General features: G+C 35.4%; 6 protein-coding genes and 1 non-coding gene across 7 annotated transcripts; 4 read left to right on the plus strand and 3 right to left on the minus strand.

Annotated features, from left to right (window-relative positions):
* Positions 1 to 781: 781 nt before the first annotated feature.
* On the minus strand, positions 782 to 1,651 carry LOC120073551 (uncharacterized). The gene has a single exon (XM_039026383.1). The coding sequence runs from the start codon at positions 1,649 to 1,651 to the stop codon at positions 782 to 784; it is 870 nt and encodes a 289-aa protein (XP_038882311.1).
* An 8,839-nt stretch (positions 1,652 to 10,490) lies between these two features.
* TRNAN-GUU (transfer RNA asparagine (anticodon GUU)) lies at positions 10,491 to 10,564 on the plus strand. Its single transcript has one exon. It is a non-coding gene; the product is annotated as a tRNA-Asn (tRNA).
* Positions 10,565 to 13,569: 3,005 nt separating this feature from the next.
* Positions 13,570 to 19,673, plus strand: LOC120073835 (serine hydroxymethyltransferase, mitochondrial). Its single transcript, XM_039026708.2, has 16 exons — positions 13,570 to 14,103; positions 14,217 to 14,267; positions 14,354 to 14,440; positions 14,749 to 14,870; positions 15,079 to 15,155; positions 15,345 to 15,469; positions 15,754 to 15,846; positions 16,230 to 16,322; positions 16,446 to 16,643; positions 16,818 to 16,922; positions 18,073 to 18,138; positions 18,251 to 18,328; positions 18,568 to 18,679; positions 18,751 to 18,861; positions 18,971 to 19,136; positions 19,491 to 19,673. Exons 1-15 carry the CDS (start codon positions 14,014 to 14,016, stop codon positions 19,117 to 19,119), a joined length of 1,557 nt encoding a protein of 518 aa, XP_038882636.1. The 5' UTR covers positions 13,570 to 14,013; the 3' UTR covers positions 19,120 to 19,136; positions 19,491 to 19,673.
* A 2,765-nt stretch (positions 19,674 to 22,438) lies between these two features.
* BRK1 (BRICK1) lies at positions 22,439 to 23,423 on the plus strand. Its single transcript, XM_039027808.2, has 2 exons — positions 22,439 to 22,777; positions 23,153 to 23,423. The coding sequence occupies exons 1-2, from the start codon at positions 22,546 to 22,548 to the stop codon at positions 23,275 to 23,277; spliced, it is 357 nt and encodes a 118-aa protein (XP_038883736.1). The 5' UTR covers positions 22,439 to 22,545; the 3' UTR covers positions 23,278 to 23,423.
* Positions 23,424 to 24,677: 1,254 nt separating this feature from the next.
* Positions 24,678 to 27,220, minus strand: LOC120074628 (ABC transporter G family member STR2-like). The gene is made up of 3 exons (XM_039027809.2): positions 26,608 to 27,220; positions 25,800 to 26,521; positions 24,678 to 25,665 (listed from the first exon to the last, which is right to left on the minus strand). Exons 1-3 carry the CDS (start codon positions 27,085 to 27,087, stop codon positions 24,678 to 24,680), a joined length of 2,190 nt encoding a protein of 729 aa, XP_038883737.1. The 5' UTR covers positions 27,088 to 27,220.
* A 6,784-nt stretch (positions 27,221 to 34,004) lies between these two features.
* On the minus strand, positions 34,005 to 37,653 carry LOC120073815 (Glycosyl hydrolase family protein). The gene is made up of 6 exons (XM_039026676.2): positions 36,725 to 37,653; positions 36,283 to 36,449; positions 36,022 to 36,119; positions 35,569 to 35,919; positions 34,937 to 35,353; positions 34,005 to 34,776 (listed from the first exon to the last, which is right to left on the minus strand). Exons 1-6 carry the CDS (start codon positions 37,469 to 37,471, stop codon positions 34,178 to 34,180), a joined length of 2,379 nt encoding a protein of 792 aa, XP_038882604.1. The 5' UTR covers positions 37,472 to 37,653; the 3' UTR covers positions 34,005 to 34,177.
* Positions 37,654 to 45,843: 8,190 nt separating this feature from the next.
* On the plus strand, positions 45,844 to 47,309 carry LOC120073552 (uncharacterized). Its single transcript, XM_039026384.1, has 4 exons — positions 45,844 to 46,032; positions 46,101 to 46,427; positions 46,679 to 46,905; positions 47,000 to 47,309. The coding sequence occupies exons 1-4, from the start codon at positions 45,844 to 45,846 to the stop codon at positions 47,307 to 47,309; spliced, it is 1,053 nt and encodes a 350-aa protein (XP_038882312.1).
* The last annotated feature ends 24,206 nt before the right edge of the window (positions 47,310 to 71,515 follow it).

The following is a 71,515-nucleotide window of genomic DNA, read 5'->3' on the forward strand; positions in this document are numbered from 1 at the left end:
CGGAACGAGCAGGGCGACGCGCGGTAGGCCTGGTTCGCGCACGAGGGTCGACGCAGTTAAGCTGGAGGGAATCGATGGCGACACAAGCTTCAGTTGGCGTCGAGGCGACGAATTGAGCACCAGCGGCGGACGTCTGGGCTAGGCACTGTGGTTGGTCGCACGATCGACTGAAGGCGCGGCGCGAGTGCTAGCGGCGACGGGGTCCGGATCTGTGTAGAGAGGGAGGCAACAGCGGAAGAAATTTTTGGGTAGTGAAGGAGCGGCTCACGTGAGGAAGATGGAGATGGGTTCTTCCTTTTTATTTTAAAATAATAATAATAATAATAATAATAACTAAAAAAGGAAAAGTATAATTACACTTAAATTATTTCCTTAATCCATTTATACTATTTATTTCTTTTCCTTTTCAAAACAAAATTAATTCCTGTCATTAATTTTTAAATTGAATAATTTTCACGTCAACACTTAAATTCCCACACTTATACTTCAAATCCAAATTTCCAAAAATGCCCTCCAATAACAAAATTACTGAAATTATATAAAAAGTGAAAATTCGGGGTGTTACATTCTTCCCCCTTTAAAGAACTTTCGTCCTCGAAAGTTCATTTTTGGAAAAATTAAAAAAAAACCTCTTGCATAGAGAACGAAACATACATGGTCTCTTATACTAACTAAGCATAGAAATGTAGGCAGGCAAACATAGTCTCAAATAAACCTAGAGTGTCAAGGTCTAGAATGTAAATTTATCTATCACAATAGTGTCCAACCTCCCCACCTCATGTTAGGTTGTGGCACTGTTCTTGTTCCATTGCTGCAGTCCACTTGAACCCACCTGATCTTGACCTGAAGGCTGGTTCCTATCATTTGTAGTGCTCCTATTAGGGCACTCATATGCCATATGCCCTTTCTGTCCATAACGATAACATACCCCTACTCTAGCCAAGCAACGACCCCAGTGATGCTTTCTGCATGAGTTACAGATCGGCTTTTCCTCTTTAATAGTTACAGGTTTCTTTTGCTGAGATTCAGAAGTCTTCTGGTATGCTTTCCTTTTCTGACCTGCGGAGGTCCCAATCCTGAGTGACCTTCTGTAATCTTCTCCCAACTGAGAGTCAGCATCAATTCTCACGGCTGCCCACAGTGCCGCAGCATACGTCTTGAGTTCCAAGGCATGTACCATGCCTCGCAGTCTGCTCTTCAGACCCTGGATGAAACTATTAGTCCTTATTGTCTCGGTGGCTACTAGTTTCGGAGCGAAGTGGGACAGCTTATCAAAGTCTTGTTCATACTCCTCCACTGACATAACTCCTTGTTTAAAATTCAAGAATTCTGCCTGCTTGTTGTACCAGGTGTTAGCCGAAAAATACTTCTCATAAAAGCACTCTTTGAATTGCTCCCAGGTTGCAAGCTTCCCACCGGTATCAATCATCTTCTCTACTGAACGCCACCAGATTTTCGCGTTACCAGTCAACATGAAAACTGCGCATTGAAGCTTATGCTCTTCCAGACACCTCATAAAATGGAATATCATCTCAATAGATGACAACCACATCTCTGCTTTGGTGGGGTTCCCTAACGCTCCATCAAAGGAGAGAGGGTAATACTTCCTGAAATCCCTCAGATGTTTAGCCTCAAGAGACAGGCCCTGCATGTCTCTATTCTGCGGTCGAGTCTGCTGTAATTGCTCGGGTGGCACTGGTTCCTCCTGAGCCTGGGTCTAGGCAGTCTGTCCCGCCATCGCGCTACGGATTAACTCTTGTAGTTTCCCCATTAGGGAGGATGCAACAGCTTCACTAATTTTGGCTTCCATTGCCTTTTCATCGACTTGGACCATAGGTGGATTTGGAGCTGTCGGGACAGCCTGGCTACTCTCAGCTTCCTCTTCCTGCACCTCTTCTCTAACTGTCTTTCTTGTTCCAGGTTTAGGTGCCATGTCCTGTCATAAACTCGTACATTAACTATCTTTAGGTCTTTCTCAGAAATCAAGCATTTAAAACACCACATCATTATTCTCACATATGCATTGAAACTTTCATTAGTAGGACATACCTGGCGATGACGAGGGATTCGTTACTAGGTCACAGGGACTATCTAGACTTACGTAGTAAGTCAGTCTACATAACTCAAAACATGGGCTCTGATACCAACTATAACGACCCGACTCCCTATAATTTAAGTTAGGCCGTTACTAAACACATGCATGCGTGGAACTTAAAACGACACTCTGTTGTGGTGAAATAAATGCTAATTAAATAAGATAAATTTAAAAGACTTATGCATTTAATTTCAAATATTAAAAAAAACAACGTTAGGGTATATGATAATAAATAATTCTGGAAGCGATTCTAAATAGTAAGTTTTAAACATCAACACTGAAAGCTAAGAAAAACATGAAAAGAAGTTTAAATCTCATGAGCGGAAGCATAAAACTGGTCCCAGTGGCTCGATCACGGATTCCGCTTGTCACTCACCAATGCGTCCCTACTCTTACCTAAAACATAAACATGAGAAATGGTGAGTATAAAAATACTCAGTAAGTAACCCCACTACTGGGGTCAAGTTAGGCATCTATGTCCTCTAGATGCCAACCCTGGTGGAACATATAAACTATCCTAGTCCTCCTGGGACTCATACATACATGAAAAGCTGATCTCTATCCTACTGTAGCTAAATATGCCCACTACCTCTAGTAAGCCCCATAGGACTCACAACCTCTAGTGAATCCCAAATGAAACACAATCTCTTACGTACGCATGAATATGAATACACCTCTTTCGTATACACATAACCCACTTAATGTGTACCTCTTTCGTACACATGGTTACGTATACACCTCTTTCGTATACGCGTAACCCACTTAATGTGTACCTCTTTTGTACACATGGTTACGTATACACCTCTTTCGTATACAAATAACCCACTTAATGTGTACCTCTTTTGTACATAGGGTTACGCATACACCTCTTTCATATACACATAACCCACTGAAGGTGTACCTCTTTCGTACACCTAGTTAAGTTCTAAACCATGCTCATATATTAACATGCTTCACTCATATTATCACATGCTCATATATCTTTCGTAAACATTTCATTCAATCTCAAAACAATCAAAATTTTCCTTATAACTAGTCTTACAACCCTCAACATAAATCATAAATTTATCAACACAGACGGTTCCAATAGTAAGATTACTTACCTCAAAATTTGGTCACAAATTTTAGTTCACACAATTAATCTTCTTACAACCTTTGGAAGACTTGAATCAACCGAAAATGTAGCTTGGTTCAAAAGTAATTCCAAAACTCCCAAGCAAAAGTTCCAATCTAAACAAATTCAATAATGATGGTTAAGGTCTTAAATTCCAACAATCTCAAATAACTTCAAATAATCTTAGCCCAAATATGTTCTTTGAATCCAACAACAACCTCACTAACACACAAAGGCTCAACACCAAACCAATCAGAAATGGGGTTACCAAGTCTTGAAACTTACCAAAACCTCACGAAAAAGAAACTTCAACAACCGTTGGACAGTGCACAAATTCTCCTCCAAAACTCCAAATCTAGCATACAACCATAATGGGTAAATTAAAAATCAAAACCAAAATCAAGTGGGTAACCCTAATATTAACCAATATGCCAAACAACTTACCCAACCATAGAACCAACAGCAATTGATGGCAGCAAGGGCTGGGCAGTGCTTTAGATGAAGGAGGTCATTGGCTCGATTGATGATTGGCACGGGCAGAAGGTTGGAGGAGCGAACCAGTAACGACAATGGAATGAGCAGGGCGATGCGCGGTGGGCCTGGTTCACGCACGAGGGCCGACACCGTTGAACTGGAGGGAATCGATGGCGGCACAAGCTTTGGTTGGCATGGAGGGCGACGGATCGACCACCAGTGGCGGACGTCTAGGCTAGGCGCGGCGACTGGTCGCACGATCGGCTGGAGGCGCGGTGCGAGTGCTAGCGGCGGCGGGGTCCGAATCTGAGTAAAGAGGGAGCGGCTCGCGTGAGGAAGATGGGGATGGGTTCTTTCTTTTTATTTTAAATAATAATAATAATAATAACTAAAAAAGGAAAAGTATAATTACACTTAAAGCATTTCCTTAATCCACTTTATACTATTTATTTCTTTTCCCTTTCAAAAGAAAATTAATTCCTGACATTAATTTTCAAATTGAATTTCAAAATTGAATAATTTTCACGTCAACACTTAAATTCCCACACTTATACTTCAAATCCAAAATTTCAAAAATGCCCTCTAATAACAAAATTACTGAAATTATATAAAAAGTGAAAATTCGAGGTGTTACAAGTAGAGATGTGATTTTCAGGGAAGAAGAGATGTATATGCAGAAAACTAACCCAAAGGTTTCAGTACCTCAAGAGAAAAGTGATACAATTGAGGTGAAGAAAGTTCTAGTTCCTACTTCTAATCCTTCAAGCTCTGAATCACACTTTGATCAACTACCTCATCAAGAAGAAGAAGTAGAAGATGTTATTATTGATACTGAGCAAGAAGAACCAGAATTGAGAAGTTACTGCCTAGCTAGAGATAGGCAGAGAAGAAACATTGTCCCACTATCAAGGTATGAAGAATACTTAGCTTTGAATACTATTGATTTGTCTAATGATGCAGAACCCTCAACCTTTGAGGAAGCAGTGAGTTGTTCTAAAGCTAAGATGTGGATAGAAGCTATGAAAGAAGAGATTGATTCACTGGTGAGAAATAACACATGGGAGTTAACATCCTTGCCAAAAAGATGCAAACCAATTGCATCTAAATGGTGTACAAGCTGAAGGAAGGGTTTTCTAATGATCAAGGACCTAGATTTAAAGCTAGGCTGGTTGCTAAGGGCTTTACACAAAGGCCAGGTGTTGATTTTAATGAAATTTTTTCACCAGTGGTAAAACAGACTTCTATCAGATTATTATTGTCGATTGTGGCTCAAAGTAACCTAGAGTTGGAGCAACTAGATGTCAAAATAGCTTTTCTACATGGCTTCCTAGAGGAAGTAAGCTACATGAGCCAACAGAAGGGGTATGAGGTCAAAGGGAAGGAAGATTATGTGTCTACTGAAAAAATCAATCTATGGCCTCAAACAGTCCCCAAGATGCTAGAACAGAAGGTTTAGTAACTTTGTTCAAAATAATGGTTTCTATAGAAGCTCCTATGACAGCTATGTTTATGTAAATACAGAGTCCTATACTCATCCTATCTACTTGCTATTATATGTGGATGATATGCTTCTAGCATAAGCAACAATGAAAGAGCTGAATAAAGTAAAAGATCTACTGAAGTCGGAGTTTGAAATGAAAGACATGGGAAATGCAACAAGAATACTTGGCATCAACATTATTAGAAACAGAAAAACAAGTATTCTAAGCATTGAGGCAAAAGCAGTGACTACTCCAATAGCCAACCATTTCAAACTTTCAGCAGAGAATTCACCTAAAGATTCAGACATTAAGCATCAACAAATCATGTCAACAGTTCCTTATTCCCAAGCTGTGGGAAGTTTGATGTATTTAATGGTGTCTACAAGACATGACGTAGCCTATGCTACTAGCCTGGTGAGTAGATGCATGGTTAATTCGGGTAAAAGGCACTGGGAGGCTACAAAGTGGATTATGAGGTACTTGAAGGGTACTACTAATGCTAAACTGAAGTTCCAACAACTATCAGACAGTGAACCAGAGCTGGTTGGTTATGTAGACTCAGATTATGCAGGAGATCTGGACAAGGGAGGTCATTATCGAGGTATATCTTCCTATTTGGAAGGTGTGTCCTAAGCTGAAAGGCTACCTTACAATCAGTAGTAGCTCTTTCTACTACTGAGTCAGAGTTCATAGCATTATCAGAAGTAGTGAAGGAAGGCCTATGGCTAAAGGGTCTCCTAAGTGATTTCGGAATTAAACAAGACACAGTGAAGATCTTTTGTGATAATCAGAGTACAATCCATTTGTCAAAGCAGCCACAGTACCATAACAGAACAAAACATATAGATGTAAAATATCATTTCATATGACAGCAGATAAAAGCTAAACAGATTGAAGTTCTGAAAGTTCATACCTCAAAAAATGCCTCCGACATGTTGACAAAAACAGTCACTCAGCTCAAGCTCCAGAAGTGCCTTGATATAATAGGGTTTGAGCTGAGAGACAAAGGTTAAAACAAAGAGACAGTCAGATCAGAGAAGTTGAAGGTAGCATGAAGTTCATTTCAAGGAGGAGATTGTTATACAGAAGTGAAATCAGCTTCATTCGGTTACAGAATTTGTTACAAATCTATCTACCTTTAAATACTTTGCATAACTAATTTGTAAAGTAGAGAGTAATTGTAATTGAGTGACTACACTTATCTTGAAGCAATCTTGAATAAAAAAAACTCCGTCAGCTTCTCCGTGGACGTAGGCCTCCCTTGGTCGAACCATGTAAACGATCGTCTTCTTCTTGTTCTTCTTATCGTCTTCCTCTTTCGTATACCCCCTGACCCAAACGATCGTGTAGCTTTAGCAAACGATCGTCTAGATTTTAACCAACGATCATTTAGCTTTTACCCAACGATCGTTTACTTCTGCAAGCCTCATCGTGTAGACGACCATCGTCTAGACGACCTTCAGTAAAATCTTCATCGTCTAGACGATTCGTGCCTTATCGTCTAGTCGACCCCTACTTTACCTTCCATCGCCTAGACGATCGAAGACTCCTCGCCCCTACGAATTCCGGCAATCTTCCAGTGTTCCTCTCTTTTATTTTCTCTCTCGATTCTTTCTCTACAAAAGGAAAAGAAAAGATTAGTCAGTCGAATGGTTTTTCCAGCAGAAGTTTGTAGTTCTAATCTCAGCCATTAAAGTGTAAGGTCGAGATCGTTCATCACACGGATTGTACTTCCAGCACGCGATTTTGTGTTTGTGTGAAGCATCGAGGTGGTATCTGATAGTCGTTTAAGGGCCATCGTTCACTCTAGGCCCAAAAGACTTGCAAATTAGTTTTGCTTTCTGCCTGTTTTTCGCATATCAAGCCCAACAATTATCATTGTAAGTGTCTAGTTGACGAGTTAACTTTTACTGATGATGATGAATCAATGATGACTGAATTTTAAAATCCTATATTGCATGAATTTGATATGACTGATTTGGAAAAAAATGAGATTTTTTTCTTAGAATTGAAGTATTAGAAAAGTCTAATGGCATTTTTATATGCCAAAGGAAGTAGCAATGGAGGTTTTCAAAAGGGTTTGGTATGCTTAAAAGTGATCTTGTGAAAAAAAATCAGTTGTTGTTGGGTCCAAATTGAGTAGAGATGGAAATGAGATCGTTGTTGATGATACATTCTACAAGCAATTAGTGGAAAGCTTAATGTATCTTTGCCACAAAACCAAATATGATGTTTGCTATTTGTCTTCTAAGTAGGTACATGACAAAACCAATGGAGGATCATTTATAAGCAGCTAAAAGAATACTTAGATACTTAAAAGGGACTGTGCACTATAGAATTTATTATAAAAAAGGAAAAAATGTGGATTGGTTGCAAATACTGATAGTGACTATGTCAGAGATATGGATGATTGAAAAAGTACATCTGGGTATGTATTCTTAATGATTTGTGGTGTCGTTTCATGATGTTAAAAACACATCCTATTGTGACATTATCGACCACAGAAACTGAATTTGTAGCTGCTGCAAATTGTGTTTGCCAAGGGATTTGGGCGAAGAGAATTTTGAAGGAGTTGGAACATTCAAATGAAAGTTGCATTACTATATTTTGTGATAATAGCTCAACCATCAAATTACCAAAAAATCCAATTTTAAATAGTTGAAGCAACCATATTAATGTGAGATTTCATTTTTTAAGGAATCTTATAAAGAATTGTGTAGCTGAATTTGTCCATTGTGGAAGCCAAGATCAAGTAGCAGATATTAATGACAAAGCATTTGAAGTTAGAGGTTTTTCAAAAACTTCATAGCTGTAGGCGTTTGTGAATTTTCTCATAAAAACTTCACTTTGCTGAATTGTAGCTTCTTGTGGGTTCTTATTTTTCTCTTCTTTATCATGGCATGCAGTTTCTATAAAAACTGTGAAGCATCATTAATAAAATACAATTTTGTTGTATAATTTCGAGTGAGTTCTCAATAGAGGAAATTTGGAAATCATCTTCCTCATTCAACTCTATCTCTTTTGAATATGCACCAAGTGTAATGAATCTAATGATTGATTGTGTGGCTAAAAGTGACAAATATTTAAATTTGTGTGAAACATAGATGACCACTTTTCTATTATGGTTAAACCATCTCACTCTAAAAGATTTACTAGTCATTTTGGATTGATTTAAGAAAAAGTGTTTTTTAAAAAATTCAATTTTATTTAAATATTTATTAAAATACATTTAAAAAAATATTTGTCAAACGTTTCAATTTCTTCTAAAATAACTTATTTTTTAAATTAAATACTTAAAAATATATTTCAAATATAGCCTTAAAAATTCAAATTTTGCCTATGAGGCATAATAAAGGCATTTCATTTTTTTAAAAAAAAAAAATAGTAATACATGTTGCATTTAAAAAAGAATGTTACACGATCATTGTTTTGAATATGAAGAAAGATGTTTCAAGTTTTACCATTTCCTAGGGTTTTCTTTTTTTTCTTTGAAGAATCGTTTGAAAAAACCTATTGTCATGGTCATTCAATGAATTATTAATCATGTATTTACTACAAAATCAATACGATGATTCGAGAGAAATTGACATTATTATAAAGTTTCATGACTTCTTCTTTTCCTTTAAAAATGGTAAGTTTTGGTTGCGTTTAAAAATCATGGATTTTGTGCTTTAATCCCATTTAATTTAATTTTGAAGTCTGTTTTAATTTAACTCTTTTTTTTCTTAATAAAAATATTTTCGCACCATATACTTGTTAAAATTATTATTGAGTTGATTTTGCGATAATTGAATAAAATAGGAATATTGCACGTTTTGCATGCAACATTTATTTAACTATGATATCCAATTTAATAAAAGTGGATATTAGAATCGTTTTTGGATTGTAAATATTGTTTAATGAGTATGAGTATTAAACGTTTAGAATTTAAATGTTTGGATTATAAATGTCTAGAACAATTAATATCGTTTGTGTTTTGATATGCAGAATAATTAATATTTAGAACTCAAATGAATGTTTTGATTTACCAATCTTGTACATAAAAACTAAAACTAAATAATTATTTAATCAAATATAAGAGAACACGTAATGTAGTCATACTTATAATTTAATTAATTAATATATTTTTATATTGATTAATTATTTAATCGCTTAAAATATTAATAAATGATTTTTTAAATTAAATAGTATTTAAATTATTTTATTTAATTAATAAAAATAAATTAATTAGAATATTAATAATTCATAATAAATTTTATATTAAATAGTTATGATGACATTAATGTTAAAGATAAATGGATTATTTGAAATTTATTAAGTCTAAATACTATATTGCTATTTAATAATTAATTAAAATTAATAGTAATATTTAATCGGTATTAATTTATTAATTAATCAGGCTCTATTCATGTCCTAGGTATAAATATCCCACAAATATTGAGGATATTAAAAAACTCATGGTGGATGAAGTTTAAAGTTCCCTAGATAATAATATCTTATCCTAGATTTTAAAAAGTGAAATTATGTGAAACAAATAAGGATATTAAATGTTTAAAATAAACGGACACGTAGAGTAAATATTATAAACCTATCTTTACGAGTAAATATTGATTTTTAAAAATTTTACTTAATTTGAATGTTGAACAAATTTGTCAAAATGAGCTTAATTAACTCACTATCCGCATTTGTGTTTGATTTGATCTTGAAAATGAAGGGGTGAAATTGTTCAAAGTTGTAGATAAATATTCAAGTAATTGGACAAACATCCACTAAATTAGAGACCATGGATAAGATGTTTAAGTTGTGTTTGGTTTAAAATTTGAAGGGTTTAATTTTGAAAATAATTCATTTAAAAAAAATTGAAGTGTTTGATAACCATTCAAATTAGTTTTTTAATCAATTTCAAAGTGTATTTTTGATAGTTTTAATTAAGAGAGTTTAAATAAAAATGATTTTTTTAAAAAATATTTTTTTCTCTAGTCAATTCAAGTCCTCAATATGTATGTTTATATATATATATATATAAAGAGCATCCTAAAATAATTTTTAAAATGAAATAATTGATAATTAATTCAAGTATTTTTTAGAAACATCTAAGAGCTAACATCACATTTTATTAATACTTCTATAGTTTTCTTAACAATCTCATCAACATCAATTTTAAAATTTTGAGTTTTTAGTATACATCATGTTTTTTTATTCATTCTTAAATAAAATTACAAATTAAAAAAAATAAATGGCTTTTGATGAAAGTTAGAAGAGGTTGTAGATATATGAATTAAAGATATATATTATTTATTATTAATTGTTATTAGGTTTTCAACAAGCTGGAATAGCTCAGTTGGTTAGAGCATGTGGCTGTTAACCACAAGGTCGGAGGTTCAAACCCTCCTTCTAGCGTTTTATTTTTTATTTTTCGATTTCCCACTTTGGACTCAAACTGCTGGACCGGACGTTAATTTCGTGGGCTAAAATAATCCGGGCCACAAAGCCCATATTTCAGATGATCTTCTTTTTGGGAAATCGGAGGAAATAACAAAATTGGGAGGTATCCTTTTTTAAGAAAAAAAAAATGGAAATAATAAGATTTTTGTTAAAAATGTATGGTGCACATGACATGTATTTTTTAATTTCTAAAAAACAAATGGTCGATTAACAGTTTTTTCGAGTATATCATACCGTATATAAATTCTCAATAGAAATAGAGTGTAAATAGAATCGTCCGTTTTGAGATCGTATATCAATTCTCTATAAAAATACAGTGTAAATAGAATCGTCGATTATAAGACTTCAACTCAACGGATTCAAGAGATAAAGAAGTCAGATTTTTCTCTCATTTAAAAATTTTAATTGGTGATTTCATATCTGTTTTGATTTGATTTAACCACTTTTTATTCAGAATTAATCAATCTTTAATTTGTTTATCACCATTTTGATTTTTATTTATAGTATATCTTTAGATTTACATTATTTTATTCGTTTTTTATTATTTTAAATTTGGATTAATTTTTTTTTATCCCAATTAGGATTTTACTTAATATTTTGTACATATTATCATCTAACAAAATGTATATTTCATTTAGACTTTATCATTTTTTTTTTTTTGTATTTTTTTAGTCACTTTTTATTCATTATCATTTTATTGTATTATTATATTATCTTTTTGGCTAACAAATAAGTATTCACTTTTGCAATCTTGCTCTTTTTGTTGTGCCTCTACAACCAGCTAGACTTCTTTTGTAGCTTTTGTGGTTGATAGAGTTATAAGTATAGTGTACTTGTTGAAGCTTAGATAAAAATAAAATTATGAATACAGTGTAATTGTAAACGAGCTCCATTCCTGATTTTCTTCCCGAATTATATTTAAATTTATATTTTATTATCAAATTAGATTTTATCTAATTACTTATCAAACTATCACAATAAACAAAAACTTCATAATTTTTCTCTCCAAGTTATATTTGAATTTATCTAACTAACTTTCGATTTGTTTAAATGTTTGTTACAAATTTAATTGTATCTAAATATTTTTTTCATTAATTTATATATATTGTTATCAAATCAATTTGATCCCTTTTTTTCTCTTTTCATATTTTCAATTTTTATATAGAAACACGTAAAAATGACTTGTATTTAAAAAGAAACATATAAATGGGAATTAAACTTTAAATGTTTAAAACATGTGCGTATATATATATATATAGTATCATCATTATCATCATCATCATTAAAATGAGATAACAAAAAACTCTATGTGTCATCTTGATCTTCATCTTCTTCACTTAGCCGTCCCCAAAATCTCTTTTTGTTCTTCTCGATCGCATGTCTGTAATTGTTAGTCCAACAACTATTTCTTGAATTCCATCGTCTTGGCTAGCTTTTGACGACCACCCTCGCCAGGTCGTCGACTTTAATTTTTGGCTCACACACACGTTTTCTACTTTGAACATTGTTTTCAACAATGACGTTCTAGGATTAATAGTGTTTAAAGTTACTTTCAAGATCCTAGGACTAAAATGGTCATGTGGAATGAAGACAATGAAACTCTACAACTGGTTTGGCATCAAACACAATCATATTTCCAATAGTTACATTGTCCTAAAATTGCAATTTCTTCAAATATTTATTTGCCAACAATAACTTTGCTCAACTTTGCTATTTCTCACCTTGGAGGAAGTCCATTGTTATAGACATCCATAAATTTCTAATGACCTTCATCGCCTGGTAATTATCTTCCCTCGCACACATGCATTCTATAGGCAGCTGGAAACGTTAAGGACCATATTGGGTAATTTTTAATTTTTGCTTCTGAAATGTTTAGATACTGTGTATTTGGGTTCTAGAATGTTTAGGTATTTGTGATATTCGAGTTGTTTTTGAAGTAGTGTATCTTTACATTATTGTTTGTACTTAATTTTGTTGTTTTAGGGTAGTTTTGTCATATAATAATCAATATTTTCTATTATATAAATTTGTTTTGTTATTTTTATAATTCTAAAACCTTTTTGTCATTTTTCCAAATGAAACTTTAAAATTTGCTATTTCTCAACCATTTCTTTCTAAGAAAATATTATCTTTTAAATTTTTTTTTCCTCTCCTAGTAAAAGTTTAAAATGAATGGGGTAACTATGCATCATACGAAAGCTAATGGCACTCATACAAATTATACAATATTAGTATTTCAACTTCTACATTATATATTGTTCTTTTTGTGTAAAAAAAACAATAAAATTATTTCTATTTCAATATCACTAATGTTGATGCCACAGTTTTGTGTTTTTAGTACAATAACACTTTTTTTTTTAATGAATATTATGTATTATATGTTAGTTAAACAATACTCGTTTGGATGAAGTGGCTTTTCTTTTTTTTTTAGAAGTGACAATTTTGTTATTATCATGTTTTAAGGAACATTTATGATATCTAAATAGCTAAACCTATGAACAGAAAATGCAGGAAAATTTGTGGCCTATGTTAATTTAAAAAAATTGGGTTTGATATTTGAGAAGAAGAAAGACTTTTTGTGGCTTCTTTATATATATGTTGAAATGAAATATATATCTGTGGCTTGGAATTGTTCAAGTATGGATGGGATATATGCGGTTAATTTTCAACGCGCGGGGACGTTTACATGAAAAAAAAAAAAGAAAAAGAAAAATACATATACAATATGTATGTGTGTGTATACAAATATTGTGAAGAATATGTACAATTATTTTTAGAACTATATTATTGAAATACAAGAATTGCATCGCAAATCCATATCATAACCTATAAACTGTAATTCACAAAACTCACTTTTTATCTCTAATTATTTTGAAAATCCATTACATGAACCCATTGAAGTAGAATAGAACTTAAACGTCACTAAGTATATTTTTTTTCTTAATTTTATTTACGAGTTCAATTTCAAGAAATGTGTAACTCATCACTTATTCAAGTGTAAAATTTAAATTGATAAAATTAAATATTCAAAAATAAAGCAAAGTAATTCACCTACTTAAATATAAATATATAATTATAACATTATGTTTTTTTTAATTAAATTTCTTAAAACATAACTTTTAAAGTAATGACAATTTTTTTAAAGGATGGTTAAATTGAGAGGTGAAGATTCCACAGATGAAAAAATATCAAATTATTTATAGAAGTAAAAAAAAAAATAGTGATAAATGTTGATTTTTATCAGCTTCTGTAAAGATGGTAGAGGTGTTGTGTTGGGAAGACAGTGAGGGATGGATAGGAGATAAACGAAAATAACTGGAGGGGAATAAAAGAAGAAAGAAGCCCACCAACTCAAATGCTAAAATCTCTGTGACTGTGAGTGGATAAAACGAACCAGAGAGATTATGGCACTGGCAATGGCGCTACGTAGGCTTTCTTCTTCCATTCACAGCCCCATTCGTCACCTCCTCCATGGCGGCTCTTTCTGTTATCTGGTAATCTCTTTCTCCTTCTCTTCATTCTACTTTCTCTATTGTATTCTTGCATTTTCCAATCTTATCTTCTCTCTTTCTCCTTAACTGTTTTATTGTTTTCATTGTTCTCTTAGTCTTCTTTGCCCAACGAAGCTGTCTATGATAAGGAGAGACCACGCGTTCCGGTAAATCAATCCGTCTCTTCTTCTTCTTAGTTTGTATATATTCGCGTTTCATGTCTCAAATTAGCTTATGGTAGCATATTTTACAGTGGCCTAAACAATTGAATGATCCGCTCGAGGTAATTGATCCAGAAATCGCGGACATAATTGAACTCGAAAAGGCCAGGCAATGGAAGGTAGAACAGTTTCTCTGTAAAGTGTGTTGTGTGCATTTTGTTGACAGTACTAATTATTACTATTATTATTTTTTATTGGTTGAAGATTTTGATGCTTATTTGTTCAAACAACATCGTTTAATTATAATCGGCTTGATTGGAATGAAATGAAGGCCCGTGGTACTAAGACTTTGAAGAATTTGTCTTTCTCTGGCTTTTCCAGTTGACTACTTATTTAAATATTTTGCATATATTGTAGGGTGAAGTGCTTAATTTCTCTTCCAAGTTCAATCTTTAAATGGAAACCATAATCTATCTTTTATTTGAAGGGCTTGGAACTCATACCATCTGAGAACTTCACTTCCGTCTCTGTGATGCAAGCAGTTGGATCTGTTATGACCAACAAATATAGTGAAGGTTATCCTGGGGCTAGATACTATGGAGGAAACGAGTACGTGAAAGCCATCATTCGTTTTGTGTTTTCTTTTAAAATTAATTTCTCGTTATTTCATGGCCATAGCCTAAACTAGTCAATAACTGTTTTAAATAATTCCTCAACACCGTTTCCCGGTACAACTCTGAAGATTTCATTTTATTGTAATCATCATCGTCATTTTTCTTTTGGAAATTTAATTATCATTATTATTTCTACATTGTAGGTACATTGACATGGCTGAATCCTTGTGCCAGAAACGTGCTCTGGAAGCCTTTCATTTGGATCCAGAAAAATGGGGAGGTATTTAAAATATTTGTGTGGGAATAAGTTGTTTCTAGAATCACAGTAGCGTATATATTTTAACCAGTGCAACACAGCCATTGGTTAATGGAGAAAGGTTCACGTTTGCATTGGTAAAAAATGTTTAACTGGGAAACTCTCCCGGTATTTCACAATTTTTTCTAATGGAGTATCCTCATTTTATTGCAGTGAATGTCCAATCTTTATCTGGCTCTCCATCCAATTTTCAAGTTTATACTGCATTGTTAAAACCTCACGATAGAATTATGGCACTTGATCTTCCTCACGGTGGACATCTCTCTCATGGTTACCAGGTGCCTGTAACTTTATGAACTCTTTTGATATAAGCCTCTGCATCTTTTATTATTTTTAATTTCTAAGTTCTCTAATATATATTTCTCATCAATCTGTTTTTGTTACACAACCATTTCCTTTTTAGCCGTTCAGTTAAAAAAAAAAAAGGAAAAAAAAAAAAAAAAGAAAAGAGTTCCTTTTTAGCAGTTGCTATTTTATCGACAAGTAACAGTAACACGTAACATTATTCTTATGGCCCTGCTAAATTAACAATTAAAAAGACGTCTATTGCATGATTGTGCAGACTGATACCAAAAAGATCTCTGCAGTGTCTATATTTTTTGAGACAATGCCGTACAGATTGGATGAGAGCACTGGCTATATTGACTATGATCAGGTATTTTGCAATTTATTCTCACAATTATTTTAGCTTTGTTATATGGTCTCAAGCAGAATCCTAAAATGTATTGCCAATCAAAATTACAATGTGAGGACTCCATTTCAAGCAAACAATAACGGTGATCTGGAGAATACTAACAAGATTCTAGCATTTTCTGCCACTTTCTCTGTCTAAATCTTCTTCCAGATCAGAGTTTTATCCAAGTCTTCACTTATCAAATGTTTTTGAATGTTTGACCAGAGTGTAGTATTAGTCTACCCAGTACATGAAAGTGCAGTTTTGAACTTACTGGATTAGTCAGATAATTCCATTTGGTGGAAATTGAGCCATTATTGAACTTTGAAGTCATGCTACTGACACATTTTAACTACAAATGACAGTTGGAGAGAAGTGCTACTCTTTTCCGACCTAAGTTAATTGTTGCTGGTGCTAGTGCCTATGCACGTCTATATGATTATGCACGTATACGCAAGGTAAACTCCTCGACTTTCATTTTTATATTAATGTGAGCACTTAAATTGGATGGAAAGTTGTGGTAGTTATCTCAGGCACACCTTGGATGGTTGAAGGCTCACATCTGCTAAGCCTTTCCACAGGTCTGTGATAAACAAAAAGCTATAATGTTGGCAGATATGGCCCATATCAGTGGATTGGTTGCGGCTGGTGTTATCCCTTCACCCTTTGAATATGCTGATGTTGTAACCACCACAACTCACAAGTCACTTCGTGGCCCACGTGGAGCCATGATTTTTTTCAGGAAAGGAGTGAAGGAGATAAATAAGCAAGGCCGGGAGGTACCTCTGTGTTGTTTCCATAAGTGCAAATATTATCCTTGACATTAGTTTTTCTGTCAGTATTCATGATTCTCACTTTAGGATGTATGCATTTTTCAAATTTTCCTGAAATGCAAATTTAAGGCTATTATATGAACTTGTAATAACGTCAACATCTCTTACATCCCCCTGAAGGTGTTATATGACTATGAAGAAAAAATCAACCAGGCTGTCTTTCCTGGTCTACAAGGTGGACCGCACAACCACACAATTGCTGGTTTAGCAGTTGCACTGAAACAGGTTGGCTTGATGATAAACATGTTCCGCTCTTATGGATTTTACTTGGAACTTTTAGTTGTTACCCTTTCTTCTGCTCCTACAGTATTCCAGCATTAGATTGTTTAACCAACTAGACTTACTTCTTCTGATGTTTCTTTTATCCAAAAAAAAAAAGAAGAAAAGAAAAGAAAAAGAAAAAAACTGGACTTATTTTTTCAGAAAAGATCAAAAGAATAATTAAGTTCAAGTTAGAATTTTGGGGTACACCTAAGGGGTTAAAGTTTCTTATACGATGTTAGACTACGTCCAACTTGCAATTGTTATGACTTATGAGTAAGCGATCGTAGGGTTACATGAAGAATAGTGAGATGGGAGAACTGATGGAAAAAATTGCACAAGCCCATGACACTAACGTATCTTTCAATTCCTAATGATTATATCAGGAATATCTCATTGGAAGATATCGTTAAAGTGATGGTGGGTGGAGACAGTTGTGTATCTGATTCCACTTATCTGGGAGGATGAGTTTCAAAGGGCTAAATGGTCGGTATCCCAAGCCCATAACACTAACTTATATGCTGGAAATTTTAACGCGAGAAGTGTTTGTAACAAAATTTGCAATTCTGAACTCATAATACCAGAAAATATGGACTCGTTGAAAATTGATATCATAGAGAAGGTTGTCTTAGATGGCCATTCACAAAGACTTGAAAATTCCCAACACTAGACAAAAAACATGAAGGTATATAAGATATCAATAGGAAAGATAGATAAGACTATCATATGCGTAACTAGTTTTAACTAATCTCAAATGCATTTGGGAGGCTTGGATTATAAACTTTTCAACCAGACTAAGTCACCAAAAATCAAATTTTGGTTGGTAAATTACATATATAGGGAACCTTTGGCTAATGGTACCATACCTTCCCGATCCGGTTCCCACCCTCTGCTTTCCTACTTCAAAATATTACAAAGTTTGGCTTGGTGTTTCACTTTGGATTTTTTCTTTTCCTTATCATTCATTACAGATGTCCCTTATATAAGATAGTATCTAAAGCAATTGCAGCTGGCTGTCTAATTAACGAAAGTAGTTGCAAGAATTAGTTACAGGCTTTACAGTGACGAGATCTAATAAACATAACCATTTTAGTATAATCTTTTATGGATGTAGGCAACAACTCCAGAATACAAAGCGTACCAAGAGCAAGTTCTTAGGAATTGCTCAAATTTTGCACAGGTATCTATTTCCATAAGATGAAACTAAATTGTCACTCAGGACATTTTCATTATCAGGTACATTTGACTTGCTTGTGATATTTTGGCTGACCATATTAGAAAAACTAATGCAGTCTCTCGTTGAGAAGGGCTATGAACTTGTATCTGGTGGAACTGAGAATCATCTAGTACTAGTAAATTTGAAGAATAAGGTAAACGCTCCTTGCTTTTATTTAGCTACTTAAAGAAGCCTTTTTTTTAATTCGTAGTTCCTTGTGAATTGAAATGCTTAGAGAAACTAATAATCTTATGTTTTAGTTTATTTCCCTTAACAAGATATTTTCCAAAGAAGGTTACTCTGTATATATATTCTGGTTATGAAGTTTTACTCAAAATACTCATAAAAAAAAAAGGTGAAAATTTGACTATTATTTTAAATAACTCCGTCCAGGGTATTGATGGGTCAAGAGTTGAAAAGGTGTTGGAATCAGTTCATATCGCTGCCAACAAAAACACTGTTCCTGGAGATGTCTCAGCTATGGTTCCTGGTGGTATCAGGATGGGTAAAATCCAAAACTGAGCTGATATCCATTATGGTAACCATCAGTTTAGCTAATAACCACTTATCATTCAGGAACTCCGGCTCTTACCTCCAGAGGATTTGTTGAGGAGGATTTTGCTAAGGTAGCAGATTTCTTTGATGCTGCAGTTAACATAGCCGTAAAGATCAAAGCAGAAACCAAAGGTTCCCAAAGCCTTTTTAACTTAATTCTACGGGCATTTGACATTGATTTATTTTGACCAATTCTGGGGCTGACCCTTCTAAGATAAAATTTCTCATCTTGTTTATCCAGGAACAAAATTGAAGGACTTTCTTACCACAATGCAGTCTACTCCTTACTTCCAGTCTGAGATTGAAAAGCTACGACACGATGTTGAGGAATATGCAAAGAAATTTCCTACAATTGGTTTTGAAAAGGAAACGATGAAATACAAGAGCTGAGAGAAAAACCGTGTCTGGTATGAGATCATTTTAGAAAGTTTTTCTTATCAGATATGGTTAGTTGTATTAATAACGTAACTGGATAGTGTCATGTTTGTTGCAAGGAAGACTCTTAGATTTTACCAAAATAGGTCCTTGGATTTTACCAACTAATTCTTATGATATAGCCAATACACACACACACACATTAAAAAGAACTACTTTTTGTTTTGTTTTGAAGCTGAGTTTATAATCTTAATTTTCAAACTTAAATTTAGAGACAAATTGGTTACCGTCGATCATTTTCTTCTAGAAAAAATAAAGTGAAATCCATATGCTGTAACTGCTCCGTTCTGAAATGCTTAATCCATATGCTTATATGTCTGGAACAGGGATGAAGCAGAAAAGAAATGTTGGCCAATAAATTAAAGGGTTGTGTGTCAAGTATGTAAGTCTTAATTATTTTATGTGCTCAAAATTCAGCAGATCATTTTGATTGGGTCCGAGATGTATATATGCATATTGAAGTCATCTAAGAAAATAAACTGGCCTGCTTCCAGTTATTTCTTTCCCAATAGTTTGTCATCATATCTTTTTCTCTCTTTTTTCCCTTTTTTAAGATCCTATTAAATCAATTTTAACTTGATTATTATGATAGCTGAAGTTTCAATTATTTTTTTTTTTTTTTTTTTTTTTTAAAAAAAAGAAAGAAGCCTAATAACAAAAATAGTCATTGGGGGGCCTTAAACTCTCCAAGTATGAAGAAAAGGATGCTGTTCATGATAAGGGATTTTATGACACAAATTTGTTTTCTACGGCAGTGCTATTTTTCTCATTTTAATGATCTTACTCTGTATATTTCTCATTATCTAATTTATTTTTTAAAATAAAACGTAAAGTAAGTTCTCAAAAAAGGAAAATCCATTTTTTTTTTAGAATAACAAAACATTCACTAAGATAAACGTAAAAGCTACGACATGATGGTAGAGTGGCACCGTCCAAAACAATCACCAATAAGTTGTTTATGATGACGAGTTCAATTAAATAAACTTTATAGTTATACTCTTCTAATGAATTCATTTATTTTTTACACGAAGACTCAATGAAATGAACTCATTATTTTTCGTAATAATCCTTCAGATTATAAATTTTGATATATTCTTTTAGGAACGGGACATACAAAAATAGATGGTACTAGGCCAATTTACTTAATTCAAGTAGCATAAGACATATAAGTTTGAATCCCTCCACTCCTACATGCTGCCGAACTAAATAAAATAGATGGTACATATATTTGAATCACAAATAATCAAAAATTTGTTGAGATGAAGATATGTTGATATATTGTATTTAATATAATTCTCTCTATTAATTCATACTTTTCATTAAAAAAAGTTTAAATGTTCGAAAATGGTTGATTTAGAAGATTAAATCATGTCACTTTGTATTTAAAGACGTAATGATATCTTGATGCCAAAATGAACATAGATAACCATTTAAACATTCTTTAAATAAAACATCTTACTTTTTTCTTTTTTTCTTTTTTTAAATCAAAGGTCTAAAATATTTTTTGAAAAGAAATTAATGGAGATTGAGGATAAACTTTGGGCTAAATATATGTCAATCCAATGATTTTCAAAAATAGAGAAATGAGGAAACTATTTACAAAAAGTAGTAAAATTTTAATTTTCTTTAACAGAAGCTAATAGAAGTATATCATTGTCTATTAGTGATAGAAACTAATAGAAGTCTATCAGTGTCTATCAGTATTTTTTTTTTTTGCTATTTTTATAAATAGTTTGATATTTTTTGTATCGGTGAAAATTTTCTTTTTATATATTAAATTTTTTCCAATTAAATCATTATTACCTTTAAATATAAAAAAAATGACTATATATGAATATAAAGATATAAATATTTATGATTTTGTTGATCATTAGTATACCAACATTTTAAGGGGCTTTATTGTGACAAGCAATCAGGTCTATAAGTTACTAAAGTCATAAAATGCGTAAGTTATATGCATATTTTATCAAATAAAACATGATATACTTTTAAAGTTTTGACTTCATCATCGAGGTGGTTTTTAATCATATGTCATCATTTAATTAATTAAGTTTATATTAAAAAAAATTTATACACGTCAGAACGAGCATAGCTCAACTGACATGCAACATGTGTTAGCAAATGTTCGTGATTCAAATCCCTCTACTTGTACTATACTTAAAAAGAACTTGAATGTCTGAAACCAAAACATGTATTTTGCCTAAATTTTATAACTAATTTATATTTTTATTCTTAACCTTGATTTTACTTATAAAAATTGCTTTAGAAAATAATTAGTGGAAAAGAAATCAAAATTTACCCAATTTTACAGATATTTTATTTCACCAAATTGTACTCTAAATTTATATAAGTGTTTCACTCTTAACCATAAATTTAAAGAGTGTTTTATTTTTTTTCATTTGAAAATTTGTTAAAAAAAGTACTTTCATATAATTTCAATGATGGAAAGTTCCATCAACATTTAGATGATAATTAATATATTTATTTACTAAACTATGCTTAAATTGAGCATTATACAATAATTAATTTGAGTAAAAGCAAACTTAATTTTTCATCGTAACTTTATTGAAATTAATGAGGTTACGGTTTTGAAATTTCTTTTGGTTAAAATTAGTGAAAATTACATACATGGTATACATTGCAATATTTCCTTTTTAAAAAAGAGAAATTTTTATAAATAGAAAAAAAGTCAAACTATTTATAAAAATAGCAAAAAAAAAAATTTATAGACACTGATAGACTTCTATCTAACTCTATCAATGATAGACTTGTATTAGTTTCAATTATTGATAGTATCAAAAATAAACTTCTATCAGTTTCTATCATTGATAGACACTGATTGACTTTTATCAACATTTATTAGTGATAAGACTTTTATCAGTTTCTATGTTGATAGACGTTGATAGACTTCTATTAGCATTTATTATGATAACAACGTCTATCACAACTATAACTAAGTTTTACTAGTTGTGAAATATTTTCTCTTCTTTTTCTACTTTCGAAAATAAAAAAAAAAATTGCAATATCTAATCTTTTTAAGTTTCTTTTTGTTAAAATCAGTAAAAAAAGAAAAAAAAATAGTTTACATCCATAGTATAAATTGCAATAGATAAATAAGTCTAGAGTATAAAGTGATGAAATTGGGAGATTAGGTTACAACTTGCAACTTGATAGAGAACAAGTTTAGGATTTTTTTTATTATTATTTAAAAAAAAAAGTCTAGGATAAAAAATGGAATATTTTTCCGAAAAAAATAAAAAATAAAAAATCAATTCCAGTTTTGATCTGAGAGAGAGATTTTGGTGGGCACAATAGTTTGGTGAAAATGGGAACCCCGGTCTACTTCTTCACGACAATCAACTCGCTCTCGGCTGGTGGTTTATGCTATTCTATATTGAAATTGCGAGCTCATCCCTTGCCCTTGAAGAATCCAAGAGATCTGCTTATCTGAGTTCACGCCATAGATCAAATCTCTGTGTGATGGCTAGAGCTGGAGGAATTACTAACGCTGTAAACGTAGGGATAGCGGTTCAAGCTGATTGGGAGAATCGCGAATTCATCTCTCATATTTCCATCAATGTTCGTCGTCTCTTTGATTTCCTCGTCCATTTTGGTAGTTATCCCCTTTTCTCGCTCTCTCTCATCGATTCTTAGATATCTTATATTATTAGAAATTTCCTTGTGTGTTTAACTTGTTCTAATTACTTGCCTTTTACAATTGATTCATTCTGAAACTTTTGGCACCTTTCTTGATAAGATTGAGAATTGAGTCCTATGGTCTGGATTTATATGATTATTTTATCTTCCGGAAGTTGATTAGCCGAGCATCAACTTGCCCTATGAATTTTCAACCTCCGGCAATCGTTTTCCAATTAGAAATTTTTTATTACTAAATTCCAATTTCGAAGTCAGTATTGCTGTATTTTACTTACTCGGTTACTAAGAATAGGAATATCCGGGTTTCTAATTCATGTCCTTGTTCCATTAGAGGCAACAACAAAGAGCAAGTTGGCATCTTTGAACGAGAAGCTTGATACGCTGGAGCGGCGGCTTGAAATGCTTGAAGTCCAAGTCAGTACTGCATCTGCTAACTCATCTCTTTTTACCAGTTAATGTTTACTCTACCTTGTATAAAAAGAGACAGCTCCTGTTATAATTTTTGTCTTGTTTTCACCAGTGTAAACGAAATATGAGGATCTTGTGTAACCCAAATTATGAAAACACATTGATGGTAAAATCATATCTGTCTAGTGCTGTTATACTGATCTACTTGAATTCAGATTTACGTTGGGTGCTTGAACAGGGAATATGTACTATTATGATAAAGAGGGAAAAGTATATTTGATGTCAATGGAACAAGACAATTGTGTCTGGTTAACCTGTTACCCTGAGCGTTGGTCAAACTAGCATTAAAATGTGAATTAGTTGACACAATTTCTCCAGGATCATTTTAGTTTCTTTTGCTCAACTTATGGAATCACTAGCAAGTTGTTAAATGGCACGACTCAAAGAGTCTTTGGTGAAGGTTGTTCAAAATACCCCTCCAAGTTCTTTGGGTCATCTTGTCCTTTAAATTATCTCCACTCTTCATCAGTCCGTCCACCATATCATTTCAAATTTCCTTCATAGATTTCCTTCATATAATCAGGAAGTTCAAATTAATTGATGAAATAATTGTCTTAGCCTTTTCTATTGCATTTTCCTTAGCCAACACTGATTGATTGTTCTTGGCCTTTTCTATTGCATTTTTCTTAGCCCCTTAATATTATTGTTGGGTTCTCTACATATTTGATTCCTTGAAATATGCAAACATAATAAATGTTATTTTGTTGTCTATGACCTTTTGCCGGATGCTCCAGATTCTTAGTAATCATAAATGAGCAGCTGTGACACCAGTGAAGATTCCACCAAGCTAATGTAGATTCTAACCGGTAGGCCATGAAAATTTAAACCTAAGGCATAAGTTGGCGAAGAAGCGACTTCTGTGCAAAATACCAACGAGGAAGTCGGAATTTAGGTTTTTCAAAAATTTGATCATCTCCAATGAAGAAATTGATTTGTTTGCGTGCTCTATAATAGGATATAGTTTTTCAATAGCAATGCATTTAATTCATCCAAAATTAAGTTACATGGAGAAAACAGAAAACAAGGATGAAAGAGAGAATGAACGAACGGGACTTAGAGAGGAAGGTGAACTGCCAAGACTTATTTTGGGAGAGTATTTAGAATTGGAATATGGATATGAGGGTGACCCTGCATTTGAATATGAACCTCCTAAGCTAATATGGATAGCTCCTGAATTTGTTTTGTCCAAATTCAAGAACTTCGTTGCTGTTATTTTAACTTTGGATTCTCCCAGGAAATTGAGTCATTTTTTTGCTGCAGTTTCACTGATGTAAGTAGAACTTGGTTTCCAATACAAGAAAAAAAGAGGGAAAATGAAAGCAAAATTCACTCTGAATTAAATCAGCAATCTAATGTAAGAACAAGTTTATGACCATATCCTTGGTTCTTCACTTCCTCTGGTTCTTGGATGCAAAACGAAGAATTAGGTAGAATAGAATCCTATAAAGCACGGCCCATGCAAACATCACAGCCACATTTTCCCACTTTTTGTCTGAATCGGTACTGATATGGAGACTTTCCAATATGTTGATACCAGAAATATCAGTTCCATTGGATTGCTTCCCGAAAGAAATGGGTGTCTGATACTCATTCATCAACAGCCCTTCATATGGATATGTCATCGTGGAAATCTTGTTCATCCACTTCCAGTAAGGAGGAATGTCGTGGCTGTTTAAGAAGTACCCACAGAACAAGAAAAAAAGGGCAGTGAAAGCAATCACAGCTGCATAACCCAAGATATAGTTCGGTACTACTGAGCTAATGAATACAACGAATGAGTTTGTTGAAAGAAGGGACATGTAGAGGACTATTAGGAAATATATGAAAGATCCTCGAAGTTTCAAAGCAAACCAAACTATCCCAGCATAGACTAGAGCTTGCAGGCCAAGAAAAGGCAGATGAGTAATCAGACCAGCTATGGTGTAGGATGATGCTCTGTAGGCATTGTGGGAAGTTTCGCGGATGAAAATGAAACGTTCTTGTATGAATGCTGGGACAGCATCATTGGAAGAGAAAAAGAAGAGACAGACGGTAAAGATGAAGAAGCTGAGACGGTCTGTGATTCCTTGGGTATTCTCTTTAGGCTTCATGAACATTGTAGCCATCATAAATCCCATAACTGTGAGGACCATCAACCTTGAGAGGAACAGCTCGGGGGTTCTTGAGATGTTCTTAAAATTTCTACGCATAAGAATCCAGGTCTCAGAGAAGAATGAGTTTGAAATCTTTTTGCCTAGATTATTGTGGATGGTAACAGATTTGGAACCGATATTTGAAGTCAGGTAGTCATTTTCATTTACTGTGTAATCACTGCTGTGAGGTGTTGGTGTGCCATGCAGAACGTCAAATGAATATGCATAAGAGGCTGACGAATTACTGCAAATCAAGAAAAACTGAAGATTATAGTTCTGAATAGGACGGTTTGATGCTGTTGAATGGATATTAATAGTAAAATATTAATGAAATGCAACTTTTAAGCAATTGAATTGCTGTTGATTCATTTGATGTACCTCATCTGATTACGATTCTTTTCTCCTTCTTGTTGTCTTTGTGGCAGCCTCAATGCCTGCATAACCACACTATTACTCGCACTCCATGATCTTGATGTATTATAAGGGCTTCTCAAACTATGGTTATAATCATTTAAAGCATGAGAGTTAGTTTGCAAATGGAGCCGTTTTCCAGTTGCAATGTTGCCAGTTTTTTGTACACTAGAATGAAAGGATGAAACCGGCGAGGCTTGTATAGTAGATAGTGAAATCTCTTCATCGGTCAAGTGGGGGGGTTTCATTCCTGTTCTAGCGAACTCAGCAAGTACCTCCACTCCAAATTCAGACTGATCATATGCTCGAATAACATCCATAAGATATTCAATTGGACTTTCCCCTTGAGGCACTTTTCGTCCCATTGCACTGAGATGGTGATTAACATCCTTTGGTGACCCTTGAAACATAAGCTGTCCTCGAGCAAGGATGATGAGATGGTCTAAGAATGATAGGATTCGTGACGATGGCTGGTGGATTGTAAGGACCACAGTGCTGCCAGTGCGAGCTATGTTATGCACCTTTTCAATGACACTATAAGCACTGGTGGAGTCTAGTCCTGAAGTTGGCTCATCAAGGAAGAGCAGTGATGGCCCATGGATGATGTCCACCCCAATTGATACTCTTCTTCGTTCACCCCCAGACACCCCTCTTGTTCCTTCATCTCCAATATAGGTGTTTCGAGCTGACTACAACCAGCAACCAGTGATTTCATTGGTTAGATCTTGAAAATATAGCAAGTACAGAAAAAGGAAAAAGCTAATGATCTGCTTACAGATAAGCCAAGCTGCTCAATCATGTTTTCCACTCGTTGCTTTTTTTCGTATGTCGGAATCGGACCAAGCCGGAAGTCTGCTGCAAACATCAGAGTCTCATATACAGTGAGCTTTGGGAAAAGCCTGTCGTCTTGCATGATATATGCAGAAGTTCTTTTAATCAAGCCTGGGCTCATATCCATGCCATCCAAAGAAACTCTGCCCTTCAGGCTTCCACTTGCAATTCTTCCTGCTAGACCATCCAAAAAGGTAGATTTTCCAGCCCCACTGGGACCTAATACTGCAGTGATACTTCCTTTTGGTGAATACCCCGAAATTCTGTGCAACAAGTCTACTTCTTGCTTCACCATTTTCCCTTCATATTCCTTGTCTTTTAACACAGTATAAGTAAGGTCAAAAAACTCAAGCCCACCATTAAACTTTGTAGTTTTACCAATGTCAATGGTTGTATCACGACGATTACCACCACCATGGGCCATCTTTCCTGGTTAGTGTAGGGAGCTTTGTATAGAATGAAAACTAAAAAACCATGCAGAAAGGGAGTTGACAGACTTCAGGTCGTTTTTCTTTTCCTTCTGGGGATCTCCCAATTTTTTGGCTTTAGGAGGCCGAAGAGGAGTTAAATGGAAGCTACAGCTGGGTGGGTCAGCGTAGAAGTGGAGCAAAATCCAAAGTTGGTGTCAAATTCCATTCTTTGGAGAATCCGTACTAGATCTTATGGATCACAAAGAACTAGAAACTTTCTTAGTTTTCTTCATCCGCTGATTTTTGGCTTATGCCTAGCGTTTGTGTTTTTAGCACGTGAGCCCCCTGCTGTTTTGTCATTTAAGTCCTTGTTGGGATTAACATCTCCGGCCATCGGCGGAGCCACATATGGGCTAGGGAGGCACATGTCCCTCAATTTATCGTATTTTGTATCTTTATTATAAAACTTAAATTAATATTTATCAATAGATATAAAAAACAGGTGTTGGTGTAGTGGTTACAGGGGATACATTGATGTATCAGTTTGTGGGTTCAAATCTTTTTACGTGATTTTTTAAAATTTAATTTAATCAATATATTTATAAAAATCAGCATTCTTCTTGAAACCAAAGTTGGTGTAATGGTAGCTAGGTACATGTTGATTTTGTAGGTTGCGGTTTCAAATTTTTTAATGTATTTTTTGAAATTTAATTTGTTTTAAGATCGAATTCTGGTAGTGTTGTTACCATTCAAATTTGTTAGCCGTTACCTTAACAAAAAAAATACTATGAAGCACAGATACTTCAGGTGAGACAAAAAATCATTATCAAACACGTATCAAATACCGATACTTCCAGATATTTTCAAGATACGTATCTGACACTCGATTTGACGTATTTATTTTTATGCGTACTTTTTTTTAAAGAAAAAAGACAAGCAACTCATGTAATCTTTCCCAATCTAAAATTAGACAACCTATTTAGAAAGCTCACTACTCGAGTCCAAAACTAAAAGGAAAAAATAAATAAATTGGGTCAAGCTCTAGACTAAATCATCTAATCTCTATCTTCACATTTGATTCCCCACAAAGTTTACCAAAATATAAACCATTTGGATATCTTTAACAATTCAATGAAGTTCTTTGTTTATCTTCACACTTCTCCCTCTAATATTCTTCTTCTTTTTTTTTGCAATATGAGTCATTTTTTTTATTGCATTTTATTAATTATTGTATTTCAACATCTTAGATGTTTTTTTTTGTATTGTATTTCAGTGTTTGTATTTTATTTTATGTTATTGTTATTAACTTGTATGCTAAATTTACCTATATCTTAGATTTTTTTAGGGAAAAAGAAAATGTATTTTCAACGTATCAATATTCTTGTTTTTTAGAAATATATCTGAATCCGTATCTTAGTTTTTTTTAAATTAACGAATCATCGTATTCGATCATATCTATATCGTGTAGCTGTATCCGTGTCTGTGCTTCATAGAAAAAATGAAAAGAAGAAAAATCAACAAAAGTGTTTTTTATTATTATTATTATTATAGATATTTTTTTACCTAAATTTTTTCAATCAAATCTCAACAACATTCTATTGAAGAGGTATCATCAACATTTTCTTTAACCTAATTTTTAGATTTTTATTACCTAGTGTATATTTAATTAATTTTCATACTTATTGATAATGCTTTTGCAGAGTTAATTCTATATTAATATGGATAAATATTTTTAGAAAAATAATAATAGAGACTATAAAGTCATCGTCACCAAAAAGAAAACATAACTTTAATTCGGATGGATCTTATATAAAAATCAATTTAGGAAAACTACTTGCAGATCCTGATCTAAGAATTAAAATTTCTAAATATGATGATTATTTAAATTCAAATTCGTAGACATACTTACCACAACGACTTTGTCAGTCTCAGAATCATATTTTTTCACTCAAGAAATTTAGATCATAAAAACTCATAGAGAACATTGATTTGGAGTTTGTCATTGGTGATAATGACAACGTTTCGCTTCTTTCATCAGTGTCGTAAGAACATGTCTACTTTAGCTCTAGGAAAATACATTTTACAGTATTGAAATTATTATTTTATGGATTTGATTGTTGAACTTGAATATGTGTTGTAATGTTAACTCTGCTATTAAATCTGTCAGTTTTCTCGTATATCCCATTAACCTTCTAAATTGATTAAAAGTCTGGTAATGTGGAACGTTTGTGAGTTCATCATGATTTCACATGACTGGACTGCACTCTACTGGCTGATATACCCCATGGTAAATAATGACTTGAGGATCTGGGTTTAAATTTGCAAGTGCACTAAACACTAACTATAATAACTTTTTTGAGCCCGTAATAGTATTTCTACTCTAAAAAAATGTTTAAAAATAGGATACAAATTAAAAGACACCTTATTTTCTACTTTTAAACTAAGTAACTAAAGCCCTTTGGTAATCATTAGTTAAAAGGAAAAAAAAGGCCTAATAAACACCCTTTTCAGACTTCCACATTTTAGACAACCAGAATTTAAACGTAATTTGTAATATATATCAAGTGGGTGGTTTAATACGTACCTCCTAAAGCAGATGTAAGTTTATGAAGCCATGACAAACAGGGGTGAGAAATTGAACCAATTATCAATTGGACTTGGGAATTTCAGTTGTAGTTCTCCGCCTCTCGGAAATCAATTTCCCTCCTGGGTGTGTTAAAATTATTCTGAATATTTATTTGATCCCAGTGTCATCCATTGTTGGATTGTGTGTTTTTATATTTTCGAGCTGAATTGTGTTGGAGATGGGAATCATGATCATGATCATCGATGATTGTCTTCTTGGCTTATGTTTAGATGTTGGTTGTATTGGATCTAAATTATTGCATGCTGTAGATGAGGCCAACATGACAACACCAAGATGATACATTACAAATATTATCATAATTTACTTGATGTGACAAAAAGAATAGGCTAAGAAATAAATCAAGATAAAGAAGGTATAAAACTGCCAGGATTTTCTTTCTTGGCTTGTCCAAGATGAGCAAATGATGGTAAACTTTCATATGATTCTTGAGAACCCCCTAACTTTATTATATATAAAAGTGTCACATCTAGTCCTACACATACACCAAATTTATGCCTCACATAATGATGAAGTTTGAAACAAAACAGAGTAAGGTTAGCTAGTAGGCAAACAAACACCAGGGATCACAGCACCAACAGCACTGGTCAACAAGACAGCAGCAGCACAGTGCAGCAAGACTGAGAAATATAAGATAGAGAAAAAACATTAGGTTGTTGTAAACAAACAAAAATGGGTGATATATTTAACGGGGGTTGGGGTTAGATGATTAAAATTACCAAGCCTCTAGGCATCCCGGTCCCTGGGGAGGAGGAGCGGCTGCATATTGTGGCGGCGCCACCACTGGAGGCGGCGGTGGCCCCTGATAGTAACCTTCACCGTAGTAGGGATAAGCATACTTGGTTTGGTTCATCTTTTACTGCGTGCAAATGAGAACCCAGAGCAGATTTTGTGTTGATGGATTGATGGTTCAATGTGAAAGGGGAGGTGATACCAGCATTTGGATTTGTTGTGTTCGTTTGAATTAGAAAGAGAGTTTTTATGGTTGTTGCCAACGTGGCTTAGCCGATTGAAGTGTTGATGACAGGTAGCCATATTTACCGAGTCCGGAATAAACGTGTGAGTTATCCATAGCCGAGTGGAGATAAAGGAATGTTCAATATTTGTTTTAACCCAACACTGGAATTGGAGACGCTGCATTTTAGGTTTTGGTTTTAAATTTTTAATTTTGGTCTCTTTATTTTTGTTTTATTTATTTTCCGACAATAATTTCCTGTTTGGTTGGGCAGTCAAAAGTTCTTTGCCCGTCACAGAATTTTAGACATATACGAGGGGAAAGGAAAGGAGGAAGCCGAGAGAGAGAATTTATTTATTTTTTAATCAATTGTTTTGTTTAATAAATATTGATTTTTTAATTATGTATCTAATAAATATTTATTTGTATAGGTATATATTCACAAATTTATCAGATACGACATTAAAAATTTAGTATCTTTAGACTCAATTTTGTATCTAATAGAATTTATCAGACATTAAAAGTTTAAAACCTTTAAACTCAATATTGTATTTAATAGAATTTATCAGACATGTCATTACAAGTTTAGTACCTTTAGACTCAATTTTATATATAATAGATTTGTAAACATAATCTAAAAATAAAATTGAAAGCTGAATGACATATTTCATATATATAAAGTACATAGATCTATTGACACAAAATTAGAAGTTCAGATACTTATTAGATATTTTTTAAATCAGTATAAACATGATTTCGAGTTTTATAAAGTGTGTAGGTCTAAATAGATGCACAATTAGAAGTTTGGAGACCTATTAAATACTTTTTTTGAATGGAGAGTTGTCTCTCCTTATCACGCTAGCTGGAGAAAAGGGGAGAAATGGATGGTAGGGGCATGATTGAAATCCAATAGGCTATCGTGATCATTAATAGGAAGATTACAAATTCAAGATACCGAATAAATTTCCTAGCTTTTGTATGGATCCATCTCACATCAATAACTCGACCTCTAGCCCCTAGAGGTAATTTTAGACACGTTTTTTTTTTAAATTGGGGGAAGGGGGGAGGGGGAACAAAGCCCTTGGATTTCAAAACAAGGCTGCTATGTTCGAGACTATTGACATTAGTTCCCCTCCCATTGAAGCTTTTGAATTTGCCAATGATGCATCGGGAAAATATAAGGTTAAATAAGGGAAATTCATCCTCATTTGAGAGAACTTTCTCCAAGAATGCAAGTTCTATATGAAATGATAATTAAAAACTTCCAATTACAATCCTAAAATGGCTATTTATAGCCTTACAAGAAAATAAGACAATTAACTAATTAATTATAGGTTTAAATTCTATTTTGGTCACTGAACTTTTAAAACGTTTATTTTAGTCCCTAAATTTTTAAATTGTATACATTATGGTCCTTGTTAATTCTTTATGAATTTGTTAATAGATTGATGACGTGACATCTAGTTTAGAATAAAAATAGATGTATTTAAATTCTCTTAACCATCACTCTTGTTCTAAAAATAAACCTCACGTATTAGTTTTGGAATCATTCTATGGGCTCTCTTTACCAATCTATTTTCTTCACTTATTCGTCCTCATCCCTTCGTAATACTGATTATTAGTAATTGTTCTGTTCTTCTTAATCATTTTCTATGATCTTTTATTACGATTTTCCCCTTTCATTTCTCTCTTCCTATATCTCAAAAGGTGCAAAAATATAACCTTTAAGCTTCCCCTTCTCTCTAAGTTTCAAACTAAAAATATGTCTATGAGAAGTTGGTAAAGCATGACCTTCCCTCTTTCTCTCTCCAAAAAGTTACATGGAAGAGAAACTTCTCTCACTCCCTCTCTATTTTCTCTCACAAAAGTTGAAGAAAACGGCCCAAACTCCTCGCCCTTCTATATTTTCTCTCTCTAAGAAGTTACAAAAAATACAAATCACTCTCTAACAAGTTTCACAAAAACAGATTTATCTAAGAATTTACAGAAACACAAACCTGTGTTCTTTCCCTCAAGAAAGATGGTGGAGGGACAAATTAGGAGAGAATTTTGCATAAATATTAATGGAAAGATGGAGAAATTAGGACTATTCTCTTCGAATAGACCCTCTCAAAAGAATGATGGAATTGTAAGAACCCCTTTTCGACCCTCTCAAAAGAATGAGAGTAGGCCACCAAAATAAAATTCACCTCTTTCCTTGCAACAAATCATCAAACGTGGATATTTTATATATATATATATATATATATATATATATATCTTAAACTAAATGCCACATCACCAACCTGTTAACTAATTAACATAGAATTAACAACAATGACTAGAATGGACACATTTTAAACATTTTAGGGACTAAAATAGATATTTTAAATGTTTAAAGGTCAAAATAGAATAAAACTCAAAATTTATGGATTTAAACCTTAATTCTAAAATACCAACTAAATAAATAATAATCTAAATTAATAATTCAACAAGGAAGATGATAGAAGAGCAAAGAACTCAACAAACAAAACTAATAATGGTTCAATCCTAAAAAAGGAATGACCTCAAAATTGATAGTATAAACACTATATCAGTTGAGCTATGCTTATGCTGGCGACCTGAATGTATTAAGCTAGCAATAATGCAATATCAACCTTATCAGCTTATTAGGATGATGCCTGATATAAAAACTTTAGAAAGTAAAATCATGCATGATAAAAATGAAATATGGATTTTAAAAATTTATAATAAATATCAATTTGTATCTCTATAATTTGTTATATATATTAAAACTCTAAATTAATAATTGTATCAATTTAAACTTTGAACTTTCGTAATGTATCAATTTACACCCTCTTGCAAAGTTTATAATTTTAATCAATTAAACTCCTAATTTTTATAAGCTAATCAATTTAAACCCTTCATTATGATTACCTTTGAAAATTATCCATGTATTAATTCTCAAACTTCTTCAAATGTCGGTTTCACAAATTAGACAATTAGAGTAAATGCATAGACAATTTTCAAAGGAAAATTTGTCCAAGAATCTAAATTTATTCATTTATGAAAGTTTAGAGGTTTAATGGATGCAATTATAAGTTTCACACAAGTTTTTTCAAACGAAACATAATGGAAGATGTAAATTCATACACTTACAAAAATTTAAAATTTAAATCGATCAAACCCCTAGAGTGAGACGTAAATAATAACCAAAAGCTAAGCTTAAACTTTTAAGTTTCTGTCACTAATATGTGAGTCTAATGAAAAATTTTCAATCATTTACCTCTAATATTATCATAAAACTATCTTTTTATTCATTCTTTAAAATTTCAATCTAAACGTTGACCATGTAAACTATAATATGAAACTTGATTAAACATAACAATGTTTTGTTACAATAATACTCATCAAATCAAATGCGAACTTTTAAATTGAGGTATATTTTAATTTGATACGAGCATATACTTTAAGAAGCAACAAACAGAGCATCCTAAGATATTTTATTTCACACACATATACACACTTATACCTGAATTGAAATAATATGCTCTAAATCTCCCAAGCTTATTATATGATCACCAAGAGGAATCACTCTTTTTCCATATTCATCTGCCAAACTAACATGGTTACAAGGATCCACCAATATGCTGCTTTGAACTGATTGCTGCCTCTTCACATGCAAGCGATCAAAGCCAATCAGCTGCCGTTGAGGAGTGCCTCTCAAGACCTTTGGAAACTCAGAGAACAGCATCACCACATGGCTGCCATCAAAGTCACCAATGTTGGTCACTGATAACTTAACTTGAAATCTCAGCAAATCACATGATTCTACTTCCTCGACTTCCATAAAACTCATATTCACTCCATCTCCTATTTGAGGTATTATTCTTCTTCTAGACTTCTCAATTTTCCCCAAAAGTCTCAGCTTCTTTGGTGCTGATAACAACTTATACTTGAAACTTGTGTAACTCAAGCCTTCCCCAAATCCGTAGACTCTATCTCCGGTGTAAAATCGATATGTTCTTCCGGGGTAACCACGAGATGGGTCGGCTCTCATGTGCATATCATTCATAGGAACGTTGGTGAATGATTGTGGATACCATGTTACGGGTAACCTTCCACCTGAGATTTTGTTTGGAAGAAAATATATTACATTACATAAACTGGAAATGAAGCTGATTTTAGAAATATGTTAGGGCAATGTGCTATCTACTTGTGGCCAATCTGAGCTTGGCTCAGTGAATAAGACATTAGTTATCATCCCAAATTGTGAAGTACAAACCTGGGTTATAGTCTCCAAATATGACTTCAGAAAGAGCTTTTCCACCAGCTTCCCCAGGATTCCCGATCCAAAGAATACTTGCAACTCTTGAGTCTTTCTTAGCAAAAGATATATCGAGTGGTCCTCCACCAATGAGCACGAGGATGATCGGTTTCTTACTCACCGATGCCACAGAAGATACAAGGTTCATTTGTTTACCAGGTAGTAAAAGACTAACTCGGTCTAGATCTTCAGTTTCTTGAGATGCATCGAGTCCAGCCACTACAATAACAAAATCAGCTTTTTTGGCTATAAGAATTGCTTCGTCAAATCCATTATCTGAAGCACATGGCACATCAAGGCAACCGGATGCAAAGAATATCGTCTCAACATATTCTTGAAATCCCTCAACAAGGCTCATTGGGCTGCAGGGAACTCCTGATCAACAAAATGAATATTGTGACTAGCTTTAGCTCACCAAGACGAGTGACTACATAAAGAACAAAGGAAGCATATCCTAAGTTCAGCTTCCAATTAATAAACCTTGACGGGGTTAGAAACTCAAGTAACAGAACTATGCAACCGAAAATACATTTTAACTAATACTATAATCAAACTAAAACATAATTAAAGACTAATCAAGAAACCCCCACCTACGTAACCTCCAAGCAATTTGCTTGAATCATTAGCCAAAGATCCAATAACAGTTAAGGAAGGAATGGCATTCTTGTCCAACGGAAGAAATCTGTTTTCATTCTTCAACAGCACAATTCCTTGCCTTGCAGCTTCTAGAGCCAGAGTTTTGTGTTGTGCAGTGCAAACATTTTGTGCTCCCAGCTCCCCAAACTTCCCCTCTCTTGGATTCCCATCAAAGAGTCCGAGACGGATTTGAACCGAAAATAGATTAAGGAGAGCACTATCTAACTCTTCTTCTTTCACCTTCCCTTGATCAATCGCAGATTTAGTATTCCGAAGCATGAATGTACCACAGTTAATATCCAGTCCTACGACCAATTAAATTGTTTATCATCACTTCCTAGAGTAAAGAAAACACCCCAAATTGAATGATACTGGAGGTAGCTAATCCATGGCAGACATAACAATACCGGCTTTGAGAACATCAGCTATAGCATCCTCACGAGTGTCGGCGTACTTTTGATATTCAAAAACTGTTGCTACTGCATCACAGTCCGAGGTGATATACCTGTATTTGCTTGAAACAAGGAATAAAACTCCAACCCAAAACAGCATATTAACTCGTTTATATCGAACGAGTGATAGATTTTCAAACTTTCAAATCTAGGACATCCCCTACTCTACAAATCTTAAAATTCTACTTAGTGCAATAATTAAAGGGAAGTGTTTACCCTTTCAGTCCCCAATCATTTCGAACTTTCTGCAAAAGATCGGGGTTTGCACATGCAGGCACCCCATTAACCGCATTGTAAGAACACATCAAGCAGCTAGCCTTTCCTTGTTGAATACAACTTCTGAAAGGTGGCTGATATGTATCGCCAAGATCTTGCTCTGTTACCTAGTAAAACGAGAGCCAATTAAAGCTAAAACTATAGCAAAGCTCCAAATCTATGTCCTCACAGTTTGAATCGAGATGATTACACCAAGGCATTGTTTGGATTGTCTTTACAAGTGCTTAAAAAGCACTTAGAAAAATCAATTCAAACAGGCCGTAAACCAGTTGAGATCACAGTGGGTAGTTTCAAATCTTCGATCAGGCACCAAACTACTTGAATGAACTAAGCTAAAAATTGGGTGATATTGATACATAGCGAGAAAGAAAGTAAATCTTACCACAGAATCGAAGGTGTACCTAGTGAAATTATTCCATTTCTCCAAGTCGTAAGCAGTGAAATGCTTGCAACAAGCAGAGACCATTAAACTTCCCATCCCATCATCTTCTTCCAATAGCCCATTTTCTTCAAACCCATTTCGAATTTCACGCTTTCTCATCCAATTCCCGCTCTGAAGACCTCTAACAAACTCAATCGAATAAGCCGAAGCAACCATGGGATCTTCACCTGGAGTCTCCTGGCCTCTTCCCCATCTGGGGTCCCTAAAAATGTTGACATTAGGGGCCCAAATTGTTAACCCACATTGCCCAACATTGAACATTGCTCTAGCCTCGACTGCGATCGCGGACCCAATTAAGAACCAGAGAGTTCTATTAAAAGATGCAGCCGTTACGAGGACTTGCGGGAAGGTGGTGGCCGAAGATATGGGGCCGTCGAAGGTGACACCAGGGCCGTTGGTGGCTATGCCATGGAGGCCCTCGGACCACCACTGGTAGGAAGGAATACCCAAACGAGGAATGCTAGAGGCGTTGTTTGAGAGCTGTTGGATCTTCTCTTGAAGAGTGAGCAAAGAGACTATGGCCTGAGCTCTGGCTGTGATGGAGAGGGATTGGTTGCAGAAGGGATAAGAAGGATGGAGAGATAGATTACATGGAAACTGGAGGTCTGAGGATGGTTTGCAGAATTGGAAAAAGAAGAAGAAGAAGAAGAAGAAGAAGAAGAAGATTGATTTCCATGAAATGAACATCTTAAATTTGGAGATGGAAGAAGATGAAAATCGAATCAAATATGGTGATCTACAATTGCATTGTAGCAGTATGAGTTCAGTTGCTTTTTAATTTTTATCCACAAGAGAGGACCACTTGCGTATCAGAGAATATTGTGGATAATTCCATTCCTTCTCTCCCTAAATCACAAAATTTCAAGCTCAAAAACCTGTTTAAATCTTATTTTGGTTTTTAAATTTTCAACAATATTCTATTTGGCTATTAAATTTATAAAAAAGTTCGTCTTAGTATATGAACTTTTAATATTGTTTTGTTTTCATTCCTAAATTTTTAAAATTATTTTTTTTCGTATTTTTGAAAAAGTGCTTATTTTGATCCATGTTATATTAAGATTTTATTAAATCTTTAATAGAATGACAAGATGATTTGTATTCATAAATGATTAGAATACCAAATAAGTTAGTTATGCTAAAAGTCTAGAGTTTTAATTTTGAATAAGATGACAAAGCAAGGGAATTTAAAAGATTTTTAATTCAAAATTTTGATCCTTCACTATTTTGACATGTTGGTGGTTGACATTCTACTTTTAACTTTATTTTGCTCAACACATCTAGAACATAGTCATCTAAACATACGAGCACCTTCATATTTTTATTGAAAAGTTAACATAATTTTAATAGTAGACTAAAATGAACACTTTTAAAAGTTTAGAGACTAAAATAAATATTTTTTAAAGTTTAGAGATCAAAATAAAATAAGATTCAAAATTTAAGAACTAAAACAGGGTTTAATCCATTAAAATTTTAATCAATTTTAGAAGCATTTCAGTTCAATCATTCAACTTTGAAAATTTTCTAAATAATACATAAATTATGTTACTTCAGATGAATGATAACAAGTTATTTTTTTTATATGGTTGAAAGTTGTAAAGAATTCGATATCTTACGGTCTTCTCATTTATTCAATATATCATAGCATCAACTTTTGTCCTCCAATTTCACAAAAGTTAAAATGAAACTTGTAAAAGTTGGACTATAATGGAAATTCACTTAAAAGTTCAATTTTTTTTTTTCTTTTTCTCCAAAAAGGTTAAGTTACGTAAATGGAATCCCATGGGATATGATTTGTTAAAAATTGATCATAGTTTATGTATATACACAAATTGAGGATAATAATATGTCAAATAATAGAAATAGAAAGAGGTTTCTCTCAGAGTATAAATCACTAAATAAAGACACCAATATTAATTGAAATATAATTTAATAGATAACCACACCAATTGTTAATGTTAATATAAATCATTAAATAAAAACACCCATATTAATTGAAACATAATTTAGTAGATAAATATACCTATCGTTAATGTTAATATAAATCACTAAATAAAGATATCCATATTAATTTAAACATAATTTAATAGATAAATAAATGGTTATTTGTAATAGATAGTAAAATAAAGGAAAAAATATAGAAATATATAACCATAAATGATTATTTGTACATGGTTATTTCTTTCTTTTTTTTTTTTATTTTTTTCTTTCCTTTCTCTATTTTTGCTTCTTCTCTTCTCTTTTTTTTATTTTTTATTTTCTTTTCTTTCTCCATTTTTTACTTCTTCCTTTTTTTTTCTTTTTAATTTTCTTTCATTTCTTCAATTTTTGCTTCTTCTCTTTCTTTCTGTCTTTCTTTTTTTTTCTTTCATTTCTTCAATTTTTGCTTCTTCTCTTTCTTTCTGTCTTTCTTTTTTTTTCTTTCTTATTCGATTTTTACTTCTCTCCTTTTATTCATAAGAATTATGAGGCCGAATTTCATACCCAAGACTTGAAATTGCCTAATTCATAAGTGACTTAACACCAATAAGTCAATCATGAAGTTTGATTATTATAACGAAATACTAAATATAAATAGAAAATGAAAGTCTATGAATGGTAAACATTAATATTTTCCATCATTGATTCTTTGATGATTTTTTACACGGTTAATAGCCACTTATAGAAGCCTGTCATCGATAGCCAACTTAGTGAATTTAATTAGTAAAGTTGAATCTCAGACTAAAGTGTAAGTTGAATGCCTATAAGTTATCACTAATAGGTTTGTTAGTGATAGAAGCTATCAATAATGGCATGTTATTTAATGGTAAAAAAGAATGATAGAAGTTATCTCTAATAGCATGTTATCAATGATAAAAGTGATCACCGATAACTCCAATATAAGTGCTATCAGTGATATCGATGATGGAACTTAAGTGATACCCATATATCGATGATATCAATGACATAAAAGTCAATTCCATTTGATAAAGGTCTAACATTGATAGTCACGGCTAAAAGCTATCGGTAATAGCCACTGATTGAAGCGATCAATGATTACCATAACTATCAGTGATATGACTTAGGTATATCTCAAAAAAATGAATGATATTAATGATATTGGTGATGTGACTTGGGTGCATATTAGAGATAATCCCTTATAGACCTCTTATTGATAGACTTCTATCACTTATAATTTTAAATGTTAATCTTTGAAAGATGATAGTTTCCTTTCAAAAGTTGATTACTACTTATAAAAGTCTATCATTGATATCCATTGATAGCCTTAGGCGTTAATATTTCAAGTTTGATTCCAAATTTTCAAGTATTTCAATGATAGCCATTGAAAACTGATAGCAAATTAAAAGGTGATATTTCAAGTGTTACTATTTTAAGGTTGTATTGAAATTTCTCAAATTGAAAGATCGATGATAGTAACTATCAATAATAGTAACTAATAGTAGCTATAAGTAGTTATCACTTATAGGTGCTATTAGTTGATATCATTGATAGTTACTATGAGTGATAGTTTTCAATTTGAGAAAAACGGAAGAAGATATCTGACTGCTTGTGGGCTTTTTGGTCATTTACCTATATAGTTATCACTGATAGCTGCTATTAGTGATATCTGGTGCTAATTTTATACAATATTCCTAATATGTTTATCCTTATTTTACATCTTTTATTATTTTGAGTAGGATTGTTATTTGTACAATCAACTTTAAATAAACTGGTTGATAATGTTAATGGTTTGAACTAACAAACAAACAAAATTTGTTAGAGACATTGAGCTAAGTAGGACTCAATGGGCCAAGAATCCAAAATGGGCTGGACTAAATATTTGAGGGGTGCGCTAGGCCAAGCAACGCAAGGACGTCAAGGAAAAAAATAAGGGCTTTTGACACATATAATCTAATTATATAGATTTAATTACAAAATTGTCTTAAACTTCCTACTTTTTTCATGAATAACCTAATGGGATGAATATTACACAAAACTCTAACTCAAATGTCTATATCATCCTCCATGAATTTCAAACATTTTGAAAAATAATAATAAGAAAAGATACATATGGAATAAAAAATACCATATTCATATGCCTTAAATGAATTTTTGAATATTCGTATGAAAAAAATAGAGTTTCAAACATTTTAAAAAGTAATAAGAAGAAAAAAAAAAAGACACATATAGAAAAAAAAAATCATATTCACACGTCTGACAATCATTAATAACTCACACATAAAAGTCACATAGATTATAGCACATAGTATATATGAGATTTATTTATACATTTTGTTTTCAATTTCAAATATACATGAATATATTTCAAATAATCTAAAGATGTCATATATCTTAGTATAATATACATGTGTATATATGACAAAATATGTAAAATATATATTTCAATAGAAACGAAACTAACATTAAAATATGAGGTATATATTTTATAAAACCTTCAATTTGTATTTGTTTTAAATACATTTCAAATAAACTTCATATATATGTGAAATAATATTGTATATATTTGAAATAAAAATTGTATATATACATGTAAGTGAAAGAATAAAGTAATATTTATTAAATACTCATCCAAAACGAACAAAAACTTAACAAAAAAAATATCCCTAAATTGATGGGATAAATACTATATAAGTAGTGAGAGAATAAAATAATATTCATCAAATAATATCCCATATTAATTACAAGATATACTGAATTATTTGATAATACAAATTTTTTAATATTTAATTGAATTTTCAATTAATATTAAATTATAAGAATTTTAAAACTTTAATAAGAGAGAGAAATTAGGGTCGGCAAAAATCCCCACGCGGTCGGGTCCCTGCGGATCGAGGTGGAAAATCTCCGTCTGATCGGAGATGGGGTCAAACCAGAGACCCAAAACAGGTCCCCAAACTGGAGACCTAAAATGGGGCCCCGAACCAGACACAGGACGGGGATGGGGAGAGACCCCGCCCCAAATAGTTTTTTTTTTTAATTTTTTAATACATATATTTATTTATATGTATATATTTTATTTACTATATATATATATATATATATATATTATAATACAATCAACTTCAACTTTTTATTAAATTTTAAAATAAAGAAATGTTAAATATTTTTATTATTAATTTAAATAAATAAAACAATAATAATTCAAATTTTAGGAGTATTAAGGTTATTTATCTGAAAATTAGGACAAAATCTAGATAGAAATTTCGTTTGTGAACTAGGTTAATAAAACTTTAAAAAATAAATAAATAAAGATTTTTTACATAAAATACTTTATATACCTATATTACATTAATGTGTTTTACCTTCTACTTTTTTTACATAAATAACCTATTACACTCCATATTTTTACTAATATTAGTGGTTTTCTACTATTGAAGGTTCATCCATATATATACATATTAAATAATAAAAACAAAACAAAAGCATTGCATTGCAACAAGAGAGCGGTGACGATTATCGTATGCAAGGGTTTGTGTTCAGGTGGATGGTGATTCGTTATTGCCCTCTTTAGTCACTGTTAGAATGCAGAGTCATGAGTTTATTATTCCAGTAGTGTATGAGTTGAAACCTCGTAGATGTGCTTGTTGTGGTTCCTTTGGGCATACTGGGGTTGCGTATGAGAAACAAGGTGTGGCAAAGGGTCAGGAATTGTGTATTGTGAGGGTTAATGAAGGGCGTTTGAGAGAGAATAAGGTACTTAAGAGTGTGAGAAAGGGGCAGGATTTGGGTATTGGTGGGAGAGAAGTTAGCCCAGTGGTTGGGAATAGGCGTGCAAGGAGTGATGACGAGTTTACTATGATTAATCGTCGTCGGCGTGATAAAGAAGGTATAGGGCACAGGGGTGGTAGTGGGTCATCGGGTTCAACGTTCTTGAGGAGCATAGTAGTTTATGGATCCCTTGGAATTATGGGATTGTAAAGCATGTTGACGAACTTAATCAGTTTGACGTTTTGTGTGATGGGGGGAGGAGGGGAGTTTCGTTGGCACTGGCTTTAATGCAAGGAGATCCTGATCCGTTGTCCGTTATGGAGAGGATGTTCGAAAGTTTGGACAAAAGCCAATGGGAAGTGGTAGGTGTGATTTCTTGCAAGATTCATGATTTAGTGTTCCTGGAATGTTAGGGGATTGAATGACCCTGACAAGTGTAGGGTGGTGGCAGACTTCCTGGTGTCCTCTTCTGTTACTTTTTATTGTTTGCTTAAGACGAGGGTTCGTCGCGAGAACTTTCATATGGTGGTGATGCTTGAAGGTGTGTGTGTAGTTATAGTGGGTGGGGAGTTGGGAGGATTTGGGTGATGTGGTAGAAGAGTGTCTATGATATTTTTACAGATGTCAGTGGGGATCATTTCATTTCTGGAACCTTGGTGAATATTGTACCTAATGCTAGGATACATATTGGTGTTGTGTATGCCTCTAATCACGTGAGTGAGAGGAGGAACTTGTGGTCTCAATTGATTGATGTGTGTGCCTCGTGGCAGCTTCCTGGAGTTCTTCCAAAGGATTTTAATGCTATTCGTAGTAGTTTGGAGGATTTTGGAGGTTGCCCTAGCTTAAGAGAGATGGAGAAGTTTGATGGGATATTGTTGGAGGCGGATCTAGTTGAGTTGGGTGTGATAGGTATCTGGTTTACTTGGACTAGTAAAATTCAGGAGAATGGTATCTTGCGCCAGTTGGATCATTGCTTGTCTAATGAGGTTTGGAAGGTAGCTTTTCCATATTCGAAGATTAGGGTTGGTCAGTGGGGAATTTCTGATCATAGCTCTCTTTTGGTTCTACAGGGGAGACGAGGAGTAGGCCGCCTCCTACGTTTCGCTATTTTTCTCATTGAATAAAGGCTGATGGTTTTATTGATACTATCAAGTTAGTGTGGAGAAGGTCAAAGGATGTGTTTCCCATGGTTAGCTTTGTGCAAAATTTGAAGGCAGTGAAGCGGGTTTTACGTGCATCATTTGGTAGACGTATCTCTGTGTTATCTGTGTTGGGTTTGATGCCCTAAAGTCTCGTGTTCTATAGTTTGTAAATAGTTTGTATGATATTTTCTTCACATCTTGTATTTTTGCTCATTTTCTTTACCTTAAACCAATAAACATAAAATTCCTGGTTAACTGTATGTGACTCAAGCATGTATGTGGTGATATACAAGTAGATCATGTCTGGAGTGATAACTAAAATGGTCTGTAGTATATGGATATAGGAGGAAACCTCCTGATAAAGCTACGGATGCGGCCCGCTTTGTGGACTGGTCACAAGTGTTGTGACTTGTCACAGATGGTCTGATCTTGATCATTCGTGTTGGGGACATGCGAGCGGGGGCATTCTATACAAAGAGTTTGTATAAGACCTGACCACGAAGTGTTAACGTCTCGTTATATAACACCACTCATGATAAAGACTTTACTTTACTAGGATGACCATAGGTAACATGACCTCAATCCTGAGTGAGTTGGGAACTCTTGCCATTAAAGGTGGTCCTTTGATTTGTATGGGTGCGAGTGGCCAGGTCACCGATTTAAACCTACCATTTTAAGGATTCGTCTGATTTGGGAGTTGGGAACTCAACTACACAAGATGTAATTCACTCTTTCCCCGAGGCAGGGGTAAGTAGATAAATTGCTCCCTTAAGGGCTGATTTCGGGGCTTCAACGACGTGGCGCCACACACCCTCTCTTGGCCCGAGAGGTGTTCACACATAGTTGGACTATGTTGTATTGTTCATTAGAGGAATCAGTGGTACTTAAGAAGTGAGATGTAACTACAGAGGTAAAATGGTAATTTGGCCTAGCTGTACTTACGAGCATCTGTGAAGGGTCATCGTACTCATGATAGGTTATATCTGATGGACACAGAAATATATCTGTGGTAAGAAAAGTTCAGCTGTTGGTCTTTAGTGGAATGCCTGACAGTTAACGGATGGTGGATCTCGTGGCTAAAGAGTTTAGTCAGCTATTCACGGACCGTTAGAGCTTCGAGCCACAAGTCCATTAGGTCCTTTGGGTAGCTTGAATAAAGTCGAGAACCAGTGTTTGGGTTAATTTGAAATGTTCAAATTGACAAGAGGAAGTTCGATTATATATGATATAAGTGGATTGATTAATTATATATGATATAATTGGTTAAATGTATGAGATGCATTATTTTGGAGGAAATTAGATATAAATATGATTTATATTAAGTAGAGGAGAAAATACAATAGTAGATATGTGATATCAAACTATATGACAAAAATATAATATGATTATATTTATCATTAATTAATTGGTTAATTATATGAAAATTAAGCCAATTTTCACGTTTGGACATGGGTTAGTGGGGCACCATCGGCTATTGTAACCGATTACATAAAATGAAATTTGTTTCATTTTTTGAATCGTTCATTCGTTCAATCGTCAAATCATCCAAAAGAAATAAAGAGAGAGCGTGCGTTGATAGAAAAGAAAACGATTGCTTAAGAATTTCGAGAGCCTATATGATAGTCCTCTCCGCCTAAACGATCATCCACTTCGTGCCTAAACGATCGTACACAAGTTCTTACACGATCGCATAGCTTCTCTAAATGATCGTATAGTGTGCCGATTTTGCAAAACGATTGTATACCTAAACGATCGTTTAGTAAAATCTACACGATCTTGTAGCTTCTCCTAAACGATAAGCATTTTGCTATGCGATAACGCCTTTTTTCCCTCCCACTTACTTATCGCCTACACGATCTGTGCTTTTTCATTTCTCTTCCAAATTTACCAAAGATCACGCTTTGGGTTCTCACTCCGAGAATACTTGGGGCTTTTTTCTGATGGTGTCGTCCTCGCGGCGTTCGTGTTTGTGCGATAGTGCGTACGGCTATAGTCGACGTTGCTGCTGGGCGTTGGTTGATCCATTGGAGGGTTCCGCTGCATTGAGTTCCAAAGTTTGAAGAACATCTTCAACTGGTATGGTATTCTCTCTCTTGGTTTATTTCTTGTTTATAGCATGCCGATAATTAGTATTTACTTGCATAACTATACGGTTGAGTGTATATTATTGTATTTCGATCACTATGAGATCAGAGCGATCTGAACGCGCTCATGGAACTTTTCGGTAATAGATCCTTCAATCTGATGAGGTGTGGGTGGCTAGGTAGATTATGGAGGCTGTCAGGTGTAGGTGGAGAGGGATCCTCACTCAGAGTCGATATGTGTGGAGGTGGCTCGGGCCACGAGGTGTTCCGATTAGTGGCTAGATTGGAGGAGGCGTCGCTCCGACAGAAGACTAAGGTGAGATGGTTGGAGTTAGGTGATTTGAACACGACATTTTTTCATCGCTATGTTCGATCTCGTCGCAGTTGCAGTGGTTTATCTACGGTTACGAATTCTGGGAGGACTCACTAACAGTGCATGATAAGGTTGCAGGGGTGGCGGTTGAGTTCTTTCGAGGTATTTTGGGGTCTCAGCCTATGAGGTATAAGGATCTTACTGTCCAGTTTGGGGATATTGTGCAGTTCAACTGGTCCGAGAAGGGGGTGGAGGCGCTGGGTCGTCCAGTGAGTCGGGATGAGATTCAGAAGGCTTTATTCTCGATGAAGTCTGGAAAGGCTACTAGGCCTGATGAGTTTTCAATGTATTTTTACAGAGCTGCTTGGAGTTTGGTTGGGGATGATTTCTGTGATACTGTGCTGAACTTTTTTTAGTCTTGTTACCTGCCTGGTGGAGTTAATTTTACTGCTATTACTCTCATCTCAAAGAGGTGGGGAGCTGAACGTATAGAGGAGTTTCGTCCTATTTCTTGTTGCAATGTTGTATATAAGTGTATCTCGAGGATCTTAGTTGAGAGATTGAAGTTGTGGTTCCCTTCTTTCATTAGTGGTAACCAGTCTGCGCTTGTTCCTGGTAGGTCAATTTTCGATAACATTTATTGTGTCAGGAGCTTGTGGAGGGCTATAAGGAGAGTAGAGAGAATCCACGTTGTGTGTTGAAGGTAAACCTTCAGAAGGCGTACGATTTGGTCAATTGGGATTTTCTGTTTGGTGTGTTACTGGCTATAGATTTTCCCCTTCAGTTTGTTAGTTGGGTGACGGCTTGTGTTACGTCACCTATGTTCTCTGTGATGATTAATAGTTCCCTTGAGGGATTTTTTCCTGGTAGGAAAGGGTTAAGGAAGGGGGGGTCCGTTGTCTCCTTTTTTTTTTGTGATGGTGATGGAGGTCTTGTCCAGATTGTTGAATAAACCTCCTGTGTGGTTTAGGTTCCAGGATCAATGTGAGCATATCGGCCTAACTCATTTGGTTTTTGCAGACGATTTGATGATTTTTTGTGCAGCTGAGAGAGATTCTTTGGAGTTTGTGAGGCAGGTCCTGACGGATTTTGTAGGGCTATCTGGGTTTGTTTCAAAATTTGGGAAGAGTTCTATGTTTGTTGCGAGTGTGGAGCCTGATGAGGCGGAGGAACTAGTTGTGTTTATGGGATTCTCTCTTGGTTCGTTGCCTATTACATATCTGGGGTTACTGTTATTAGTTGGTCGATTGAGGGTTGTGGATTGTATGCCTTTAATATAGAGGATTACAGCTCGTATTAGAAGTTGGGTGGCGCGGTCCCACTTTTTTGCTGGGAGATTATAGCTTGTTAGGTCTATTTTACAGTCCTTTCAAGTGTTTTGGCGTAGCATCTTCATGTTGCCTGCGTGTGTAACTTATGATGTTGATCGTCTTTTACGTAGTTATTTATGAAAGAGAAGTGCGGTCAGTTAAGGTGGTGTACGGGTGGCGTGGGATGAGGTGTGCTTGCCGTTGGGAGGGGGGTTGGGTGTGAAACATGTGGCTTCATTGAATCAGGCTGCTATTATGAAGCTGCTCTAGCTTCTTTTAATTAAATCAGGTTCATTATGGGTGGTATGGGTAGAGGCGTATGTTTTGTATGGATGGTCTTTGTGGGCTGTTTGGAGTGAGGTTGAGAGGTCTTGGTGCTTGAGGGCTATCTTGTGTTATAGAGAAAGATTCAAGTATCTGGTTTGTTTAATGGTCGGCGATGGACGGTCTTGTTTTGTTTGGTGAGATCCTTGGTTGCCGAAAGGTGCAATTTTGGATTCATATGGGTCTACAGTGGTTTAAGATACAGGTAATAGTTTAGAGGCGAGGTTGTCGGAGTTCTTAGATAGTGAGGAAGGTTGGAGGTGGCCTACAGTGAATTAGGAGTTTCTTGAGATCTGGGTCTTATTTAAGCAGTGGGGTCTAGGGTAAGGGGGGATGATTATTGGGTTTGGGAGTAGAGTGCTAATGGTGGCTTTCTATCGGTAGTGCATGGGAGAGTTCGTCGTCCTAGGGTGCCTTGGGATAGTATTTTGTGGGTGGAAGGTGGTATTCTACGCCACTCTTTCTGCGCATGGTTAGTTGTGAGGGACAAGTTGGGTACGCAGGATTGGTTGAGGAGCTGGGTGTGTTGTCAAAGAGGGGTGTCTTCTGTGTGGGGGAGGTATAGAGTCTCGGGATCATTTTTCGAGTGTGGGTTTGGGAGAGAGGTGTGGTTTAGTGTTTTGCGCCAATTGGGTTCGTCGCATCAGGTGGCGAGTTGAGATGTTGAATTGATTTGGTTGTGCCATGTGAGGTCGGGAAAGGGGGTGCATAGTAAATTGTTCTGTGTATTCTGGTGTGCTTTCATCTATTACATCTGGCAAAAACGTAATTGGCGGCTACATGGAGGTCAACCGAGGTCGGTGTTTGCTTTGTTTCACCTTATGGTCTTTACGGTTCGTGCTCAAGCTGCTTCCTGGTTGGTTGATCTTCTTGGTCTTATCTAGCATGTTTACGGTTGCTTTTCTTCTTTTTGAACTTGATGTTGCTCTTTATTTTGTTGTTGTCCCTAGTTGTGGGGTTTTGGTTTCTTTTCTCTGGTTTTCTCCCTCATGTTTTGGGGGTTTTTTACGTTTATGTTTGGTTATCTTCTGGCTTTTATCTTGTTGCCTATGTTTGCGTATTGTTGCCCTGTCTTTGCTTGTGCTTTATTGCTTTGATGCCTTGTGGTGAAGAAAATTATGGATCGCATATGTGTGATGAATGTCTTAGGTTATGTGTTTGTTTTCATGCGTCGGTGGTCATGAGTTGGAATGGAAAGTATGCGAATCACTTATGCAATGACCATGCATTCCTATCAAGTTTTCCTACGCTCTCGCCAAGTATAATGAGATCGCAAGTTTCTTGGATGATCCGAGGTCGAACTCATGGACTTGTAGCTAAATGTTATGCGGTAATGTGTTTGCGGCGAAGAATAAAAGAATGTTAAGGGTTATGAGCCATGCGCTACTCCTACTCCTAACTATCAGATTAAGCGATGGAAGTATGACCTACAGGTAGAGACACAACAACTGTTAACGCGTAGTAAAATGCATGAAAAATAAGATAAAATGGCGAGGATCTCTTTACTGCAACACTAAGCTTGACCGCAATGGCAACCCCAGCCAACGCATGCTATGCGATCATGCTATACACTTGATGAAGACGCATGCGATGTATATGCGATAGTGTCGCGAGGCCTTATTTCTAAGTCTTATTCTCGCTCACGTGCTCTCACACATAAGCAAGATGACCGCATACCACCATGTCCTACTTAAAGGATGCATACGCTATGTAGTAGCAAACGGAGCTTATTCCTAAGTTCCCCATTCTTTCTTATTCGATCCAATCCGCTCTCTTGAGTCTAGATTTGGTTTTTAGACTACTCTTCCAAGTATGCCTAAATGATGAATGATGCGCTCATAAGACAAGGTAATCACATAAACATAGTTGATGTAAGATTATTCCTATCTCTAGTGAACACTTGCTTACTCTTAATGCGATCAACTACTTACCCTCCCCGACAATTGGTTGCTGCTGATTCTACTCATAAACAAGCATTGCGTCCGCTTATAGACAAGCGTTGCTACAGCTTCACACTAAACAAATAAGGTTTTCTCACAACACTTGTGCAATGCACATCTCCCAGTGGTTTCCTACATGCTTCATATTCCTATACCGCACGATTAAGTATGCGATACTCTAGCAGTCTTACTTCGTGATGCAATGAAAGTAGATGATGCTAAGTAAATGAAGATGGAGATGGAATCGAAGGAAAATATAGAAATGCATTGATCACAAAATGTATTAATCTCTTAAGCCACAATGTAATACAATACAAAGATAGAAGAGAAATGGAGGGCCAGATGGAAGCAATGTCTTGCTTCTATCAGATGTATGTCAAGGCTGCCGGTGGTGCCATGGATGGACGATGGAGTAGACTCTCTCGAACTCTAACTCCGGTGAAGGCTTCGGTCGTCACTCAGAATGATTGAAGGGGTGAAGAACTCTCAAGATTATCTTCTCACGCTTTGGTCTGGATCACTTGGATCCGCCCTAAGGCAGGGAACCTCAGGCGAAAAACCTTAGATAATTTGAAGTTTTGCTCAACGGCTTCTATTTATAAAGCTTGATCGTCGACAACATTAATGGTCCTTCTCTGAAATTCCATAGCTAACGGCGTGATGGACGTGATGGATCTGCTCTGAATCTCTGCTACTAACAGCGTGGTAGGTGAAATGTCAATATCACCTTTTGATACTCCCGAGATATGCGTTCATGCTTGGTTTCTGGAGTATCAACGCATTCCACCACCCTTGCGGTCATCCCTTTATTATGGTTATTATTCTGTAGCCGCAATCTCTCTGCACTGACCGCATTTGCTTGACAGCCGCAACTTCTATACGATGAACGCATGCGATTAATGGTCGTAACATCCATGCGTCGAACATATGTGTTCGCCTCTGCGATGGAGAGATTCCCCGCATGCAGTCGTCTTTGCGATAGCCTGGCTTCCGCACATGCGATCGATTTCTGCGTTTGCTACAGAAATAAACGATTGAACGCATAATAACGCATAATAGTGGGTTAGCGGAGATTCTTAATGCCGATCGATGCAAGCTCGTTTTCTCATGAATTCTTAATATAATCGTCGCGTCTTCTAGTTAACAACCCTAATTCTAAATAAAAGGCCTATAATGACGTGCATTTCTGCCCATCATCACCTTGATCCCGGGCTATGGGATCCTCCTTGTTGTTGTATAATAATATCATCTATTCTAAAAAAAACATTTTCTCTCTCTAAAAAACGTTAATCTCCCCATTCTCTCTCTTTCATTCATGTTCGTCTACTCAATTCTCTCTCCCCTATTAATATGCCTATTATGGAAAAGTTAAATCTCCTACTCTTTCTTCTTATTTATTCCAATTGAATCTCTCCCCTACCATTGACGAGCAACCTAAGGTTTTCATTGTTGGTTTTTTATTCTATTTAATTTATTTGGGTTTCTTCTATATATATATATGGGAGTTTATATGAATAAAGTATGAGTTTATCTGATATAAACAATAACGAAAATCTCGTTATCAGTATTAATATCGATAACTCATATTTACGGATATATCGACAAATATTCTGGAAAAATCATGGATATCACAGAAATTTATAAAAATATTGTGAGTTTTGAGTGAAAATTGAAAACAAACTTATTTAAGTAATACATTATGACTTTAAGCATGTAAACTAATATTTAGAAGTTAAATATGACTGGTAATAGAATAATAGATAATAGTGAAGCCCGAAAAATTATTATGAATTGAGTATTTTATTAATAAAGTCTAAATCATATGAATGAAAATTAAATACAAGATTTAATAGTAAGTTTAGTAACAAAAGATGATCTACGAAGTACTAGCCCAACATTAGTATAACTTATCCGATAATGATAATATTGTTCCCAAGTCATGATATGTTAAAAAAATAGATATATGTTTTTTTTCAAATACTTTTACTTGGTAAAAAAATAAAACCCACATCAATTCAATTTTGAGGAGAAACCCACATCAATTCAATGAAAAAAATTTGAACCAAACGGATTAAAAATAAATGTATTCTTTTTTTTTAGGTTTTTTTTCCAAATTGAAATTCTTTGGAAATGAAAGTTTTAAATTGAAAATTAAGAAAATTTAGAGAATGGAAAAGGTAGCACATTAGAAAAGCTTGATATTCACAAACGTAAAATATAGATAGAAATGATAATTATAAATTATTAGGGGTGTTCAAAAAGTCCGATGACCCGAAAAATCAATCAACCCAACCCAACCTCTACGATTTGGGTTGGGTTATCAATGTTGGGGTTGATGCCCTAAATCTCTTAGGGTCCCATAATTTGTAATTGTAATACACAAATATTTTATTTATGTAATAAAATATGTGATATTTTATTTAAAATTAATTGCATTAACCACAAACCAATAAACTAACATCCAAGGTTATCTTTGTAGCATAAACATATATGTAGAGACATACAAGTTGACCATATTTGAGTGATAACCTAAATGGTCTGTAGTAGATGGATAAGACTGGATACCTTATCTTGGTGACACTACGAGTGTTGCCTGCTTTGTAGATGTTACAATTGTTGTAAAGTGTTACAAATGATCTGATCCTTATAATACATAGGAAGACATGTGAGCGGGGATATTCTATACAAAGTAGTTTGTATAAGATCGGACCACGAAATGTTTGGTCCCATTATATAACGTCATTCATAATAAAGACTTCCATTTCACCAAGATGACCATAGGTAACATGACCCGAATCCTGAATGAGTTGTGAACTCCTACCTATGAAGACAATCCTTTGATTTTATAGGTGAGAGTAGCCAGATCGCTGATTCAACAAGCCTTCCATTTTGAGGATTCTTCTAATTAGGGAGCTGGGAATACGGCTACACAATAAAGAATTCACTCATTCTCTAATGTCGGGGTAAGTAGATAAATTGTTCCCTTAAGAGCTTATTCCAAGGCTTGAACAATGTGGTGCCACACCCTCTCTTGATCCGAGAGGGGTTCAGTCATAGTTGTACTATGATTTATTGTTTATTAGCGGGATTGGTGGTACTTAAGGAGTTAGATGTAACTACAGAGGAAAAATAGTAATTTTGGCCCAGCTGTACTTACGAGCAATTTGTGAAAGATCATCGTACTATTGATTGGTTATATCCAATGGACAAAGAAATATATATGTAGTGCGAAGAATGCAGCTGTCAATATTTAGTAGAGTGTCCGACAGTTAACGGATGGTGAATAATTTAATTAAAGAAGTTTAATTAATTATTCACGTACCGTTGAAGCTTCAAGCTACAGGTCCATGAGGTTTCCTCTGTAGCTCAAAGGGAACGAATGAAAATCAATTTTTGGATTAAGACCCAAGGTTAAGAACGATGAAAAAAATCCATACACGCAGACGGTTTTGCGAAAGAAGGTCATTTGGTGCCCCAAATGCTATATCGGCTCGGGCGGGGCTGCTCCAGGACCTATTTTTTGTTCGAAACTTTTTGGCGTGCGAAAACGCGAAAATGGACCCAGGGGTTAAGAATGATGAAAAAAGTCATGTGCGTAGATGTTTTTGCGAACGGAGCTCATTTGGTGCCCAAAATGGCTATCGGGTCTCGGTGAGGCTGCCCTGGGCCCAGTTTTGTGTGGGAATATTTCCATCGGCGGAAAACGCAAAAAAAACGAACCATGAGTTAAAAAATGATGAAAAAAAGCCGTCGCTTGCGCCAGGCGAATTTACGTGAACGGAGCTCATTTGGTGCCCCAAAGCTATTGGGCCGATCAGAGCTACTTACCATGGCAATTTTTCTATGCGAAATTTCCAACGAGCGAAAACACACGCACAATCGACCTAGGGGTTTAAAAACGATCGAAAAAAAGTCCGTGCGCCAGACGGTTTTGCGAAATGAAGATCATTTTGTGCCCAAAAAATGTCTTTCGGGCCGACGAGCCTGGCATCGGGGCCCAATTTTTGTACGTAAAATTTTCGACGGGGAAAATGCGAAAACGAAAACCCAGGGCGTTAGAACAATGAAAAAAAGTCGTTGCGCCAAACGGAGTTTTGCCAAACGGAGCTCATTTGGTGCCCCAAATTAGTTATCGGGCCGACGGAGCTGCCCTTGGGGCCAATTTCTGTGCGTAAATTTCCAGCGGGCGAAAATGCGATAAGAACCAAGGGGTTAAGATCAACAAAAAAAGTCATGTACCACCAGACATTTTGCGCACGGAGCTCATTTGGTGCCCCAAATGCATCGGACCTCATTGGGGCTGTCCCGGGGCCCATTTTGTGGTGAACTTTCCAACGGGCGAAAACGCAAAAACAGACCCAAAGGTTTAAAACGATGAAATTGAAAAAAACAGACGTGCAGCGACGGTTTTGCTCGACGGCGGAGCTCATTTGTTTCCCCAATGGCTATCGGGTCGGGGGGGCTACCCGGGGCCCAATTTTTGTGCGTGCGAGAACTTTCCGACAGGCGGTAACGGCGAATACAGACCCAGGGTTAGAAAGATGTAAAAAAACCTCAGTGCGGCAGACGGTTTTGCAAAACGGAGCTCATTTGTGCCCAAATGGTATCGAGCCCAGATAGGGCGTGCTGCCTAGGGCCTAACTTTTATGTGCGAATTTTTCGGCGGGGCGAACAATGCTGGAGAAACAGACCCAGGGGTTAGAACGATTGATAAAAGTCGGTGCGTAGACGGTTTTGCAAACGGAGTCATTTGGTGGCCCAAAATGGCTATCGGTCCCGACGGGGCTGCCCCGGGTCCTAATTGTGTGCACAAACTTTCCAGCAGGCGGAATACTTAAAAAAGACAAGGGGTAAAGAAACAATGAAAAAAAAAACTAATGCACCAAAAGTTTTGCTGAATGGAGTCATTTGGTGCCCCAAATGGCTATCGGTCCCCGCGAGATTGCCTCGGGACTCAATTTTTGGTCTAGGTGACCTTTCCGCTGGGCAAAAACGCGAAAAACGGACTAGGGGTTAAGAACGATGAAATTAAGTTCGGAGTTCGCTGTGGTTGCGCAGACGGTTTTTGCGAACAGAGCTCATTCTTTTGGTTCACAAATTGGCTATCGAGCCCGAGTGGGGTGCCTTGGGGCCCCAGGGGTGTTAAGAGCGTGGAAAAAGCGTGCGTCGCGACGGTTTCGTGAACGGAGTCAGTGCCCCAAATGCTATGGGCTAGTGGGGCTGCCCTGAGGTCCAATTTTTGTGCACAAACTTTTCGGCGGCAGAAAATGCAAAAATGAGAACCTAGGGTTAAGAGCGATGAAAACAGTTAGTGCGCATAAACGGTTTTACGAACGGAAGCTCAATTGGTTGTCCAATGGCTATGGGCCTAGCGGGGCAACTTGGGAGTTATCCAATTTTGTGCGCGAACATTCCGGCAGGCCGGAAATCACAAAAACTGGACCTAGGGGGTTAAAAGTGATGTAGAAATGTCATGCGCACAGACGCTTTTGCAATGGAGCTCAGTTGGCTGCCGTATATGGGGCTTCGTCCTCGCGGGGCTGCCCTGAGGCCAAATTTTTTGTGTCAATTTTCCGGCGGGTGAAATCGCGAAAACGGACACCGATGAGGTTAAGAACGATGAAAATTGCCATTCGCGCAGACAGTTTGGCGAACGGAGCTCACTTGGTGCCCAAATGGTATTCGGGCTTGGCGGGGTTGGCCTAGGGTCCAATTTTTTTTGCAAGTGAACTTTCCGGCAGGATGCGAAAACGCAAATAAAAACGGACCCAAGGTTAAAAACGATGAAAAGAAGGTTGTGTGCGCAGACGGTTTATCGAACGAAGCTCACTTGGTGCCAAGAATGGCTATTGGGCCCCGGTGGGGCTGCCCGGGGCCTAATTTTTGTGCGCAAACTTTCGGGGTAAGCGAAATTCGAAAACGGATCGTTGCCCCTGGGGTTCAAAAAGATAAAAAAAAAAAAAAAAAAAAAGTCGTACGCACAGATGATTTTGCAAACGGAGCTCATTTGGTGACCCAAATGGTTATCGGGCCCGGCAGGAATGTTACGGGGCCCAATTTTTTTGCGTGAACTTTCCGTTGGGTGGAAACCCGAAAACGGACCCAGGGGTTAAGAGCGATGAAAAAAAGTCGTGCGCGCAAACAGTTTTGCGAACGGAGCTTATTTGGTGCCCCAAATGGCTATCGGGCATGGAGGGGCTGCCTCGGGGCCCAATTTTTATGCTCGAACTTTCTAGTGGGTGAGAACTCGAAAATGGACCCAGGAGTTAGGAGCGATAAAAAAAGCCGTGCACGCAGACGGTTTTGCAAACGAAGCTCATTTGGTGCTCCAAATGGCTATTGGGCTCGACGGAGTTGTCTCGGGACCCAATTTTTATGCGCGAACTTTCCAGCGGGCAAAAACGCGAAAACGGACCCAGGGGTTAAGAGCGATTAAAAAAAGTCGTGCGCGCAGATGGTCTTGTGAACAAGGCTCATTTGGTGCCCCAAATGGCTATCGGGCACGGTGGGGCTGCCCCCGAATCCAGATTTATGTGTGAACTTTCCGGCGGGCGAAAACACGAAAACGGACCTAGGGGTTAAGAGCGATGAAAAAAAAAGCCGTATTGTAGACAGTTTTTCGAACGGATCTCATTTTGTGGGTCCGACGAGGTTGCCCTAGGGCCTAATTTTCTGCACGAACTTTCCGTCGGGCGAAAACGCAAAAACGGATCTAGGGGTTAAGAACGATGAAAAAAAGTCGTGCACGCAGACGGTTTAGCTAACGGAGCTCATTTGGTGCCCAAAATGGCTATCGAGCCTAACAGGGCTGCCTCGGGGCCTAACTTTTGTGGTCGAACTTTTCGGCGGGCGAAAATGCGAAAACGAACCCAGGGGTTAACAATGATGAAAAAAAGCCATGCAGACAGATGGTTTTGCGAACGGAGCTCATTTGGTGCCCCAAATGGCTATTGGGCCCGACAGTGCTACCTGGGACCCAATTTTTGTGCACGAACTTTCTGGCGGGCGAAAGTGCGAAAACGGACCCATGGGTTAAGAACGATGAAAAAAATCCATGCGCACAGACGGTTTTGCGAACGGAGCTCATTCGGTACCCCAAATGGCTATCGGGCACCGCGGAGCTGTCTTGGGGCCCAATTTTTGCACGCGAACTTTTCGACAGGCGAAAACGCGAAAACGGACCCAAGGGTTAAGAATGATGAAAAAAAGTCGTGCACACAGACGGTTTTGCTAACGGAGCTCATTTGGTGCCCTAAATGGCTATTGGGCCCAACGGGGCTGCCCCGGGGCCCGATTATTGTCCGCGAACTTTCCGGCGGGCGAAAACGCGAAAACGGACCCAGAGGTTAAGAAAGATGAAAAAAAGCTGGTCGCGCAAACGGTTTTGCGAATGAAGCTCATTTGGTGTCCTAAATGGCTATCGGGCACGGCGGAGCTGCTCGGGGCCCAATCTTTGTGCACGAACTTTCCGGCGGGCGAAAACACAAAAATAAATTAATTTATTTTTAAAAAAATTGTGGGAGGGAGTTGTAATTGGTTATGTGTTATATTTGATATTACATATAATTTAATATATATTATATGATAAGGTAGTTATCATATTAATATATATATATTAAAATGATTTATGAAAATAAATTAATTTATTTTAAAAATCATTTTGGGGGGGAGTTGTAACTCCCTTTTTCTCTCTAAAAACATTCTAGTGGGGTAGAAGAGAAGTTGTTCTTCTTCTTCCTAGTGTGGTTTTTCCAAAAAAGAGATACACATAAAAGTTCTGTGAGAAAATTTGAATATCATCTCTTCTTCTCAACACTCTCAAAACCCTCTCTTCCAAAATAGCCAGAGCCCACAAAACTCTTAGATTCTCATCCAGAGAATACAGAAGAAAACATTTGTGGTGGTATCTTCATTGACGTTTAGAAGGTTCGAGATTGTTCCTGACAAGATTCAGAGGAGGAATCTCGTGAAGAAAAATTCTTCAAGGGTAACATTTCTTAAACCTTTTTTTTTTTTTTCTGTAATCTTTTGTTTTAAAGCATGCTACAATTTTCATTTAAATGCATAATCTGTATGTTTTTGCTGTAAAATTTATATTTGGTAAATTTTGGATATTTGGTCCGATCTCATGCTTCCGCTCAAGGACCTTCAATGATTGGATTGGGTTGGATTCAAATAAATGAAAATTTTATGGGTTGAGTTGGTTCATGAGTTCATCTAATATAATCCATACCAACCCGAACTTAATCTATTAACTTTAATATATATATATATATATATATATATATATATATATTGTTACTTATAATATATTTATTGATACATATATTGATTTTAGTTTTATTAATTTCGTTATTTTTTGAATAATTAATTCTCCAACAAATCTTCAAAATAGTTTCTTAGCACTTCGAATTATTTGATATAAATTCAAATTGAGTTATTAATTTTAATCAATATATGAAAATAATTAAATCAAATTTTTACATATACATTTTACTTATTTTTAAATCGAAATTTTAAACAAATGACCTGGGTAACCCAAACCAACCAAATCCAAATAATTCAGGTTGGATTGGGTTGGGTTCATTTAATAAGAGTTATTTGGATTAAAAAAAATTTACAACTCAAACAATTGTGTTAGGTATAAAAAGTCCTTCTACTCAACCCACGAACACCCCTATAAATTAATTTTATTTAAAGATATCAGTTACATAATAATTAATTAAAAAATCATATAATAAAAAAGATGTTGAGAGAATAAAAGAGAAGGAGGGAGTCAAGTATAATGAAGGAAAAAAAAAAAGAAATAAATAGAAAAGATATGACTTGGGAGAGACGTGAACCCAAGTACTCATAGGTTAATGACCCTCACAACCAACGTGCTACATATAAGCGAATTTTGAATATCTATACGTTATACTAAAAAATTAATTTTTAAAAAAATGAAATATCACCAAAATATCGTCGTAATTATCAAAATATCGATAATATCGACGATATTGTCTATTCCAACAATGAACTTTTCGGACCGAGAAAGCGGGATTGCTTGACGTTGCATATTATAACTCATTAAAGCTTGCTTCTTGAAATAGGATAGGCCGATCAAACAAAAACAAGGCGCAACGAGCTCTTTTTGGTCATATATCGTTAATATTTCAAGATTTACGATAAAAGCAATGTTATCCTCATTTTTTCTATTGGTACCTCCATTTTAGCAAAATATGGACGATATTTCGCAATTTTTTAATCCTTGGATATAAGTTTGAATATCATATATAAGAAACATGCAGTCATATACAGAGTAAGATCTGGCATATGTTGATCCAAGAGGGTACAAGGTTAGCCTATGAGCTATGAGACAAGATGCGACAAGGATTGGACCTGGAACCATATGAAGGGGGGTGTATAGGTCTCGATCACATAGTTGGGGTATTGATCTTGGACTATTGCATATGCAACCAGGTCACCCATATATATTCGCTATGTCATTGGGTAAGGTTTGTTGACTTAGACGACTTAATAGATGACTTAATCTGCATAATCTACCAAATCTACTTAAGCTTAATTCACTAAGGCAACTGTCTATACCCTAGTTCCTTTCCTTGCCCAGGTATGGATTTTGCACCTTTTCAAAATTTGATGGCATTAAAAAAGCTTTATACGGTGAGTAACCACATATAATAATAGGATAATGCAAGATTTCAATGAGAAAGTATACAGCAGGATCTTGGTATAGATCGACTAGTCATAAGTGGATATGTTATTAGCTCTATCGAGTTTTGATTTTCGTGCTTGTTTAAATAAAAAAATAGCCAATTGAAATCTTTTTTTTTTTTAATCTCTTGCTGTTGGATTCCAAATTTGAAAGCAAAACGGTGTACAATATGTTGTGACATTCGGTCGAGATTGGCAACGAGTTTCTTGTTGGACGGGAGGGGCGAAACAACTTTACTGATAGAGAGAGGGGGAAGAGCGAAGCAACTCAATCAACAAGGAGAGCGACGCTTTGTTTTCATTTTCTTAATGCTTCATTTACCTTTTCTCGAAACACTAATGAAATATCAATTTCCTAAAGAATGCTAACTTCGATAATCCATAGAATAAAATAGCATCTTTACTGAAGCAAAGAGCATATATTGTATATAAGGACAAATATATATAATTGAGTAGATGTCAGGTACATATGATACTTTAAATGGTTTATTATCCGATTTTATGTGTAGGTATATATGAAATATACCACTTTTTATGGCTGTGAAAACTTATTGGTATAACATTGATATTTATTTTTCATCATTCGTCGTCTATATTTTATATACATTTTCGTTTATGTTACCCATTAAACTTTTACTTTACCACACTTCCCGCTGATTTTACTAAACTCAAACTTCAAGTTTGTTAAATTCAACCCTCTGGTTTTCAAGAACATATACTTTGATACCAAACTAGTATCAACTAACCCTTCAACTTTCGCAAAAACTTATGCGCTGATACCAAGTTGGTATAAACTAATTCCTCAATTGTTCCAGAAACTTATGCTCTGATACCAAGTTAACACACCCCATTCCAAACTACTCTCTAAGCCTAGGAAAGGACATGACTGCAGTAGTTATCAATTCTTTTGTTGACACTTACTGTCTAATAACTCTTGCGAAAATAACTTTGAAACCAATGAAGAAATTCAACAACCAACTGATTAAGTCAGGGAGATAAACAACAACTGATTAAGTAGGCCCATTTTATTACAACAATGTAACATTTATACAACTTCAAGACTTAACAACAAAGTTTACAACAACAACTATAAAACTTTCCAGAAGTAACTGTGGCATGTGGTAGACCTTGACCTTAGCAGCACCCTGGAACTCCTCACTTTACGCTACCTAAGAAGTAAACATTTGAAAAACGGGATGGACTTGTTAGCCCAGTGAGTGACAAGAAAACTAATTCTTGTGAAAAAGAAGTACCTCATGCCTTGGGTACTTTTGCTCAGATGCCTTCTCAAAACTGTGTCCTTCGGTATTGAGCTGCTTGGATACCTTCTCAACCGTCCTTCAGTATCGAGTTTCAAGTAAAACTAGTCATACAATGACTTTCTTTAATAAAACATAGAAAACATGTCTTTATCTGAAAGATCTTTCTTTAGCACATGGTTTCTTAAAACATTGTAAATATTTGAGTCAATCACCTTGGTCGTCTAGGAACTTTTCTCTTTAGAAGTTCTTTGTTTACCTCGGGCTCCCTTTTGAACCCCTAAAATCCAGATTCAATTTAAAACTCAGATTACTCATAGTTCTAAGCCTTATCTTGGGATACTTCCTTCTACAAACATGCTTTAAAATGTCTTAGAATTACCTCTAAATATTAGCTCATAACTTCTCGTGGTTTGGCCAAAAACATCAAAATATAAAGACTGGCTCAAGCTTACCTGATAGCTAGACCCTTCGATCTTTTCCTCATTCCTCAGCCTGATTCCTTAGAGCTTCTTCTCCGGTAAACCTACCCTAAAATCTAGACTCTTCTATCTTTCAAGTGGCTTTGGAATCACTCTAAACGCACGAGTATTCTGGGAGAACTTCTCATCCCAATTTAATGTTACTTTCTGTTCTTTTTGTCTGACGGCATCTCCCCTCTTAGAACCTCTTGACCAACGCATGGTCTTGCTACCAACGCATGCGTTCTTCATTGACGCGTAGTCTTCTCCCCTTCAGCCTTCATACACTCTTCTGAATGTTCTTTGAGGAGAATTTGAGTTATGGTCTAAAGTCCTTGGCCCTAATAATAGGCGTCCAAGATTGCCCTAAGGCTGACACCTCCTACTTGGCCGCATGTCTAAGTGGTTTTTCCCCACACTATCAATGCAACCTTTAATCACCAAAATCTGAGGTGTCTTCTTATCCTTTCACCAATGCATGGCCTTCATGTTTGCATGTCTTCTTATGCATCCACTTCATTTGCTTAAGGCCTAAGATTTCTTCTTAACAAGCCACATGTCTGGACGATGTCCTTGAATACGTCCATCCAATCCCATATGTGGTCATCCCTCATATGCGTCCTTCTAACTTCGTATGCATTCATCCAACCCTACCTTGTGCATCCCCTTGACGCAACTTGGTCGCATATACTAGATGCTCGCAAGACTCTTCCTTGACCGCATATCCTTCACTTTCGCATGGCTTACCTTTGCCCTATGCGCTCAACTAGGATAATGACCAACACCCTTTCAACACATACTACTAGCCTTGTCCTATTCGCCCACATGCCCTTGGATGTCCAACGCATAGTACATCACCAACGCATAGCAACCTTTGGGTTGATTTGGTTCTCAACTATACACCTCAAGGCATAGCTCACCATCGCCTAGGTTCTCGCTAACGCATCTCTTGTGACCAACGAAACCAACCTCATGAACCTTATTACCGCAAGCCTTAGCAACACAAGGACAAATCACCATGCATCCACCTTAGCTCGTTCCATCACCTAGCTCATACTTTAGCAAGGCTGGCACATCCATCGTATCCATCGTATTCATCGTCACATACCATCTCATCCATCGCCACATGCCTCGTACCGCATCACTGCATGCCCTCGCATCATTACATGCCCTCGGCCGCATCACCGCATGCCCTCGGCCGCATCACCATATGCCCTCGGCCACATCACCACATACCATCGTGTCTAACGTCCAGCGCCCTTGGATGCGTAACTTGAGGCTGCCGCATGCATTGTTCTAACCTCTCAAGACATTAGCTGCCGCATGCATTTCTCTTGGCCACACTTTGGCTTCCTTCAACGCCCCAAATAACCTCGAAATGAGTAATGCCAACGCATGGACAACACTTAGTCAATTTTCTAGCTTGCAACGCATAGTTCCTTTTTGGCATTATACTTAACCAAATTTCCACTAGCTATGGCTTATTTCAAGGCTACTTAACAACTCCTAGTTCCTTTTTGGCATTATACTTAACCAAACTTCCACTAGTTATGGCTTATTTCAAGGCTACTTAACAACTCCTATTTAAAAACTTAGAATTTTCCTTCACTTTAACATAGAATTTAATTTCCACCTGCTTAAGTAGGAAAAATGAAAATCCGGATTTCACAATTTGGGAGTTTTGAAATAGTATTTATGGTAGTAAGAGATGGTTATTATAGTCTTAGGATAGTCCTTGTTCCAAACGTCCCCTTGATGTTTATTTATGTACAATAATATATTCAACATTATTATATTATTGCGTCTTATATTTTGGACTGTATTGGTCAAAATAATATGTTGCCAAAATAGCCTCTGTTATCTAGATTAGTTTAATTCTAAAATATAAGATGTGCATATTCATTAATTTATGCAGATGATTGTCGACCTAAATGAAGATAATTATTTGGCTAAATTTTAGGGTATGCATGTGGTAATGAGTATGTGATAATTATAAGGATTGCTCATGTGAAAAATAGTCGGTCGAAAGAAAGACTATTTTTTTTATAGAGTTTATTGTTAGTACTTTGATTACTACGTTGAGAGTACCATTTACAGTTGGTGGTTTTGCCCAAAGGCTAGACATCGATATTGTGTTAGTTATCTTGTTAAAGATGCTGACCATATATGTGAAATTATTTTGTCATATTTTAATTGTGACTATATGCTTTATTGTTTATTGTTTCAGCTGGTCTTACTCAAATATTTAGAAAATATGAGTTCAATCCCTATGTTGAATGGATAAGATTCGGAAGGAAAGTCTAAAGATATTTCTCGAGTGTGGATCTAAACCATGCATTAAGGACTGATAAACCTACTTCTACTGAGGAACTTCCGAATACAGCTAATATTAGGAAGTGGAAATGATCAAATCGCATGTGTCTGATGATCATTAAGCACCCCCTTTTGGAATTTTCGGGACTCTATCACGGAAAGTGAAAATGCCAATAAGTTTGTTGCTCAAATTAAGAAATATTTTGCTAAAAATGAAAAAGGGGAAGCAAGTAGTCTTTTGACTTCTTTAACTTCCATGTGGTATAAGGGCAAAGGAAACATAAGGAAGTACATTATGGGAATGTCCAATCTCGTAGGTAAATTAAAGGCACTTGATATCGAGATACATGAAAATTTACTCGTGCATCTAGTGCTTATCTCTCTTTCTGCATAATTCACTCAAATTAGGATAACCTATAATACTCAGATTGATAGATGGAGTATTAATGAGCTTATCTCACAATGTGTGCAAGAAGAATATATGATTAAGAGAGAAAGGACAGAAAGTGCTCACTTGGAAATTGCTCTCATGATAAAAAGAAAAGGAAATCAACGGGTGTTGCAGAAGGGATATCTCAGCAGAATAAGAGCAAGAAATAGGTTACTAAAAATCCTTGTTTTTTCTACAAAAAGGAAGGTCACTTCAAGAAAGATTGTTCACAATATGCCAAGTGGCGTGTAAAGAAGGGTAAACTTCTTACTTTGGTTTGTTTTAAAGTTAATTTAGTTTCTGTACCTACAGATACGTGGTAGGTAGCTTTTGGTGCTACTACTGACATAAGTATATCTATGCAGGGTTGTCTGTGGAGCTGACCACCGAATGATGCTGAAAGATTCAGTTATGTGGGTGATGACAAAGCAGTTCAAGTTGAAGCTATTGAGAATTTTAGATTACTTTTAAAAACTGATTGTCATTTGAATTTGAATGAGACTTTTATTGTACCATCATTTAGACGGAATTTAGTTTCTATTTCTAGTTTTGACAAATTTGGCTTTTCTTGTTCTTTTGGAAATAATAAAGTTAGTTTCTTTAGAAATTCCAAGCTTATTGGTATAGGTTCTTTAATTGATAATTTATATATGCTTTATTCCTTTGCAACATCTAACAAGATCTTGTTATCTAAATCATGTGGTACATCAGGATGATATGGGCGTAATGGAAAATGATCCAATTGTTGGGGTTGATGTCCTAATCTCGTGGGTCCTATAGTTTGTAATTGTAATGTACAAACAATTTATTTATTTAATAAAATCTGAGGTGTTTTATTCGAATTTTAGTAGTATTAACCCACAAAACCAATAAATTAATATCCAAGGTTATCTTTTGTATTTAAACATGTATGTAAAGACAAGTGGATCATATTTAAGTGACAACCTAAATGGTCTTGTAGCAGGTGGATAAGTCTAGGTACCTTATCCTTGTGACACTACGAATACGACCCGCTTTGTAGATGTTACAATTGTTGTAAAGTGCTATAATTAATCTGATCTTGATCATTCATGTAGAGACATATGAGCGGAGGTGTTCTATATAAAGGGGTTTGTATAAGACCGTAGCACGAAATGGATAGTCTCACTATATAACACCATTAATAATAGAGATTTACATTTCATCAGAATGACTATAAGTGACATGACCTGAATCCTGAGTGAGTTGTGAATTCCTGCTTATGAAGGTGGTCCTTTGATTTGTATGAATGAGAGTAGCTAGATCGCCGACTTAATAAGCCTACCATTTTAGGAATTCGTCTGATTGAGGAGCTGAGAACACAGTTGTACAAGACAAAATTCACTTATTCCTTAATGTTAGGGTAATTAGATACTTTAAGAGCTAATTCTGGGGCTTGAACAATGTGGCACCTGTTGGGTTTAATGCTCTAAATCTCGTATGGTCCTATAGTTTGTGAATGTTATGTACAAACTCGTTATTTATTTAATAAAATATATGATATTTTATTCCAATTTTAGTTGCATTAATCAGAAACCAATAAACTAAGTTCTATGGTTATCTCGTAACTTAAACATGTATGTAGAGACATACGGATAGATCATGGTCTTTCCTATGTAAAGTTCTTTTTGGCTTACCAAGGTTTTTCCTCTTAAAAAATTCTTCCTTCTCCCTTAATCCCAACACATTTTAGAGCCGACACCTCCTAGATTCTCACCAGAGAATACTGAGGACTCCTTCGTGGTAGTGTTCGAAGGATTCAATGGAAGAACGTCTTCAAGGGTAAGGTTTTCTAAACCTTTTTGGTTTATTTTTGGGTATGCTGTATAATTTATTTTTCTCTAATGCATGTGTTGTAAAAGTATTTTTCAAAAACGATTGGGAATTGGGATGATCCATTTCGATGTGGTTCCCTTCACAGGGGTTCTTTCAATTGGTATTAGAGCCTAGGCTTGATCCTAAATTCCCAATTTATTTTGAATTAATTTTACAGTAATGGTGAGTATTTTTTATCTGCTACATTCTGTTTAAATTCATATGATGAATGACTTTTGTTGAATGTGGTTTGATTGATTGGTGTTTTCGGGATAGCGCATAGTTTTACATAATTGTTTTCTTTACAATTTTGTTGTAAGAGCCCACGTTTTTTAGGCAATAATTACTATTGAGTCTGTATCATTGTATATCGAGTCGTTCATGATAATCCCAGAGATTTTCTAGCGTTTCGAGGCTGAATTTGGACATCAGATTGAAGGAGATCGATGTTGTGCAATAATAGACTACATTGTAGCATCGCGATGCTGTGACCTAGTGTCGCGACGCTCCGAATAGTGAACAGAGAAATTTCTCCATAACGTCATGACGCTAGGCAAAACGCCTCGACGCTGTGATGTGGAAAAACTTCTCCTGTTCGCTCGTGGTTCGGCCAGTTTGAGCGGTTTGAGGGCAGTTCGGTTGACAGTTGGATCGATTCACGGCTTGGTTCGAGCGGTTCAAGGTCCGGTTCACTTGTATTGAACCGGATGGCTTATATTAATGTAATAGTTAGCCATATTATTTTTTCTAGTGCCCTATCCCGGTGCATCAATCTTTAGTTTTTTAAATATACATGTGATGTATGTTTTATTTCGATATATGTCATATCGTATGTCATATAGATTTAAAAATCTCACTGTAGGTTATGCATTCATAATCATGCATTATTTTATATTATAAGGATTATAATATTAGAATATGCATGATTTAAATTATATAGCATACTCATGCATCATATAGTATAATTGTTATATTATATAAATGCATGCATTAATAACTTATACATGCATCATATATATTACAAGTGCTATAATATAAAGTATGAATGTATATTTTCTTAAAAGAATGTTATTAATGTCCTTCATTACTTTATTATATGTAAATGTTATATATATATATATATATATATATATTAGTAATGAAATTGAGATTGCATGAAGTATGACATTATCTTAGGTTAATTTATAATTGTTATGATTAACTAATGTATGTCAAGCATGCAATGAATAATTTTTAATTGTTTCATTTATTTATAATCGTTAGAATTAAATGAAGTTAGAATTAAAATCAATAATAAAGAGTTGCATGCAAATTAAAATCAATAATAAAGAGTTGCATGCAAGCCTTAGGTTATAATCATTTTTTTAAAAAATGTTCTAAAATATGATTAAGATAGACCTAAGATCACATTTCTAATGAGATTAGAAATCTCAGTTTAATCTTTTAATTGGTTTAATAGGATTAAATTGATTTCTTAATAAAAGATTAAAAATGTAACAAATATATCTATAAGAGACCTTTTGTCTAAGGCGGGTTCTGTCTAGGCTGGGGGTTTAAGATGACGAAAATGTTGCTCCCCTACCTGGAAAGGTGAATTAGATAGATTTGATACATGCATGCAAGTTTGATTAAGGATTATTAAAAAGTTTAATAATACTTCAATCAAAATTGTTTAATCATCAAAGACAAGTGTTGTTTTTTGGCAAATTAAACTTTCACTTAGTTAAAATCATTAGCCGAATTTTTCCTAAGTTAATTAACCCTGGGTAGAACACTTAATGGGAGGAAAACAGGGTATATGATACTTCAATTTTCCTTTACACATTTCTCTCTGAAAATTCATACCGTGAGATCTACACTCGGCCTCGAGGCACTATGAGTGTCCCCCTACGGGTGGCATTTGGGTAGATCAATACCAAGGTAAATGGAAAAAGTGTTTATAGTAAATGAGAGTGGGACATTTATAGTAAATGAGAGTGGGACGTGTGACAGCACATCCCTCGGTCTCTCTCATTAAATCGAACTAAAGTGTCATGCATCGCCTCATGGCATCGTGGGTGTCCCCCTAAAGGAAGGCAGTTTTGCATGATACTTTATTTAACCTCCAGAAATAGATAAGGTTGCTTTAGTTTCATGTCGCAATTGGTTTTTCCCTACGGTCTGCTCATTGGGGTGGAACTCTAGGACCTAAAATGAGAGGTTACACTTACAAGAATCGTTAAGTTAGTTTAACGTATTTTGGACCAAACAATAATGACTAATAGTGACAATGACAAGGAGTTGTTATGTCTATTGGTTGAGAATGTCTCATTTCAGTGAAGGGATACTTTACCACCCTACGGTGACTTTTCTCTTGCCTCACTGAAACATCATTGCAAAATTAGATGTCACTTAGGGTACATTAGAATTTTGCTAAAATCGATTGGTTATTTAAATGATTAATGCAAAATAAACTAATCTGAAAATAGTTTGTCATTTTCAGTAATTTATATAGTGGCTACCACTACACTAAACTTGCTCGTCGCCGATAAGTTAACTGGTGAAAATTATGCTACTTGGAAAACCACGATCAACACAATTTTAATAATCGATGATCTTATTTTTGTCCTAATGGAGGATTGTCCTCCCATTCCTGCTCAAAATGCTCATTGAAACATTCGAAAGGCACATGAGCGCTCCACAAGGGCGAACGAAAAGGTCCGAGCATATATCTTGACTAGTCTTATCGATGTCCTAGCCAAGAAACATGATCACATGCTCACAGCCCGTGAGATCATGGAGTACCTAAGAGGAATGTTCGGACAACTGTCCGTGCAACTCAGGCACAACGCTCTTAAAGAAATCTTTAATGCCTGTATGCAAGAAGGGCCATTTGTTCGAGAACATGTTCTCAACATGATGGTCCACTTCAACCATCGATGAATCCAATCAGGTTAGCTTCATATCAGAATCTTTATCTGAAAGTTTCCTCCATTTTCGTAGCAATGTTATTATGAATAGGATTGACTATAACCTTACCACTCTGCTCAATCAACTGCAGACTTTTCAATCCCTGCATAAAAACAAGGACAAGAAAGATAAGGAAAATGTTGCTTCATCTTTTAAGAAGTTCCACAAAGGTTCGACCTCTGGAACTAAGTCTGTACCTTCTTCCTCCGGCACCAAAAAGTGGAAGAAGAAAAAGGGTGGAAAGGAGAAAGCTAGCCCTGTAGTTGCTGCTCAAAAGGGCAGAAAATTGATCAAGGCTGCAAAGGAAATTTATTTCCATTGCAACGAAGATGGGCATTGGAAGAAGAACTGCCCCAAATACTTGGCAGAAAAGAAGAAAGGCAAGCAAGGTAAATCTGATTTACTTGTTTTGGAAACTTGCTTAGTAGAGAATGATGATTTTGCCTGGATTATTGACTATGGAGCCACTAACCACATTTGTTCTTCATTTCAGGGAATTAGTTCCTAGCGGCAACTAGAAACTGATGAGATGACGATGCGTGTTGGAACTGGCCACGTTGTCTTGACTGTGGCAGTAAGAGGAATTCGGTTGACTTTACAGAATAAGTTTCTTGTATCAAATAATATTTATGTGATTCATGATTTGAAAATGAATCTTATTTCTGTACAGTGCTTGTTAGAACAGTCCTATGTAATCAACTTTTTTGTTAATAAAGTGTTTATTTCCAACCTTGAAGAAGTGTGGCCCACACACGGCCATGGAGGAAAAGGGCGAGTAGTTCGCTCCTTCTCTTGATCTTCTCTTTCTCCTTATTCTGTTTCGGTTGAGGTGGAAACTCTTCCTGACCTTCTGTCGAGTACCCAATTTCTTATTCCTTCAATTTGGGGTATGCTACCTCAAGAGAATCAGGTCGATCGAGTGCTGACTTTGCGTCTGCTGCTTAGTCTTTCTTCCTGGTGGATTCTTCTATTTGTATAGAAAGGTATTCCCTGCTAAGGATAAACTATTATATCTCACTCGAAAGTGTGAAAATACGCTAATTGACGAACCCTGGGAACATCATTAGTATAAGAAGAGGCAGAGAAGACAAAGAGATTCCTTCAGCCCTTTTTCTATGTGTTGGTGTTCTATATGACCGACATAAGACTCGACTTATTAGATATTACGGAGGTTCAGTGAGCACCATGCCGAATCTCTCTACCATTTCCTTCTCTTTCACTTTGGCATTGATATTTGTTCTACAAAACTGGAAATGACATTTATGTGCTAAGACACTAAGGCCTCCATAACATTAAAATGTTTAAGACTACAGTAATTCAAAATAAAAGACTTAAAATTTCTCCAAAAGAAAATGCCAAACTTTGGCACCTAAGATTAGGTCACATAAATCTCAATATGATTGAGAGGTTAGTAAAAAACTGACTTCTATATGAGTTAGAAGAAAATTCTTTGCCAGTATGTGATAACTCTTTCAAAGTGTTTGTAATACCAGCTGGATCAAATTACCATTTTACCCTTAGGTTAACTTTGTATCCTTAAGTACCAGTGTTTCTCTAATGCACAACCTGTTTATGGTCCAACCATTAAAAAAAAACCTTTTTTGGCCAGTGAGAGAGGGTAGGGTTCTTTGTTCAAGTTCTGGAGACACCACTCAAAGGAACACTCATCTACTTATCCTAAAGCCGAGAAGAAGTGAAATCCATCTTTCATTATTATGTTCCCAACTCCCCACTCGGCCTTGTCTCTAAAAAGTAGGCTTATTGAGTCGACGAAATGGTCACTCTCACCCATACAAATCAAAGGACAATCCTTCGTGAACAAGAGTTCATAATACACTCAGGATTAAAACTAAGTTACCTAGGTCATCCTATTGAAATAGACACCTAACTAGTCAATGGTGTTACATCTAGTAGTTACTATTCCACGGTCCAATCTTATGCAAACCCATTGCATATGATACTCCCACTCACATGTCACCTATAGAAAGCATTGGATCAACGCGTTTGTATCAAATACAAAGTGGATCGTATACATAGTGTCACTAGGATAAGGTACCCAGCCTTATCTTTATACCGTAGACCCTTTAGGCTGTATCTTGAACATTGATCCCTGCATGTCTCTACATATCGTTCAAAACTCATCAGACAACTTAGGATATTAGTTTATTGGATTTTGGGTTATTAAGACAAAATAGAATACAACATAATCAATAACACTTATTGAAATAACATTGAACTCTTTATTGATGACGGTCAATTATTTACATTTACTATCTACAAGTTTTAGGGCATAAAACCCAACAATTTTTTCTTGATAATTTGGCATGAATGATCCTAGGGTTAATCTATACAATATAGATTTAAAATAATTATGCTAATAAGTACACCATCTTATTCATTGAAACTAGTGGTGTAAAGCTATTTATAAGATTTATTGTTTGACTCTCATTTAGGAGACGTGCAATATTGATAGTGTTACAATATGTGTAACGCTATCAAAGTTGCAAAGTGTCAGTAGTAAACTCAGCTCAACCATTTTTCGTTTGGTGAAATTAAGTGAGCTCGACTTGACGACTGAAGACCAAAAAATTTGGCTTTTTCTTTTGAGACACGTGAACTTCATTCACGCTTCAAGGTGCCTTTGGGCTTGGGCGTTGTCTTGGACAACGTGACATATGTCATTATAAACATCATGCATATTAACAATATCCACAAATAATATAAACATCTATTTCTAGCAATTTATATAATATATACATTTCAAGTTAAGGCCAACACGAACACATACTCAACTGACAAAAAAACATGAACTCTTGTTCAACAGGTCAAAGATTCAAATTTCTTGTTTCACATATCGTTGAAGTAAAAAAAGTAATCTAAGAATCATTATATGATTATCTAATATAACTAACAACAATAAACATACTACACAACATTTTTCTGAGAGAAAAGA

This window comes from Benincasa hispida, chromosome 3, assembly GCF_027475165.1.
Source record: "Benincasa hispida cultivar pf3 chromosome 3, pf3_genome.v1.1, whole genome shotgun sequence".
In the NCBI taxonomy this organism is placed as follows: domain Eukaryota; kingdom Viridiplantae; phylum Streptophyta; class Magnoliopsida; order Cucurbitales; family Cucurbitaceae; genus Benincasa; species Benincasa hispida.

Excerpts from the sequence above, each read along its gene's own strand:
- LOC120073551 (XM_039026383.1), bottom strand. The coding sequence starts at position 1,651 with ATGCAGGGCCTGTCTCTTGAGGCTAAACATCTGAGGGATTTCAGGAAG.
- LOC120073835 (XM_039026708.2), top strand. The coding sequence starts at position 14,014 with ATGGCACTGGCAATGGCGCTACGTAGGCTTTCTTCTTCCATTCACAGC. Across the intron at positions 14,104-14,216 it reads GCGGCTCTTTCTGTTATCTG|TCTTCTTTGCCCAACGAAGC; the intron begins GTAATCTCTTTC and ends TTGTTCTCTTAG. Across the intron at positions 14,268-14,353 it reads AGGAGAGACCACGCGTTCCG|TGGCCTAAACAATTGAATGA; the intron begins GTAAATCAATCC and ends CATATTTTACAG.
- BRK1 (XM_039027808.2), top strand. The coding sequence starts at position 22,546 with ATGCTATTCTATATTGAAATTGCGAGCTCATCCCTTGCCCTTGAAGAA. Across the intron at positions 22,778-23,152 it reads TGATTTCCTCGTCCATTTTG|AGGCAACAACAAAGAGCAAG; the intron begins GTAGTTATCCCC and ends TTGTTCCATTAG.
- LOC120074628 (XM_039027809.2), bottom strand. The coding sequence starts at position 27,087 with ATGGCCCATGGTGGTGGTAATCGTCGTGATACAACCATTGACATTGGT. Across the intron at positions 26,522-26,607 it reads TTGAGCAGCTTGGCTTATCT|TCAGCTCGAAACACCTATAT; the intron begins GTAAGCAGATCA and ends TGCTGGTTGTAG. Across the intron at positions 25,666-25,799 it reads AAGAATCGTAATCAGATGAG|TAATTCGTCAGCCTCTTATG; the intron begins GTACATCAAATG and ends CTTGATTTGCAG.
- LOC120073815 (XM_039026676.2), bottom strand. The coding sequence starts at position 37,471 with ATGTTCATTTCATGGAAATCAATCTTCTTCTTCTTCTTCTTCTTCTTC. Across the intron at positions 35,354-35,568 it reads ATTGCTTGGAGGTTACGTAG|GAGTTCCCTGCAGCCCAATG; the intron begins GTGGGGGTTTCT and ends TTTGTTGATCAG. Across the intron at positions 34,777-34,936 it reads ATTTGGAGACTATAACCCAG|GTGGAAGGTTACCCGTAACA; the intron begins GTTTGTACTTCA and ends ACAAAATCTCAG.
- LOC120073552 (XM_039026384.1), top strand. The coding sequence starts at position 45,844 with ATGGAACTTTTCGGTAATAGATCCTTCAATCTGATGAGGTGTGGGTGG. Across the intron at positions 46,033-46,100 it reads CGCTCCGACAGAAGACTAAG|TTGCAGTGGTTTATCTACGG; the intron begins GTGAGATGGTTG and ends ATCTCGTCGCAG. Across the intron at positions 46,906-46,999 it reads TTTTTTCCTGGTAGGAAAGG|GTTCCAGGATCAATGTGAGC; the intron begins GTTAAGGAAGGG and ends TGTGTGGTTTAG.